This window comes from Crotalus tigris, unplaced genomic scaffold (genome assembly GCF_016545835.1).
Source record: "Crotalus tigris isolate CLP2741 ecotype Arizona unplaced genomic scaffold, ASM1654583v1 scf7180000018043.2394770, whole genome shotgun sequence".
Lineage (NCBI taxonomy): Eukaryota > Metazoa > Chordata > Lepidosauria > Squamata > Viperidae > Crotalus > Crotalus tigris.
The window spans coordinates 1,663,570-1,714,228 of record NW_024096792.1 but is presented as its reverse complement, the minus strand read 5'-3'; the positions used below and the strand labels follow the sequence as shown (position 1 = coordinate 1,714,228).

General features: G+C 39.1%; 1 protein-coding gene across 1 annotated transcript; it reads left to right on the top strand.

Moving 5' to 3' along the window:
* Window positions 1-15,746: 15,746 nt before the first annotated feature.
* Window positions 15,747-40,521, top strand: DCHS2 (dachsous cadherin-related 2; the record flags this gene model as incomplete). Its single annotated transcript, XM_039346997.1, has 4 exons — window positions 15,747-16,410; window positions 23,141-23,177; window positions 31,839-32,022; window positions 40,122-40,521. Coding segments are annotated over 4 exons (1,113 nt in total), but the record flags the coding sequence as incomplete, so codon positions are not given.
* Window positions 40,522-50,659: the final 10,138 nt, after the last annotated feature.

The window sequence follows — 50,659 nt, the reverse complement described above, 5'->3', positions numbered from 1 at the left end:
CAGCCTAATAGGCGCTTTGTGGTTCTGTTCATGAATTTTGCATGGAAACAAAAATTTTATATGGTCTTTAAATATGGAACAGCATATTTTTCTAATGTTCTTTTATAGGAAAAATACAGGCAATTATAATTCATCTGTTTAATAAGTTCAGGCATTTCAAAATAAAGATTATCAGAATACTTTTCATTTAATTATTTGCAACACAAGGGAAGATACTTCTTTCAAAATTCAGTTTTTGCTAGTTATTAGAATATATCTAGATTATGCCAAACATGACTCAATTCTCCAAGGGATTTTGTCTAATATATGAGATAATGGCTAGACATGGACTTTAGGAAAAAAAAACACAATTTTTCAAGGTCTTGTAGGAAGACTGTTGAACGGGGCTTCACTGAATCTTACATGTGGAAAAAATATACAGTCAAAACTATGACTGTATAAGACTGCATTTTTATGTTGAGAATTATGTCTTCTTGAATTAAACTGAGCTTAAATCTGAACATACACATAGAAGATAAATAGTTTATATGGTGCCATTCAGATCAGGATGAGAATTTAAATTTAGATGTGACCAACTCCAATGACTCCACATGGCACATAATTAAGAAAAAAACAAGAGAAAACCTTATGCATTTGATCAATTACATTCTATACAACTTTTAATTTTTTATCTTGGTTTTAATTGCCTCCTGCCGGAATGCAATATTTGTATAGTTTTTATGTTTTAATTTGGTCTAGTGTTTAAAGCACAGGCTAGAGAGTGGGAGATGGTGAGTTCAAGTCCCACCTTAGCTGTGAAAGTCAGCCAGGTGACTTTGGACCAGTCACTCACAGTGTTGTTGCTGTGGGGGTAAAAGGAGGAGGTATGTTGGTGGATATGTTCGCCACCTTGAATTATTTGTAAAAATAATAAAGGTAGGATGCTAACAAACAAAAAAGTATTGTACACTTAGCTCCTTAAGGTTTGGGGGGCAGACAAGTTTTTAAAAATTTCTGGAACTTCATAAGGTGAAAACTCCAAAACTCTTTATCATTCCAGAGAGCAGCAGCAAAGAAAGCATGCTTTCTGAGCCGCAAATTATGTTCAATTATGTTGTTCAATTAAAAGAACCCCAGAAGTGGCAATGTTATATTTTTGTGTAATTATATCCCTTTGGGTCCCTGTCCTAAGATGACTCTCTTTCAGTGATTGTTTTAGATTCTGACTAGCCTAAATGCGGTTAGTAGAATTTGTTTAATATTTCTGGAAGGCACCATTTCACTGCTTCATAGTGTTATATGAATTTTTTTTTACTATTACATGGATTTGAACTTGTTCTAGCAGTAGGTACTTACCGTAGTTACTTGAAATAGACTGATATTGTCTCTGGGATAAGGAAGCTAAACATAAGATGAGGTTTATAGCTTGGCATTCCCCACAAATTCCTATTTTTTATCTTATTTTAGTAGAACTATATTGTCACTGGATTAATTTCAAAAGAAAACTTATTTGCTCATCTGAGTGTAGAAAGATCTAAAATGTGAGCAGGGTATGTTTAGTGTTTAGCAAAGTTATTTTATGCTCATTTTAAAAAAAAGGAAAATCTCAAGAGTTGTCAGAACCCATTTCTATTTCATTTCTATCTATCTCCTCTGATCTAAAAACAAATCTCACCTTTCCCTGGGTTCTGCCATACTCCCAAGGGGGAGGGGGATGTGCCTGCAGAGTTATTGCTTTCGCTTCCTCTATTTGCTACAATGTAACCTTTTGCTTTATTGCCTCTCTGCTGCCCGCTACAATGTAACAATTTGCTTCCTGCACTGTATCTCTCTCTGAACTTTCTTCTCCCTAAACTGTCAGCTAGGAAAAGAAGGGGAGAAAGAAATATAACCTCCAGAGCCTGGCTTATTTCTCTGGTCTCAAAAGGAGGTGTGAAGAGCTGCTTGAACATCATGCTACGACCAGAGCCGGACCGATGTTATCTCCCCTTTCCCATGAAGAACTTAACACCTGGGGATTGGCTGGTCTGAACTGTCTGGATGAACTGTGAGGTGGGGTTTGCTTAAAGCAGTGGTTCTCAACCTTTTTAATGTCGTGACCCCCAACCGGTCGTAAGCCGAGGACTACTCAACCAGTCGTAAGTTGAGGACTACTCAACTGGTGCAGCACCGTTTGCAGAATGGGACTTTTGACGGGCTCAGCAGGGCAGAGACAGCCTGGACAATTCCTATTGGCTTTTGAAAGCCAATAGAATTAGACTCTATTCAAGAGAGTCTATTCTATTGGCTTTCAAAACCCAATAGAATAAAAGGGAGTAGCACAGCTAAGGAAAAGGGGGGAAAAATGGCAGACTGCATTGTTTGGCGAGCGCCATGAAATGGTCGTTCGACCCCAAATGGGGTCCCGACCCACAGGTTGAGAACCACTGCTTTAAAGTATCGATCTGCAAAGGAATCCCTAAGATCTTGTCTATTATGCCTGCTATCAAGTACTCTTAATAAAAGTTCCTGTTGGAAGAAATTGTTTCCAAGAGTTCTGCTTTCTTAAGATGAGGGGTTGAAGTAGGTCCTTACAGTTGTTTTTCCCCAACTTTCAACAGAAAATAGAGCTGTGTTTTTCCTATAGAAATAAATACATAACCTAGATTTGCAATTATACCGTAGAATAGCAGGGTATTCTCGCCAGGATATTCTTTTTCTTTCCTTCTGCTAACAGCAGATGGTTATTATGATGCAATTTTTCTTTAACGATGCTCCCCTCCTCAGCCCTTATGTTAGCGGATGGCTATGGAGGTAGTCATGATGGCATTTCAGCATTCTTGCCTTTGTAATACCACTGATATAAAGCAGGACTAAGTATGGATTAAGAGAACAAATACATTAACTTCTTTTCAGGAATTTGGAGCTATTTCCTTTTTTTCTAACTGATATTGCACCCAGTTAGATTTAATTTCCTATACAAAATATTGATTGTCATGCTCCAAAGAACAAAATCTCTCTCTCTGTCTCTCTCTCTCTGTATCTCTCTCTCTCTTTGTTTTATGTATCACAAACAATAAAAAAGTAGAAGTACAAAAGTAAATAATAGCTCAAGAAAGCCCCATTTGTAATTTTGAAGAATTATTTGGTCACTCATGGAAGTGTAACTCATTTTGTGTATCTGGAATAAGAATTATTTTTGCCTCCAAGCTTAATTACAGATAACCAGGAAATGCAAGTACATTTGTATACAATAACATTTTTATTTTAAACCTTATTTTGCCACTTAGCAAGCATACAAAGTTTCTTTGTGTTAGAAAAACAAATAAGTATCTTGATCCTAAACACATTTATTTGGAAGCTCATCGCTAGAATTCTTCCAAGTAAGAATGATTTAGGCAGCATTTCCAATCAAAGCAAATTACATTAGCTTCAGCTATGAAGTTTCTGCTTGCAGAATAAACCTACAATTAGAAAGGAAAGCTTTCAAAGCTCAATCAACTTCAAAATTGTCTGAAGACTTATAGTATTTTAATGCAAATGTTGATAGTAAATATTTTTTTTACTTGGACATTTGAAACTTATATGCTAAACAGGTTATCTACTGATATTTGACTCAGTATGGAATGATAATTATGTGGCATTTACCTTTCTTTTTTCAGATCAAATATATATTTGTGATAGATCGTGAACAAATGCTAAATAACCAAATGTTTGGCAAGACCACAGTTGGCTTTTATATAAACCATGAAAGAGATTGAAGCTGAGATGTATCTTAAATTGGCAACACATATTTTAAGACTAAGGGAATGAGTTAAAAGCCATTTTAAAAGCAAGTAATAGTTCAAATTTCCTGAAAATAAGTTAATGTGATAGAGTATTTGTTCTCTTAATCTAGTAAGTTTTGAAAGAAAAAGAAAAAAACTTATTTTTAATCAACTACAGATTTACAGGCACTTTTCATATTAAAAAAATCATGTGCCCTGTTATCTTAATGCTCTTTAGCCTTTTCCAAAAGCATTAGATACATATATTCATTATTTTATACTTTTTGATTTTTGTGATCCAAGAACAGGCAGCTGAGATAGCATCACAGCAAATATAGTTTTAATTGAAAACTTTGCTTCCATCTTTCTTTTGCTGGTATTTCCAAAAACTTTTTAAAAAGGCATTGAGTACTTGGAAGACCTGGGGTATGTCACAAAACACTTCCCTAAATTAATATAATACTATCCACATAGTGAAAATGTATTTTCTAACACATAAAAAAAGTCTTTACACATTTGGAGTGCAAAATTCTCTTACGTAATAAGTATGATATGACATTATTGTTGGTGACAACTACTGATCATCTAAAAGGAGTTACTTCTAAAAAGCAAATTGCATATTTTTCAAATTAGAACGAAATAGTAGTGATGGGAGCTTTTATTTCCCCAAAATCTTTGAAAGATAAACTCTTCCATATATGTTTCTTCCAGCAAATACTGGTAGTCCTTGACATATGACCATAATGTGCAGTCTCTATGAGACGGTCTTTCTTAACAACTCCCACTCCCTGGTGTCTGTGATACAGCTGTTAAATAAGATGTGGGTTGTTAAACAGAGCCCAGAGTGTCTCGGGGATGGCGGAGTCCTTTGGAGGCCTAGCGCAGGCCAGATCCACCTGACCCTGGGCCTCCCAAGGGCTTCTCAACTCCCCCCCCTTCTCAACCCCATGCTCCACTTCCTATCTCTTGGGTCCCCAGAGGCCTTATCCCTTTCCCACCAAGTCTGGCAGGCATTTCTCTCTGCCACTGGGTCCCCGCAGGCCTTTCCTTCCCACACTGAATCCTCGCGGGCCTTCCCCCCTCCCCAGGTCCCTGCAGTCCTTTCCCTTGCCCACCAAGTCCTGGCAGGCTTTTTCTCCCTCCGTCTGAGTCCCTGAAGGCTTTTCCTTGCCCCACCAGGTTCCCACAGCCCTCTAGGGCCCCAGAGCTTTCCACAGTACTGTGCAGACCACATTAGAAAAACGATCCAACAATAGAAAGAATTATGATTTAACCCAGGCGGAGAAAAACTTGCAAGAAATATTGGACATGGAAAAGATAACCTACACTGCAAGATTGCAAAATAAGTCTGAGGACAAGAAAAAAGATTTGACAACATGGATTTATAGACCTGTCAGGAGAACTACAAGAATTTGAGAGACAAAAAATGATAAGAGAAATTAAGAGAGAGAGAAAGAAAAAGATTTTCAATTAATATGAAGGGGCAAAACCCTCCCACAAAAACATTTTACTGGATTTATCTCCTGTACCTATGAGAACATCTACAAGACTATGGAAAGACTTTTTGGTCCAGTGGAGCATACTGATTAGGAAAGATGTTTGTCCAAAAAAAAAAAGAAAAAAGGCTAAAGCTAGAATTAAGAAATTGGATGATGGGACCTATCAAATGGAATATTTAAAGACTAAACATTTGTTTGAATATGGTTAAAAAAATTGAAAAATTCTGGATATAAATGTATTTTAGTTTAAGCAGGATAGGCCCCTCAAGTAACATAGTATTCTTATTTATTTATTTATTACGATATGAGAAATATAAAAATGCTGGGATGGTTTATATGAGGGAATTGTTTTAGATATTTAAGTGTAATTGATCTTGAGAAAATCTCAATTGACAAGAATTATAGGTTTGGATTTATTAGATGAAATATTTAAAGATTAAACATTTGTTTGAATATGGTTTAAAAGAATAAAAAATTTTTGGATATAAATGTATTTTAGCTTAAGAGGGATCTGTTTTTTAAGTAGTATACTATTTCCCTCCTTTCTTTCTTCTCTTTTTCTTTGTGTTTTTTTTTAAGATATGAGAAACATAAAACTGATGGGATGGCTTGTATGAGGAAAAACATTTAATACTTAAGTGTAATTAACTCTGAGAAAATCTTAACTGGTAAGAATGTTTTGAACACTGTGGGGAAAACAAATCTAAATAAGAACTTTGACAACAAGACATGATGAGGTAATTAAAATGATCACTTAGAAAAGAATCTTTATATTGATGTAGTTAAATACTAGAAAAATGTTTATATTCAATTGTTATATATCAAAATATTAAGAAATGTACTAATTTAAGGTTGGTTAAAGTGAATATTACTGGGAGAAAATCAAAGAAAGCTACTATGTGGATTATGGAATTATAGAAATTAATTGTTATGGATTGTTTTAAATGTAAACCCAGACAACATGCTGTTTACCATGTTAAAATGGTAAAATATATTAAAAAAGAAAAACAGAATTGGTTGCTTTGTCACTCAGCCATGGAAGCAGCCACCATGTCTTCAGCACCCGGAATTCAATTTTGCCATAGGCGATTCCATACATCTGGAATCGCCCAGCTGATTCTGTGATCTGTTCCAGTGATCTGTTCCAGTGCTACAGAAGGCCCCGAAGGTATGTGAGGAGGAGGGTGAGGGGTCTGATGGGGTGAGAATCAGGCCTAAGGTTGTGATGGATGCACCTTCTCCAGATGCCTCCCTGGATGTTAGTTTGGAAGAGGATGAGCCAATCCCTGGCATCTCCAGGGTAAACGTGGCAGTGAGTCCAGGGACCACTGGAGGTTCTGATCAAGAAGCAGCAGGCTTCAGCTCAATGGGAAAGTTGCAGCTGGAGCAACTGGATTAGATGCTGGCTAAGTTCAGGCAGGTAGAGACGCAGATGAAACAACACCGAGGCTTTGGATGGGGAGGAAGTGCAGCTGCCAGAGGCCAGCTTCGATGAGGAAGAGGACCTACCCACTCCTCCTGATCTGCAAGACCGCTGGGTTGAGAGGAGACAGGAGCAATGCTGATCAGCCCAACTATTTGTGAGGTGGTAGCCTTGTCCCTTGTGATGGCTGCATTGGCATTGGCTATTTAAACCGGCCCCCCAAAAAAGGGAAATGATTCTGGAACAATGTGTTTGGTTGCCTTGCTGATCACTGTAGATTCTTGCCTTGAATTTGCGATCTCAGTTCCTGGACTGTGCCTTGACTTCCTGCCCTTGTATGCTTGCTAAGTGGCAAAATAAGGTTTAAAATAAAAATGTTATTGTATGCAAATGTACTTGCATTTCATGGTTACTCTGGCCTTGTAGATTTTGTCTGATCTCATTGGGTGAGCTTCTTTTGGCTTTCCCTTGGCGTGCCTAGTGACTGGTGCTATGCTTAGACTTAGAGGGCTTGGATGAAAAGGGGACTGTTCCCTACAGTCAGGTCCCTACTGGAGCCACCCTCCGGACTCACTGTGTGGGGGATGCGCAGATTCCAGTGACTGCTGGGAAATGCAAACTTGGGCTTGTAATTCTCAATAAAGACTTCTCACTCTACTCATGGTGTATACTCATGTGAGCGAGACAGCATAAAGGCCTGCTGGGACCTGCCGGGCAAGTGAAAGGCCTGCAGGAACCTTGGGCTGTGTGGAGAATAGGCGGGAAGGGCACTGCAGCATGCCTGCATTCGGTTTTAAGGGTGAACAACTGTGATGGTGCTGCAGTGGCCATAATTCAGGACTGAATCATAAGTAGCTTTTGGGGAGGGGGAGTGAATTGAAATTTCAAACTGCCATTAAGTGATTGGTCATAAGTAGAGGTCTACCTGTACCAAAAGTAAAAATTGCAAACAATTCCTATGAGGAAAAAAATGGAAGGCAGTAGGAAAGTTGAAGTGATTGTTCACAAAGCTTAGTAAAAGTAAGACAATCCCATAGGATACATATAGGATGTGGAAGGCTACAATAGAAAGTACAGGTAGTCATCGTCAAGTTACAACGGTTCATTTAGAAATCGTTCGAAGTTACAACAGCACTGAAAAAAAGTGACTTATAACCAATTTTCTTATTTATGATTGTGGCAGCATCTCTATTGTCAGGTGATCAAAATTCAGACATTTGGCTACTGACTCATATTTATGACAGTTGAAGTGTCCCAGGGTCACGTGATCACCTTTTGCGACCTTCTGACAAGCAAGATCAATGGGGAAGTGAGATACATTTAACATCTGTGTTACTGTACTAACTTAGTTACAGTGATTCCCTTAATATCTGTGTCAAGAAAGGTCATAAATGGAACAAAACTCAATTAACAGCTGTTTTGTTTAGCAACAGACATTTGGGGCTCAACTGTGGTTGTAAATTGAGGACTACCTGTATCTATGGATACATTGCAACTGTGGAAAGGCTATAGTTCAAAATGAACAAAGGATGTCAAAAAGAAAAAAGGACTTTTCAGAAACTTTTAAAATAAAAAGAATAAAGAGCTTATCAGCTACTCAGTGTAAAAAGTAAAAGATAACAAGTAAGACAAGGTAGAACTATTACAATCATAATTTTGGTTACTAATCTCTGGAAAGGGAAAATATATTTCAAAAGCCAATTAGGAACACTTCTCTGAAAGACCAAGAATCCAACTCAAGACATGAGAAATATAAAAACGCTGGGATGGTTTATATGAGGGAATGGTTTTAGATATTTAAGTGTAATTGATCTTGAGAAAATCTCAATTGACAAGAATTATAGGCTTGGATTTATTAGATGGAATATTTAAAGATTAAACATTTGTTTGAATATGGTTTAAAAGAATAGAAAATTTTGGGATATAAAATTTATAGCTTAAGAGGGATCTGTTTTTTAAGTAGTATACTATTTCCCTCCTTTCTTTCTTCTCTTTTTCTTTGTGTTTTTTTTTTCTCTGAAAGACCAAGAATCCAACTCAAGACATGGGATACTTACTGCTCTTGAATGAATTCAAATATCAGGGTCATCACAAGATACTTAAGGAAAACTTGATATGGCTGAACTCATATCTGTTATATCTGAGATATCCTGCAAATGGATAAAGTCCCAAAAGAGTGGAACAGGTTGATCTTGCCCTTATCTGCAGAAACAGAACTATAGGCCAATCAATATAAGACTGATACCTAGAAAGTTTCTTGGACAAATCATAAATCATCTGTGAACATTTTGAAAACAGTGCAGTGAATTTTGAGGTCAGGTTGGATTTATGAATAACAAGTTTTCTCAGATCAATCTTTCTCATGTTTTAACTGAGTAACTTCATCATTTGTAGATTAAAGGAATATTGTGATAATTTCTGCCACATTAAAAATAATAGTTCAGTAGCAACATCTGCTCAGGAGACTCTACCAAAGCTTTCATCAGATCCCTGTGCCCAAGGTCTCACGGTATGCTCTCAATCATCAGTATTTGATGCCCTAGAGTAGCAGATGAAATACTGTCAAAGAGATCAGGCCATCAGTTTGAAATGGTGGATCATATGTCCAGCAAAGACATATGTACATATCCCCATTTCAAATTGTTGCTGCTGCTACTTTTGAAATTTAAGATGCATGAGGATAGAGAACCTGGTACTCTACCCCATTTATGATACATTTTTGTTTACCTGGTGGACAGCTGATGTATCGTTTAAACTGGGAGATGTGAATATTGTGACGGTCGCACTCTAGCCCTAACCCATGAAGTATTCCCTATTTATATTAGCCCTATCCAGAGAGCTGTTGCACTGGGGCAGTTACATATTACATAATAGCTTGCTGGAAAGGCTATTTAAGCAAATTCTGACATGGAAAACTGGGAGAGCTATCTCTGGAGGGTACATAATATACAAGATTCATATTTTCAGGCTTTTAATAAAAGTTTAGAACGTTTATTACAAATTTGGCAAATATCAAAGTATACAGCATGGGGTCAAAGGCCAATGTCACTCCAACAAATTTTATCTTTGAATGTGACCTGGAAAGAAATGGTTAAATATATGGTTAAATAATAAATGGTTATGGTTTAAATATATGGTTAAATAAATATATGGTTATAAATATATATATATATATATATATATATATATATATATGTATGTATGTATATATATATATATACATACATACATACATACATACATACATACAATATCATTTCAAAAGATCTTAAAATTAGTCCTGCCCTTTCTTTTCTTTTCTTTTGGACTATATTCCCTGGCAAACTATTCAAAAGTGAAATGTGACTCTCAGATTTTTTAAAAAATCTGTACATCCTCACTCTAATCCAGTGGTTCTCAAGCTTTTTAATGCCGCGACCCCCAACCGGTCGTAAGTCGAGGACTACTCAACCAGTCGTAAGTCGAGGACTACTCAACTGGTGCAGCACCGTTTGCAGAATGGGACTTTTGACGGGCTCAGCAGGGCAGAGACAGCCTGGACAATTCCTATTGGCTTTTGAAAGCCAATAGAATTAGACTCTATTCAAGTCTATTTTTATATTTCAAAAGCCAATAGAATAAAAGGGAGTAGCACAGCTAAGGAAAAGGGGGGGAAAAATGGCTGACTGCGTTGTTTGGCGACCCCCGTGAAATGGTCGTTTGACCCCAAATGGGGTCCCGACCCACAGGTTGAGAACCACTGCTCTAAACTCAGTTCTTGCACAATGTCACATCATTTGCTGTGTTCACTCTAAGATGTGATCATTTGCTGTGTTCACTTATTATTTGCAGCTGTTTTTAAGAAACATAGGCTGGCATATGACTTATCCTCAAATAATATTCATGAGATTATGATGGTATGATTTATGTGAATTGATTTTCTCTAAAAGGTCCAGATGGTTCTAATATTGCTACTAGAACACAAATTTTCCCATAGCTTTAAAAGACTGCTATTTGCACTATAAATTGCTCTGGAGCTGGACTCAAAATTCTGCATAATTCTAGTTCTAACCACAGACGATCTCCAGTGTCAGAGGAGCTATGTGTGTATGTGTGTGGACGGGGTGGTGGTGTTTTCTGTTAGAGTATCTCAACTCTAAACTCCCTTCCTCTCATCTTTCTCCAACTATCCTTACTGGTAAGACAACAGATTAAAAAAGAAAAACTTAACAAAATTACACTGTCTTTTGTTGTTCTATTGCAGCGCAGTTGCTTTTTCTTTTTACCTAACAATTATTAGCAGCATGATTTAGATTAAATTGAAAATGTCTACAATAAGAATCACCCCATCTCCAATTCTGAATTCAGGTTGCATTCCTATTTATATGATCCAAGGAGAAGGCAGAGCTAATTTAAAGTATTACAGATAAGTCTCAAGTGGTTTGAAGGTCTTTCTGGAATCAAACTGAACATTATATATGATTTAAGATTTTAGTTCTGGAACTGACATGTACCAATATCTATAATTTTTGCCTTGTGCTTTGCTTAAAACACTCAAACTAATATGCATTTAGAAAATAGAGCTTTTAAGAAAATCATTGTTCATACTAAGTGTACTTAAGGAGGAATCTTGCTAAGTAAGACACAGGCATATCCTTTGCCAGTTTCAATCCCTGATTGTTCTAGACCAGGGGTCTTCAAACTTGGCTCTTTTATGACTTGTGGACCAACTCCCAGAATTCCTCAGCCAGGCATGTTGGCTGAGGAATTCTGGGACTTGAAGTCCACAAGTCATAAAAGGGCCAAGTTTGAAGACCCCTGTTCTAAACAGGTATAGAAAAAATGTATTTACCAGCCCCCAGGAGGTATGATACCACATAATCTTTAGGTTCTGGCCTAATGTTGGAAGTAGGGAAGGATACTTAAAATACAAGTAATTTAAATATCTGCTTTTAAAAAGAGAGCACAGCAAAACAAAACTAGGAGATTTAACTTATCATACTATTATGGTTTGCAAAGATTTCCCCACAATGTTCTACTACATCCAGTAAGTTTGACAGAATATTGAACTTTGCTGTTGAAAGATGATATGAAAGAAAGATATGATCTGTTGTTTTGATCTTTTATTTAGGTATTTTCTACCTTATTATAGTAATATTTATTTATACACACACTCACACACATTAGCAGTAGGGGAAAGAGATATTTTGGAGTTAAGCGGTTTTTAAAAAAACAAAACAAAAACTTTTAGCTCAGCAGGTTATTTTACGGCTCTCCCTTTTAAAGGTGGCAGTTCTGCATTTTGTTATCAAATTTCAGTTACTCACATTAGGTCCTAGGGGTGTAAATGTAGGACTGTGGGTGCACATATTGTACATCTACTAAACTGTCATACTATATGCCATTGATACTATAATCCCAGAACTATCAAAATGTTTTGAATTTCCCACTCTGGATTCCAAGATCAAGTATAATACTTCTTAAAGCAGTGGTTCTCAACCTTTCTGATGCCGCGACCCCATAATACAGTTCCCCATGTTGTGGTGACTCCCAACCACTTATATATCACCGGGTGCCAGGGGCCTGGCCAAAGAAAAGGGGAAAAAATGGCGGTCAGCCTTGTTTGGCGACCCCTGTGAAATGGTCGTTCGACCCCAAATGGGGTCCTGACCCACAGGTTGAGAACCACTGTCTTAAAGGGTAATGTTTCCTTCAAAGTTGGGTTGTACTCCTGGTGATTTCATGGAAGTGTCCTTATAATTTTATTAGCAACAATATGGAAATAGTTTGCCATTGCTCTTGTTGAGGATTCCCCCCTCCCAATGTTCCAGGGTAGCTTACAGTCTTCGTATTTCCTGTTGACTTTTATCAAATCTGACTCTGGGACGTTGCTGCAAGATGGGCGCTTAGGAATGAATCCCCCTTCCCCAAGCCCAATTTCTACCAGCTAGGGAGTCTAATAGGACCAACTGGCCAAAGGGTGAAACTTTGCAGATAGCAGGCCAGCGGTTGTAGTAATCAGTGCTCGGTCATTGCAGGGTGCAAATATGGCTTACCGCCTTCGCAGCGTTTATTCTTTTTATACAGTTTTCCAAGCAGCAAAAGTTTAACATGGCAATAGCGTAGCAATAGCATTTCATTGGTTAAACTCCTTACCAATCCTTAAGAATATAGAAGCCAGGGGCCCAAAACAGGGAGCAGTTGGCTGTAACATCCTGTTGGTGTAAGCTAGCTGATATCAGGCACGTGAGGTCATTGTACCAGCCTGGGGTATTTTCCCACATTGCCATGGTGATGTGAAGGGATGAGATAATGTAGAGAGAAGAGGCACACAGGTGTTGGAGGGGCAGTTTGCTGCTCATGACCTCTACCTGGCCCCTATCTCTACAAGCGGTAGCTAGTCTGCTTGATCCAAAGGAGCCCTCAAGAGGAATCATAACTAGAAAGAATGACAAGCAATGGATGCATGGTATATATATGCTTTATAGAAAGCTAGGATAATCTGTACTTGTCTAATATGTATCCCATGCTTACTTGATAGATAATTTACAATAACAATAAATGTTTTTATAATGCTTTTAGGACTTCAAAGCATTTCATTTGTTTTACCTGCTTGTACTCTTATAGCAAGCATCCAAATAAAAATTATTACACATTCTATTCTAGATTGAAGTTTTACATAAGATCACTTCACAACTGGACAGTCAGCCTAGTAGACTTACAATATATAGTTCAAACTCTTAGTCCTATAAATACTATTATTATTTTGTTTTTGACTCCTGGCAATCATGCAGTTTCCTTGGCAATATTTTTACCTACTCTTATAAGACATAGGTTTCATTGATCTTAAACTTGTGATAGATGCATTTAATTTCTTAAATTCTCAAACTGCTTTTCAAAAATTATTATCAGATAAAACTATTAATGCTAAAATATTTGCAGTTTTAGAAATCTGGCGGTTAGCTTTCTCTGATAATCACTTTTATTATAATTACCCTCTTAGACAGCTATAATTTAAATATTTAAAATTACAAATTACTTTAGCAGGGATTATTGATGGTTGACTTAAAACAGTTTAAAGTGATGAAAAGAAGATGTATATAAGAGTTTAGAATCCTGACCAATAGCATTCCAATATATAATTGCAGGACCTGCAATTATATTAATTATATTAATGTTAGAGAAAGTATCCTTTAATAAGCTGCACTACATAATTTCCTTTGAAAGGTGGGAGGCCAAGTGAATTTAAAAATGAACTGAAATAAAATCTTAATCTTGTTTCAAAGTTAGCGGGATATTTAGTGCCCAGCAAGGCTGCTATAGGCTGGTTAATTGATTAAAAAGTCCCATGCTAGCCATTTATCGTCCCCCCCCCCATATTCCCCCCTCCCCGCTGTTGTCACATGGGGTAGGGGTGTGTTACCAGCTCAGATGTGCCTGGAGTAAGGCTGCTCTAACAGCATCAGAAACAAGCAGCCAAGCCGGAAGAAAGGCAGGGAGACCTCTTTTCTACCGGCACTGGTTTTTTTTCTTAGAGTTTGATGGGTGAAAGCAGTCCGACGCCAGGAATGCACTCCGTCTAGGCCAGGGGTAGGCAACCTCGGCTCTTTTATGACTCGTGGACTTCAACTCCCAGAATTCCTGAGTCAGCAAAGCTGACTCAGGAATTCTGGGAGTTGAAGTCCACGAGTCATAAAAGAGCCGAGGTTGTCTACCCCTGGTCTGGGCTACAAGGGCGGCCGACAGCGTGGAAGAGGAAAAGACTAAAGGCAGGCGCCGGTTACTCTGACTTGCAAGCGCTCCTATGGGCAGAGTGTTCAATGCAGCCGGGAAAAAGCTTCGCCTGTCCGTGGCAGAGGCAAAGAGACTGAGGCGAGCATGGAGCTCCGGCCTCTTGCCTTGAAGACGAAGAAGAGATGGAGGAAGCAATGGGGGAGACCGGCACTTAAGCCTTGGATCGCCGGGAGTTGGCCGACGCCCCTGCGGCTCTGCCTGTCCCTCGCGGGGGCGCGTCCAGCCCCGGTGTATAACCTCCGCTCGGGAGTGGACGGGGAGCTGCCGGCTGGCACTCTGGTAGGGGACATTCCCGCAGGGCTGCCTCCCGGGGGACTACACCCGGGTGGATTTTTCTTATCGGAAGGCAGCGAGCGGGAGTCCGGCCTGTTAACGGATTTCCACGTGCACACCGACGCCGGCTGCTAGGCCCCTGGACTGCGAGCGGACGGCGCGCTACAGCTTCGCGACGGTCACGCCGAGAGGGGAGATCGTGCAGGTGGAAATCGCCTTCGCCGACGTGAACGACCGCGCTCCCCGCTTCCCTCGGGAGTTCGTGCGCCTCAGCGAAGCTCAGTCCGCCCGGCAGCGCTTTCCGCTTGCCCGCCGTGCAGCATCCCGGCGAGGGAAGCTTTGGCACTTAATGCCGCGGGATCAGGACGGCTTTCCGGACGGCTCTCCGGAGGAGGAAGGTCCGTTTTTCTAGGTGCGCCACGGCGCTCCCTCTGACCCTCTGAAACTGCTGTGGCTGAGGCGGCTGGGCCGGGAGCAGGCGGCTCCCCATCGGTTGCTGGTTGAAGCTTGGGACGGCGGCAGCCCTCGCCGGAGCGGGCGCCTCGGGGTAGCGGTCCAAATGCTGGATGAGAACGACAACGCCCCCACTTTCGGGCAAAGCGACTATCGCGCCCACCTGCGGGAAGACGCGCCTTCAGGAGCTGCCGTGTGTCGGGTTTTCGCCACAGACCCGGATCTGGGTGTCAAGGGAGGGGTGAGTTACGTGCTTAGCCGCCGCCAGGGCGACTCTTCTGCGGCGACCCACTTCGAGCTGGGCGAGCGCAGCGGGTTGCTCCGTTTGCGCCGGCCGCTGGACCTCGAGCTCCGCGCTAACCATCTCCTGGCTGTGGAAGCTCGCGACGGGGATGCCCAGCCCGAAGTGGCGACCGCCCTGGTTGCCGTGGAAGGACTGGACGTGAACGACAACCCGCCAGTCATTCGGTTGCTCTACCTCAGTGTTTCCCAAACTTGACAATTTTAAGGCATGTGGACTTCAACTCCCAGAATTCCACAGCCAGCAATGCTGGCTGTGGAATTCTGGGAGTTGAAGTCCACATGCCTTAAAATTGTCAAGTTTGGGAAACACTGCTCTACCTCCCAGAGGCCGGCGCCAGCGTCTCGGAAGGGGCGAGGTCGGGGGACTACATAGCCCGCGTATCTGTCTCCGACCCCGACGAACAGCCGGGAAAGAGGACTGGCGAGGGGAGTTCGAGAGGCGGCGTGGAGCTGAGCCTGGAAGGCGGCGACGGCGCCTTTTCGCTGCCACGCTCTGGCGACGACAGCGGCGTCTATTTCCTGTGCGTGGAAGGCTCCTTAGGCCGGGAGAGCCGCCAGGCTTACGAGCTGTGTTTGACGGCCGTCGACGCTGCCCTCCCGCCGCTCTCCTCGCACCGTGCGCTGGCCCTCCGCGTGGCCGACCAGAACGAACAGGCTCCCGCCTCGCCTGGCGCGGTGCTCTTTCGCCTCAGCCGCCGACCAACAGCCAGGTGCGCTACGCCTCGCTCAGGCTCACGGCGCGCTTTTCCTCCTCGACCCGCTCAGCGACGGCGTCCTGAGGCTCCGAGCCGCCCTGGATCGCGAGCGGGAAGCGCTGGTGCAGTTGTGGGCGCTGGCCCGGGATATGGGCGAGCCGCCCCTCTCGTGGCGGATGCCAACGACCACGAACCCGTCTTCAGACGCCAAGTCTGCAACGTGAGCCTGGGTGAACACTGCGAGGTGTTGCAGGTAACTTGGCCAGGTCAGGAGGTGGAGAAAAATAGAGCACAAGGAGTGTCCTCAAAGGAGCTAGTGTTTTCTGGGTTGAAGGACCTGCAGAAATAGGTGAATTTTGCCACCTAAAGCAAAATTGATACAGGTAGTCCTCCATTTACAACAGTTCATTTAATGACCGTTCAAAGTTACAACTGCGTTCAAAAATGTGTCTTATGATCATTTTTTACATTTGCGATCTTTGCAGCATCCCCATAATCATGTGGTTCATACTTATGGCCTTTGCTGTGTCCCAAGGTCACGTGATCACCATTTGCGACCTTCTGACAAGCAAAGTCAATGGGGAAGCCAGATTCAACTTGGTAACCAAGTTATCAATTGCAGTGCTTCACTTAACAACTGTGGCAAGAATAGTCATAAAATGGGGAAAAACTTAGTTAACAAACGCCTCACTTAACAATAGAAATTTTGGGCTCAATTGTGGTTCTAAGTTGAGGACTACCCATATTTTAAAATATTTCCTTCATCATCACTATTAAAAATAGCAGGTGCTAAGCTAGCTCAGGCGTCTATCCTTGCCTAAAAGCTGAAAGAAGCAGAATGGTTCAGGGCACTTTTCCGAGGTAAAAAAAAATCCTCTAGTGGTGCAAAGAATAATAATCTCAAGGAAGCCGTCACTCTGAGAAAAAAAGAGAAATGAACCTTTAGAAGAGATCTTTCCTAGACAGCTGTACTGACATTTTGAAAAATTATGCCTCATTGACTGCTAGGTATGCGAGTATGATCTGTTTGTGATATCTGTCACTTCACTGATCACTAGATTGATTCATCTGATATGGCTGGCTACATGGTGTCCCCTCCCTCTTTCCCTGGGCATCCTTCTTTTTTTTATTAAAAGTTTTACAAATTTAATACAATATAAGCCCCTCCCACCCCCTCCCCCCTCCCCCACTTCCCAGAGCTGATTACAGGGTAACAAATAAACAAACATAATCTAACTAACATTAACCAACTATACTATCAATCAAAACCATAACACACTTTAACTCCTTTTCAAAACAAATGTTAACAAATTATAAACTCAAATAATATAATTAAAACTACTAATAATTATCTAAAATCTACTCATATGCAAGATAATACTTTTTAATTTCATATCTCTTTTGAATGTAATCAATCCATCTTCTCCAAACCATAATATATTTTTCTTGTGAATGGTCCTTTAAATAGGCGGAGATTTTTGCCATTTCTGCTAAATTAGACACCTTAAGTATCCATTCTTCCATAGTAGGCAGAGAGTTTTTCTTCCAATATTGCCCCACTAATAATCTTGCAGTTGTTATAAGATTCAACATCAAATCAATTTCTTTGACATCAAAATCTACAATAATACCCAGTAAAAATAATTGCGGAGAAAACTTTAGCTTTCTCTTTAAAATCTTTTGATTTTGATTTTGGGCATCCTTCTTGAAGTTGTAAATAGAAGAGAATGACCAGATAGGAGCATGGCAATCTTCAGTCAAGGGTCTATGACAACTCTTACATCAGAACATCAGAAATGCGGAATGATTAGCAAACAAGGAACAAGATGCCCATGCTAATGTGGAGTGTGAGGGAGACTCCATCACCATGTAGGATTTTTTTAATAGGTTGTGTGAACTACTAAGTTTGCAAACTATAGTTTATTGATTAGTGTTTTGTGTAAAAGGAGTCAATTGTCACTTTAAATAACTTCCATTAAAACCATGCTTAGTTAAATGGGTTTGGGTACAGCTGCCCAAACAAATACTTTATCTTTCTGAATGGAACAACTTTTCCTATTTTGGTACATTGCTGAGATTTTCAGCTATACTTTGCATAATTTCTCAACTAGCAAATTCAGACATATAGAGATTATATACTATATTATTATAGGTCAACATGTCTGGAAGGCAACAGGTTAGGAACAACTGACTGTATAAAGAGATGAGAGAATTAAAAGAAGGGATTTTTTAAATAATACCTATTTCTGCTAGTCTGTTAACTTATGATCATGATCTTGAATTTTATAAATTTTTCACAAGTATTACTAATGTCATGGCTTCCTCTTCAGGAGACTCTTCTGCATATTTTCTGTTTAGATGCAATTTGTATTTGTATTAGTTTACTTTACTTTAGCGTGTGCACTTTTGCTGCCTTCATTTTCCTTAAATTGTGGCTTCCAAATTCTTGTCAAGTGTTCTACATCAGGGGTGTCAAACTGCGGGCCCACGGGCCGGATGCATCATAGCAAAACTCCGCCCACCCCATTGCCGGCAATGGCAAAAAAGTCGCAATATGTCGCGACACATCACGTGACGTTGCGAGTTTGACACCCCTGTTCTACATGGTAAATAATTTTGCAGGTCACCAAATAGAAGAGTAGATTATCTCCCTCACAAGAATGCCACTGATATGTAGGTGACTGGATATGCTCCAAATTGTGTTGACATGTGAACAAAGCATTGAGAATCAGTTTGGTGCAGTGATTAAGGTGACCCTGAGTTCTTGTTTTATCTTAAGCAAAATCAGCTGCCTGACGCGGGGCCAGTTCCTCCCGCTCAGTCCTGGAAAACAGGCAATGCCAAAGCACATCTGAAACTTTGCCAAAAAACCTGCAAGGGCTTGTCCAGGCAGTCTCCAGGAGTCAGTATTTTATAAAGCAGGGGTTCTCAACCTTGGCAACTTTAAGACTTGTGGACACAAGTCTTAAAGTTGCCAAGGTTGAGAACCCCTGTAAAAGGCATGTACACATACACACAAATTATCATAGCATACAGTGGGCCCACAATTATTTTGAAAGGTTTTATCTGTGAAAAAAGCATTACAGATAGTCCTCGAGTTATGTTCACAATTGAGTCCAAAATTTCTGTTGCAAGGCAGTTATTTGGCCCCATTTTTGTGACCTTTTTGTCATAGTTAAGCAAATTACTATAGTGGTTAAGTGAACTACACAATCATTAAGTGAATCCAACTTTCCCCACTGACTTTGCTTGTTGGAAGTCGACTGGAAAGATTATAAATGGTGACCACATGAAACCCAGACAATACATGACAGTTGCCAACCACCCAAATTTTGATCATGTAAGCATGAGGATGTTGCAATGGTAGTAAGTGTGAAAAATAGTCATAAGTTTGTAATTTCAAACTGTCACTCTATGACTGGTTTGTAAATCTAGAACTACCAATAGTTATAAGAAGTGGGGGACGTCTGATAAATTTTATAAAGAATATAGATACTGTTGTTTCCTTATGGATTTTAGGAGATCCACAAATTTACTCTATTATTCTTTGATGAAAAGATGGGAAGTAAAAAAGAAGGAAGAAGAGAGAAAAAGGGAAATAAACATAAATGTTGTGTTCAGTGTCCAGTTTTCCTAATTGTTAGGCTAAGATTGCTAAAACTGGGCTTGAAGTTATTTTTTCCTCTGCAATAAATATGTATACAATTGTACATTTGTATATTAACCTTGTCCAGAGGCTGAACTCTCAAATCTTGCCTGTAAAAATAAGATAATGTGCACAATACACAAACGTCCCAAAAATGCTTTTCAAAAGGCAGCTGGATTTTTTTGTTCTTTTTCTTGAAAACATTGAAAAAAACAAAGCTAGTTGCCTTTTGAAAAGTACCTTTTCCACGAGAACCATGACCTCGATGGTGGAGAATCTCCATAGACAAAACGCACAAATCATTTTTTCTCATACATACATCTCACACATATGAAGAACTGAAATGGAAGGAAGAGGAGTGGAGATGGAATGTGGGGAGGGATAACTAAAAAGTGAGGGGAACAGAAATTAGAGAAGTGGAAAAAGTAATTGGACAGGCAAGAAAGAAAACAACAGAAACCTGTGCATAATTACTTGGTTTAATACTGTTCTTCAAGTCCATGTTAATATGCATTTATCAAGTCCCTGAGTTGACAGAAAAGTATGCCAACCATAATTTTGCTGACTTAATAACATGGTTGATACTGTCCTTTCATTTTAATTCAGGACAATTAAGACATATAATGGCTAAATGAGTTTCTCTTACATTGTTTTCCTTTTCTGATAAACATTAACCAGCTGGTGAGAAATAACCCATCAATCACTGTCCTTAATATGGGATAGGATTAGTACTGGGGAGGAAGGGAATTCTGATGAGTGGCTAGATTTATTAATTTAACTGTCTTCCAAATTGCTCTGTTTCTGTGCACGTGTTTAGTGCAAGTGTCTTAAAAAACCCACAACTATCAGCAGATAATCAGTTGCTAATTAGTCACCCCTTTTTGTAATATTTTTTATTGAAGTTGAAAAATAAAAAGTTAAAATCTAATGCAAACTAAGAAAAACTAAAAAAAAAAAGTTCAGAAAAAAAGGAAGGAAAAAATATAAAGAAAAAATTATATATCAAGTACAAATTCAGTAATGTTTCATCTTTAACATTTCAGTCAAATATCTCTTCATCCCATATCTTATGTTTTATATATAAGCAAATAATAAAACCTTGTCATTCAGTCTTAATCTGCAAAAGTCCATTAAAAGTTACCAGAAATAATATTTTATGTATATTTTAGCCTTAAACAAGTAAATGAATTTCATATTTCTTGACTTTATATAATAATTTATCATTTTTTTCTAAGAATATAACAAAAAATCTCTTCTTCCCATATTTCACCTGTAAACAAATTTTTAAAGCCTCATCATTCAAGAAAAATCCATTAAAAGCTACCAAAGGACACTTTTTCATTCAGGCACTTTATTTGAATAAGTGTCTTCACAACCTCAGCAAGTGTGTTTTGTGTATGAGAAGGGTTTCATTTTTTGCTTTCCATGCTGAAACAAGTATTGCTAAGTTAAAGCAGCTGCCTGTATGGTAAGCCTGAGGAAAGGAGCTGAGAACAAATTAAGTCCAGCTTTTTCGAAGTAAATAAATTGCAGTAAAAATAGAAATTGTGAAATAACCATGTCACTAAATAATAAACAGAATTTTTTGATTGCTTGAACAGCTAGTGCTATGTATAGAAACAATTCATACAGCTTTATAAATGTTACTAATGAAAGCAAAAGTTCAAAATCTCAAGCAAGTCAAAAGAGGTAAGAAGTTCCCTTTATCTTAAAAACTAATTGTGGAAAACCAGGACATGACACCAAAGCAAATATTTAATTGTAACCTGAGACCTTGGTTTCCTACAATGCTTGATGTAATCTCGATAGAAGCCAACCACAACTGGAAAGTATATTATGTCCTCCCCAATCTGATGCTCTATAAATATATTGGGATTGCCAGTTGTTGTTATTAGCATATTGAGTTGTCACATTAGCCAGAAGACTACAATATAATTGCAGAGTAGTAGTTTAGCTGTCTGTTTATCAGTTCAGTCAGGTACATGCTTACATGCTTCCCATGGTGCTCCACAAGAAGACAAGTTGGCTTCACACCAGAAAGGAAGACAAGGGACTCTCCCTGCAGCATCAATCAAGGCCCCATCTCCCCCCCCCACCTCAAAAACGGGCACCACAATTGGGAAGGCTCAGAAGGCAGTAATTGAGTGCCTGCACAGACAACATTCCCCCCCTCCCAAAATGGTACCTATTTAATCTACTTGCATAGAAAATGCTCTGAAACTGTTAAGTGGACAGAAGCTGAGTGATGGGAGCTCACCCTGACACACAGTGCTAGGACTCCAACCGCTGATGCAGAAACCATCTCCAGCATCATTAAATCATTGAGCCACCACGTCTCAAGATTTACTAGTAAGCATAGCCATAGGCTCATGCACTGTAAATGTAAAACACCAACCAGGTAGGTCTGTTTATTTTGCTTATATAGTTTGGCTTGGGCAAATAAAGAGTGGCATTCATATTTTGCTATGAACTGAAGCAGAAGAATCAGTAAAAGCTCTAACCAAGCTGGGCCACAAATTTGGAGAATGGTTCAGAGGCCAAAACATTGGAAGAGCTCAATTTATACCCCAAAAAGGAAACTTAGTGTGTGCAAACTATGATAAAATATCCTTAATTTTGCATGCTAGCAAAATAATGCTTAGAATCAACAAATACAATTATCAAAATATGTAAAAAGTGATGCTAGGGGTTCAGTCCAGTGTTTAAAAAGACCAAAACTGCATGTTGAATAACTGAGAAAACAAAACAAACAAACAAAAACCTTTCAAAAGTCGATATCAAATGAGCAGCTCCATACATAGGAAGTAAAAGAAAAAAATTCTGAGGCAAAGTAGGACAGCAATCAACATTAAGGATATGTTCAGCAACCATAGATTTTGTCAAAATGTTGAAATGTGCCGTATCATCACAATGAAAGGTATGCATCTTATGTTTGCATACAATGTTGCAGGTGACTACAAAAAAGGCAGAGTTTGTAACTGGCATGTATATACCCCAGCACAGGTGTCCATGATCAAAGATACAGTTTTTCTGTTAGAAGATTTTTCTGCAATATGCCTTATGCAGTAAGAATTAATACATTTAACACAGTAAGTTGGAAATAATTATAGAGTCTATATCTACCAGATGCAAGAAATCAGGAGCCAAAGAGGTTCAAATAACTACAAGTTTATTGCATGCCAATACTCTTTACAACGGATTCCCAACCGGGGGTACGAGACGATATTCCATGTAAATAGTAAGTCAATTTCGTAATTCTGTGTAAGTTCTATGAGCACTGCTATTCTGCCATTTCTAATATTCTAATTCTTAAACCGGGCAAATGAAGTTATATTATCTTTTCTCCACAGATTTCAAAATCCATGTAGTGTTTATGGACTTCGACAGGTAAACACTGTGGATTTTAAAACCCTTTTTTTTCTTCCTAACTATGGCATTTTTTAAAACTCTTTCCCATTAAGAATTGTGTTTGTTTAGAACAGGGGTTTTGGAGACCCCTGAGATCCCCAAGATCCTTTCAGGAGGATCCACAAAATCAAATAAATAAATATTTTAAAATTTCTCAGATTTAATTTCTAATACAGCAAATATTGATACATAACATACCTAAACCCCAAGCATTTTGAGATTCTCAAATCGTTTTTATGAATGTAAATGTGTCCTGAGGCCAATATGCTTGAGAACTACTGATTTAGAAGAATGCTTTCTTATCAGACTTTCTTCTTTTAAAATGACTTTGTCTGTTCTGCTTTGATATATTTCCTCCTTTTTGGAACAAACAAAGCAGTTTTTAAAGTAAACCATACTTTTCCTATACTTAAATTCTATTTTATGTAATTCTAGACACTTTACCTAAATGTCTACATATTTCGAATTGTCTCTTTAGAGCGTCGATTGTTGTAAGCAGGAATCCATTAATACTGCTTTAGCAATGTTTTATTAACAGAATAAGCAAATGCACATTTTTTTCATTTCTGATTGATGTGTCTGTGTCCCGCATTGACTCTCAGGCAGTGGTTTCTTTCTAGTTTATGCAAAGTATTGGGCCGTCACGCTTAAGTCCGCTCCATTTCCACTTCTGGCATTACATCTAGTACTTGGAAAAAGGTGAAACAAAGGGCAGTCATTTAAACCTCCTAGACGTGCTTGAGACAGACAACTTTTGCATGCTTTATTGTTCTTACAACTCCCATCCCTATAATGCATATGGTTTAATGTAATTTTCAAAGTGCTGGATATATATTTCCACACAGAGAAAATATTTAAAGCTGTTATACATTGAATTGTTTTTCATTTTGGGTTCCATGTTTCTGTTGTTTTGAAAGCGCAGAAGTATCATTTTGTATCTTGTGGCAAATGTTTCTAAATAGCTTTGTTCAAAGCATTCACTATGGATTTCTATGGAAATCTAAATTAAAAATTGTAGAGGTTTTTGATAGCGAAAACATAGATGAAAACATTGTGTGTGTCGGTATATAGTTTAAATCTAAAGGCTCCTCCCTTTTTTGAATTGGAAAGTTTAGAAGGAATTACAAATACCTCTGGCTGTTGCCTAGCAACAACCCCTTGTGCCCTTTCCACTTTGCAGAATTTGTGTAATCACTATGAACTTGTGCATAGCCTATTGTTAGGCATTGTTCTTAAATGCTAGGAACAAGGTATGTACAGGAAAATTAAAGAAGGGGATAATTTTTCTATAATTTTCATTTTCAGATTGCAAGATTTTATTTATTTATATTTATTTATTCCCCACTATTATTTTTACAAATATCTCAAGGCAGAAAACACACCTAATACTCCTTCCAGGGTGAATTTCCACATGATGTCAGGCACACTCCACTGATGTATTTCCATTATTTTTATTGTTTCAACAATCCTCATGACTTCTAAAAGTATCATAATAGATATTACAGTGGAACTGATGTGTCCGATGGGTCTGATGAATTATCTGCTCACAGCAAAGAATATCTTCTACATAAAGGATAATTTCCTATACTAAATGATGTCAGTGAAGAAGTGTTATTTAAATGGCGTGATTCATAATGATACAAGACTTTAAAAAGGAAGATCAGTAATTTGAATTGTGCCCCAAAACAGCCTAACAAGATTTGTAGGAAAGAAAAGTCATATGCTTGGGAAACCTGGTGCCAATCAATATTTGGATCATTTGCTACTGAACAGAATATCTTTATTGTCATTATGTAACTCACAACGAAATTAAGTGCTGTCCACCGTGCACAATACACACAAGTAAAAACCACAAATAAGAACATACATTATATACACACATCTTTCACATTCTATTCACCATTGTGTTGCCCCTAATGTTGCACCTCAATGTTGCACTATACAGTAGTATTTAATATGGTTACAGACCTGGGATAAAAACTGTTTTTCAGCTTATTTGTCTTTGTTTTTATTATCCTGCACCATCTGCCAGATGGTAATTGTTCAAAAAAAAAGATATTCCTGGCTAGTGATTTGCCTGCTTCGTCATATCCTAAAGGAAGGAGACCATCTTGTGAAAAGCCATCAAAGTGCAATTAATCAAGGAGATTACCTCTTGTACTTACCACTAAAATTGTTTGCTAATGACAGGATCAATCCTATGGGAAAAAAGTTAACTTCAGCCAACATGCAAAGAAGATAAACCAGATTTTTACTCAATCTTAATTGATTCGCATTTCACAGCAGAGAATAACATTAGTGGTATTTGTAAGCTATTTCCTAAGAATATTATAATGGCTGAAAGGTGTAGTATAAAAGCTGAGGACATACTTTGGCTGTAAATAGCTTAGGGCAAATGGAATAAAGAAAGCACCCCGTTCTGTAAAAAGTTTCAGGTGCTGAAGCTGATTTTTGGGCATTGTGAATTACACAATCCAGATGTGCATTTCTCCCACCTGAAGCTGGGAGACAATTTAATTTGTTAGATTTTGTGTTCATTTAATTGCCATTTGTGGATTTTGGAACACTAAGCAAATACCAATGGTTTTGTCTTTTCACAATTTTTTTTTAACCTGTGCAATAAGTGGCAAATGATCTTAGTGCATGTTTTAAGCCAATTGGACTTTGGGACAAAAGGATTGAATCATCCACATAAAGTAGCATTGGAATATGTCCATGTACTAGCTTTGGGGGGTGGGGGAAATCAAGAGTGTTTGACAGTCCCTTTAATTTAGTCATTTTGCCCATATACTGTAGTACTGGTATTAACCAGGATAAAATAATTAATAGGATATAACAGGAACTTAAAAACATAATGACAGAAAGGGACTTTGATAGTCTTCTAATTCAACCCCTTGCTCAAGCAGGAAACCCCATAGTATTCTGGACAAATGGCTATCCAACTCTTCTTAAATACCTCCAGTGATGGAGCACCCATAACTTCTGGAGGCAAGTAGTTCCACTGGTTAATTGTTCTCACTATCAGAAAGTTTCTCCTTAGTTCCTAGGTTGGATCTCTCCTTGATAAGTTTCCATCTGTTACCTCTTGTCCTGCCCTCAGGTGCTTTGGAGAATAGGTTGATCCCCTCTTCATTATGATAGTACTTCAAATATTGGAAGACTGCTATCATTTCACCCCAATTCTTTACTTCATTAGACTAGACATACCCAGTTCCTGCAATTCTTTATGGTATGTTTTAGCTTCCAACCCCCCTGATCATATTTGTTGTTCTTCTCTGTGCTCTTTCTAGAGTCTCAATAGCATTCTTTCTAGAGCACTCCAGATATTAACAGGAGTAAGAATCAGAAGGAGTTCTGGTGATTGAATTTTTCTGACACTTAAACTGTCTCCCGCTTATGTAGGTGTTATTGACTGCCACAGAAATATCGTGGTACAAATGATCACCCTGTGATGCAGCAGCAGAATGCAACATTGTTAAAACATACTGTATATCAAAAACACCAGAGAATTAATCATTTCATTAAGAGTGTATGATTTCATATGCTGTTTCTTATAACTAACAGTCGTAGTCTACACTTTAATATGGTGACTTCTATGTAAGCTTTAGCTTCAAACAGACCAAGACAAGTAATTTTAATGTAAAGTGATTTACATTAGTATATAACTAGTAGGCAGGCTTTAAAGCATGAAAACAAATCTATTTGTAGACTGGAACAAGAATATCAGACATTCTGTATTGCTTCGTTGACACCGACCACATTGGTGACCACTGAAGTTTAATATCTTAAGAAATAAGAACTAATGGAAAATGGGTATAAACCAGTCAAATGTAAATATATCTGTTGGAAGTTCTGATTACAACATAAAGTAATCTATTTTTAATGGTATGGCAGCAAGTAACATAGAAAAGTAGATGTGGAAAATTGACTTTTTTTCAACACAAAGAAGTATAACATACACATCGAAAAAAGAGGGTGGATAAAATTATACCACTAAAAACTCCATAGAAGAATTAATTTGTCCTATAATGAATTCTTTATTCATATTGTTTGATTTTACACAAGTAATTCCTTTCAAAGCGTTGTTTGAAGATTTTTTTTCCTAATGGCTCAAAACCAAAAATTGTTTCTGCAAAACAGTATATGTTTGGCCAATATTTTTTATTGTTTCATCTGATTATTTTTGAGTTAAGATTCATAGATCTGGGGATAACATTTTTCATTTGTTTTTTCATAAATATGCCTTTGAAGTTCCAGACCTTTGTACAGTTTTTGTATCATTACAGCTTCATAATGGGTTTATGTTGCTTCTAGACTGCTGAAGCATTCTGTTTTCATTTAAAAAGTCAAAAATGAAAGAACGGCATACATTTCCCAAGTTAAATCTGTACTGTAAATCTGTATGCAATTAATTTGGTGTTGCAAACAATTTTCATTTTACAGTGCAAGAAAAAATAAATAAAGCCTTAACAGTAAGCCATGATGACACAAAAATGACAGCAAGCATGTGGTGATGGCCTGATGCAAATCCTTCCAATATCTGATGTAAATACATGAATTGTTGTATTTGGTTCATGATGCGTGTTTTTCGCTTTCCCTCTTTCCCTTGTTGGTATCCATGTATCTTATTAATATTTCTAGAGTCTTCATCTGTTAATTTCAGCAATAATTTATTTTGAAATGTTGTTGTTAGAGTGATGCATATAAACATAGCCCAGCCTATGCAAGCCCAGGGGTGGCAAATGTCTAAATGTCTCAAGTGGCAGACTTGAATATGTAATGATAACCTTGATTCATATGCAGCATGCTGTATACAGTGGGGCAAAAAAGTATTTAGTCAGCCACCAATTGTGCAAGTTCTCCCACTTAAAAAGATGAGAGAGGCCTGTAATTGTCATCATAGGTAGACCTCAACTATGAGAGACAAAATGAGAAAACAAATCCAGACAATCACATCATTATTTGCAAATTATAGTGGAAAATAAGTATTTGGTCACCTACAAACAAGCAAGATTTCTGGCTCTCACAGACCTGTAACTTCTTCTTTAAGAGGCTCCTCATTACCTGTATTAATGGCACCTGTTTGAACTTGTTATCAGTATAAAAGACACTTGTCCACAACCTCAAACAGTCACACTCCAAACTCCACTATGGTGAAGACCAAAAAGCTGTCGAAGGACACCAGAAACAAAATTGTAGACCTGCACCAGGCTGGGAAGACTGAATCTGCAATAGGCAAGCATCTTGGTGTAAAGAAATCAACTGTGGGAGCAATAATTAGAAAATGGAAGACATACAAGACCACTGATAATCTCCCTCAATCTGTGGGTCCACGCAAGATCTCACCCCGTGGGGTGAACATGATCACAAGAACTGTGAGCAAAAATCCCAGAACCACACGGGGGGACCTAGTGAATGACCTGCAGAGAGCTGGGACTAACGTAACAAAGGCAACCATCAGTAACACACTACGCCACCAGGGACTCAGATCCTGCAGTGTCAGACGTGTCCCCCTGCTTAAGCCAGTACATGTCCGGGCCCGTCTGAAGTTTGCTAGAAAGCATTTGGATGATCCAGAAGAGGATTGGGAAAATGTCCTATGGTCAGATGAAACCAAAGAAAAACTGTTTGGTAGAAACACAACTTGTTGTGTTTGGAGGAGAGAGAATGCTGAGTTGTATCCAAAGAAGCATGGGGGTGGCAACATCATGTTTTGGGACTGTTTCTCTGCAAAGGGACCAGGACGACTGATCCGTGTACAGGAAAGAATGAATGGGGCCATGTATCGTGAGATTTTGAGTGCAAATCTCCTTCCATCAGCAAGGGCATTGAAGATGAAACATGGCTGGGTCTTTCAGTATGACAATGATCCAAACACACTGCCCGGGCAACAAAGGAGTGGCTTCGTAAGAAGCATTTCAAGGTCCTGGAGTGGCCTAGTCAGTCTCCAGATCTCAACCCCATAGAAAACCTTTGGAGGGAGTTGAAAGTCCATGTTGCCCAGCGACAGCCCCAAAACATCACTGCTCTAGAGGAGATCTGCATGGAGGAATGGGCCAACATACCAGCAACAGTGTGTGCCAACCTTATGAAGACTTACAGAAAACGTTTGACCTCTGTCATTGCCAACAAAGGATATATAACAAAGTATTGAGATGAACTTCTGATATTGACCAAATACTTATTTTCCACCATAATTTGCAAATAAATTCTTTCCAAATCAGACAATGTTATTGTCTGGATTTGTTTTCTCATTTTGTCACTCATAGTTGAGGTCTACCTATGGTGACAATTACAGGCTCCTCTCATCTTTTTAACTGGGAGAACTTGCACAATTGGTGGCTGACTAAATACTTTTTTTGCCCCACTGTATTTGCAAATTCAGCATTCAGTCTAACAATTTAATATGGAATATGATGAGCGGTAGTGTTAAAGTAAGCTGGATTTACTTCCCAGTTATCTCATGAAATATTGTTGAATTGGCACATTCAAGGAATTTACCAGGGAATGTATTTCTCCTATAGCAAAAATAATAGAATGGAAATTTATATTATCATAATCTTTTGATACACTATTTTAATTTAATTTAATTTTATTTACTTAATTTATTTAATTTATTGAAATGGTCCCAATTCAAGCTCTGGGCATGTGATCTAAAAATACTAAAGTACAAAAAAAAAGTAACTAATTTCAACTACAATCACGATTAACTATAAGATAATCACAAGTTAGCAATTCAGCAACAAAATAAATATAAAACATCATGTTGCCGGTTAGTATATAATTTGCAGGTTGGATAGCAAGAAAGCTGAACACAAGGAAAGACACCCAGCGTAATTACAAATAATAGGAGTTTATTAATGAACACTCAGGACTGACAGTGTAAGAGAGATTTCTCCTCACAATAAGCCAAAATGGTACAGAGTAAATGCTGTAGCATCTGCTCACAAAGGGATCGATTCTTGGGAGCAGAACTTACAGCTCCCCATTCCTTCCTCCATCCTTTAGAAGGCACACCAAACACCAGAAAAGATTAGCCAGAATAAAATTAGATGCTTAGATTTACTTTAGATAACTTCATTTACTTCAAGCCTATCATTAAAGGATATTCTATCATTAAGGGTGGAAAAAAAGGACAGGTGGGCATACAATAAAGAATACACATAGAAAAGTATACAATATGCAAGCTCTTTGCTTCATAAAGTATGAACCACAGGGAAACAAAATCAGGTTTCTGAATTTTGATTGCATCTATTAAAATCAGAAGGGAAGCTTGTTGGTTCATGTTCGTTATAAGCAAATGATGTACTACTCAGGAAAATTGGAAAACCTAGCTTGTTAAGCAATTTCTCTTCCTGTGTTGACTTAAAAGTGGGTCAACCAGACAGTAGATCACAAACAGAGATCTCACCTACTCTATCATTAAAACAGAGTGAAAAACAGTAAAAATATCTTAATTTGCACATCTTAACATACTTTACTCAAAGTCCATTACAGTCTTTACAATTAAAATTTATTATAAGTACTACCATTCTCAGTATTCTAACTTGTAGCCTACTTTTGGTTGGTATACTCCATGTAAAGCTGTTGAATAAAACTATCATTTTTTCAAGCAGCTCAGCATATTTATGACACAGCTCAGATCCAAATACAAAATCATTATGTTTTGAATGGACCACAAAAACTATTACGGAGTTGATATTACAACACTAGATTCCAAAATTATTTCAACTTCAGTTTAGTTCAGGCTCAGCTTTAAAAGTAATTGCATCTTATGAATTGTGACAGATTTATGGTAACAAAAATTCCTTAATCCATATTCCACACCAAAGAGACTAAAAAACAAAAAATCTAAGCAATCTGGCACCCTGCAGGCAGCTTATCTGCTGCAGAAAGCAGAAACTGGTATATTTTTGTCAATTTTACTACGTGCTGGTATTCTTCACCTGGTCTACTATTTTCCAAAGCGCCTGAAGGCAGAACAAGAAGCAACGAGTGGAAACTAATCAAGGAGAGAAGCAAACTAGAACTAAGGAGAAACTTCCTGACAATGAGAACAATTAATCAGTGGAACAACCTGCCTCCAGAAGCAGTAAAAGCTCCAACACTGGAAGTTTTTAAGAAGAGACTGGACAGCCATTTGTCCGAAATGGTGGTAGGGTTTCCTGCCTGAGCAGGGGGTTGGACTAGACAACCTCCAAGGTCCCTTCCAACTTTGCTATTACTATTATTATTATTATTATTATTATTATTATTATTATTATTATTATTACTAAGGTAATAATAATTATTACTAATGTGAAGCTTTCCTGCCAGCATTCTTAAAAGATCTGTTAGGGGACTAAACTTGAGATACTACGTGGAAGGATTAACTAAGTGTTCCTTACATGAATAAACTACCCTAATTTAAATTGTGCAGCTTTCCAGTATTTCCAGATGAAACACTAGCTTTGGATTAATTACTTTATTTTCATGAACAGAAAATAAAGGCTCCATTGTCAAAGAAATAAGGTAAAATGGGGCCAAAGAGATATGGACTAATCTTGGAGAAATACAGACATCACCTGCTTAAGTAATGTTTTGGATATGTTAATATGTATGTAAGAATTAATGAGATTTTTTTGCTTTATGCCATTGCAGGACAAAGCAACAGACCAAGATTTTGGACATATTAAATATTTTTTTTTATAATGGATTCCACAGCAATGAAAAATCAGAAGTGTTTCAGATTGACATAAGCCGTGGCTGCATATATGTGTGTCAGGATCTTGACAGGGAAGAAGATCCATCTGCATATGATTTCTTAGTAAAAGTCATTGATGAGGTAAGCTTCACTCTTTAAAAATGTCATCCTTACAGCTACAGAATGACAATTTAGATGATGCACTCATACTGTAGGAACCAATGAAGGAAAAAGATTGAAGGATAGTGCAAATTTAGCTGCTTAGCTTCCCATCTATTTATTGAATATGTATTTCAAATACACTGATATTCTGCATCTCACATTCTTATGAATATAAGGACCAGGGGGCCATAGGTGGAGAAGGCATTTGCTCTGTGTTCCTTATGTTCTTCCTGCTCTTTGTTTATGCATTTATTAATCTCAAGTACTTTTTATTCCTGCCTTTCTTCTCTAGGAGAACATGAGCTTCACTAATCCTTGCTCAGATTAGATTCTGTCTTTTCAGTAATATAGTACATAGTAAAACCACTTCAATACTTTCCCTACTCAGAATGTAAAAGCAATGAATGTAAACTAGATAATTTTCTGGATAATGTTATTTTATACAGCAGATTTTTCCTTTCGTAATGGTGTTTGCTTCTTGCCTCATTAACTCTATAAAGCAAAATCAATACATGAAGAAAAACTGAAAACATAAATCCGTCACAAATACAATAGCAGCATTTCCTTGAGGAAAATCTTATTTCAAAAAGACATATTATTTAATGTTTGTTTTTAAATATCGTGGCAACTATGTTTTCCTTTAGCAAGCATACTGTTTGCAACTGTACACAAAAACCAATTTTGCATTTATTAATTAGCAACATTGGATAACACATTATTAAGTGCTTTCTATTCATTTTACATGCTCAACAGAGAAGATGATAATTTGAGTTTAGATATAATCAGAGTAGTCACTGAAACTATTACAGTTTAAAATTAGTCATAACGAACTTTTCACTGATTTCAATGGATCTGCTTTATATTTGATTGACTCTGGATTCAGTATTTTTTTATTGACTATTTTATTCTGAATGAAATAGCATTCATGTATTCAATGAAGTTAACTCATCCTTAAAAACTTATATCTATTATAACTGTTACAGCATAATCTAAAATATGATATCTCAGAAATTCTATACTCAGTGAAGTATGTTCTATTCTATATAATAGAATTAAAATAGAATAGAATTATATAGTACAAAATACTTGCAAAAAGAAACAAGGAAAAAACTGTCTAACTTTATCCCTCCAAATTATAACTGTTGAGTAAAGTTATTTTCTTGATTGGAAAAAATTAGTTTCTGCATCTGCTTTTCCTTTTGTGAAACATGTAAATTTAGTCTAGTTGTTACATTTTGGGAACAGATAAATAATTATATAATAAAAACAAAAACCTGATAAATATTAAGAATGTTATTTTAAAAAAACCCAACCCTAATCTTAACCTAACCCTACAAAAATTAATAAAATATATACCAAAAAAATAAAAATAAAAACCTGTAAAAGCACACAAAGAATATGAAAACACAAGCAGAATATATTTACTGAGAAGTAACCGTGACTGAGTTCAGTGTGGTTAGCTTTCAGGTCAATAAATATTGGATTGCTGATTTTTTTTCATTGTATATTTCATTGACTGAATTTATTTATTTGGTCAATTAACAAACTACATTTCAACATTCAGTAAAACTGGGCATTTAGGTGCAAAGAACAAAACAATAACACACTAAGAAATAGAATAACATGCAATTTTCTTTACTTGCAGCAATAAAAAAGAAAGTTTTTGATACTCCCAAGTATTATAATATTGATACTGGTTCACAACTCATGCAGCTGAAAATATAAAGCATCAGCACAAATGCATACTTAAATGACGAGTAGTTGGTGCTTATTATACATATTCTACTGGTTTGAGGAATGAACTTCTAGGATTAAAGTAAGTTAGATTCTCTCAATGTACACCCTCAGTTGTTACTTTTTTTTATTGAAAATTTTTTAAATTTCACAAAACAAATCCCCACCCCAACCCCCCCCCACCCTCCCATACCCTCCCCCACCTTCCCAAACCCTCCCCCAACCTTCCCAGAGTTGAGTACAGGCTTAATTAAAATTTTTCAAAAAAGAAAAAAAAAACTTAAAACACATATAAATCCTAAAAAAATCTAAATACATTAAATTCTAATATCATACTTATATTATTATCCATCATTCTATATATACTCCCTCCAAAACACAAATTTAAACATTACTTTCTTTGAACATCTGTACCTACAATATAAAATCCAATCTCTCCCTCTTTCTTTGTCCTAAAACAGAAAAATAAACACATAAACCTTCATTGTAGCATTAAAACTAAATACTCTTTGAATACTTAAACTAAATACTTAAACTTGAACTTCTTATCTAAGATTTCCATTCAGTCTCCATAATCTTCTCTCCTATCGAAAAAAAAACTTGAAAGACATATAAATCCAAAACAAATCTAAATACATTTAATTAAACAAGTTATCTTCTCTTAAAAATAATAATAACAATAATAATTAAAAAAACCCAATCATTAAACACATTATAATATACTCTGAACCTTTTCATATCATACTTATGTTATTATGCATCATTCTTTATAAACTTTATAAACTCCGTCCAAAACACAAATACTCTAAACCTTTTCATATCATACTTTTATAAACTCCCTCCAAAACACAAATTTGAACATACACATTTAAATCTTTACCAATAACAAATACCGTCCACAAGAAACACAATCCTTATCAGTCTCTATTGTCCATGTAGAATTTTCATTCTGTCTCCATCCTTATCAGTCTCTCTTATCCCTATATCTCGAAAGAAGTGCTTTAAAATCTTCCCTTAAAGGTGGCTCCAAAAAGTTTATAAATCCTGCTTCTCCCGCCGACTCAGAAGCCAATAGTTGTGAGGGTTCCTTAAACTCCTTCTTCTGTTGGTCTTTTTTTTTACGATTATATGTTGCACGAGTTGTCCTCTGCTCCTTCCTCTCGACTTGTTGAAGCCCCTCAAACTGAGATTTCCCATTTTTAATTAATATAGGCTCTTCAGACAACAATTCTCCCACAGATTCAGAAACCAATAGTTGTGAGGCCTCCTTAACCTTCTTCTGTTGCTGCTTTTCTTTACAGTTATATGTTACACAGGTTATCTTTTGCTCCTCCATCTCAATTTCTTGAGGCCTCTTTTCTTCCAAAGCTTTAAACTTAATAAATGGCGATGAGGATACTCCCAAGACCAAAGTATAAAAGTCTTTTGCTTGAGAAACAGTGTTAAGTCTATAACATATCCCCAAGTAATTCACCACCATTCCAATCGGAACATCCCATCTGAACAGAATTCGTCTCTTTTTAAGTTCATCTGCTAAAAAAGCAAACTCCTTTCTTCTTCTTAAAATTTTTGATGGGATCTCCTTTAGAATTATAACATCTTGTGAAGCAATTTGAAATCTCTTCTTATAAAAAGCTTGTACAATTTCATTGCGCAGGGATTTTTTCCCCAAAGTAAATTACCATATCTCTTGGCAAATTCTTTTGCACTGCCACCACAGAGTTAACTCTAAATAATTTTTCAATTTCACTAAGTATTTCCTCTTTTTCTTTATTCAAAATCACAGCAAAGTCCTTTGCAACCATCTCTCTCAAATCTCCTTGCACAGACTCTCCCAAACCTCTGATTCTCAAGGCATATTCCATTTGACTATATTGAAGCATAAGAGTCTCATTTTCCATTTCTTTTTCCATACTTTCAAATTTTCCTTCCATCAATTCCACTTTTTCTTGTACCTCTTCTACACGAGAGTTCAGCTTTTCAAGAACAGAAGCAACTCCTTTTAAAGCCAAAACTATCTCTTGCCTCAAAATCTTATTATTTTCCTCTAAGATCTCTTTCATTTCTGCCCTAATTTGAGATATGACATTTCCCATCATATCTTGCAAATCCTTCACAATTATTGGCTGTACCAAGGAAGAAGGTGAAGCTATTGATTTAGATTGTTGCACTGATGATAACACCGAAGAAGAAGCCACCTTAGGAACTGTGGGAATTACTGGACGCCTTGGACCCATCTTAAAAAAAAATCTTTACTCCTTCTCAAAAATTAAAAAAATTAAGCAAAAGAAAAAGAGAAATTAAGTCCCTAAAAATTCAAGAAAAATCCTTCAATAGGAGATCATTATAACGAAAAAATACTGAACACTTTGGGGCCATCTTAAAAAAATCTTTACTCCTTCTTAAAAGTTACAAAAATTAAACAAAAGAAAAAAAGAGATTAACTCCAAAGAAATCAAAAAATCCTTCAAAAGGAGATCATTATAATAAAAGATTATAACAAAAAGATACTGAAGACTTTGGAGCCATCTTAGAAAAATCTTTACTCCTTCTTAAAAATTACAAAAAATTAAACAGAAGAAAAAGAGAAATTAACTCCAAAAAAATCAAAAAATCCTTCAAAGGGAGATCATTATAATAAAAAAGGGAATTAAAAAAAAGAAAAGGAAAGAAGAAGAAAGGAATTAAATAAAAAAAATCCATTCCATTTTTTTAAAAGTACAAAAAACAAAACAAAAAAATTAAACAAAAATAATAATGCTTCTAAAATCCAAAAAAGCCGATCGCCATTTTATTTTCCCCTTCAAGAAAAGAAAAGAGAAAGGGGAAAAAAAACACCAGAAAGCCTGCCTTTTAAAAGTACAAAAGACAAAACAGAAAAGTTAAACAAAAATAGTAATGCTTCTAGAATCCGAAAAAAACGATCGCCATTTTATTTTCCCTTTCAACAAAAAAAATAAAAAGTAAAACCTCCATTCCAATCATTAAAAAGGAAAGAAAAGAGAAAGGGAAGGAAAAACACCAGAAAGCCTGCCTTTTAAAAGTACAAAAGACAAAACAGAAAAGTTAAACAAAAATAATAATGCTTCTAAAATCCAAAAAAGCCGATCGCCATTTTATTTTCCCTTTCAACAAAAAAAGAAAAATAAAACATCATTCCAATCATTAAAAAGATAAGAAAAGAGAAAGGGAAGAAAAAACACCAGAAAGCCTGCCGATTGCTATTTTAGCTTCCCAAAGGGAAAAAAGAAAAAGTAAAAAAAACGCCGGAAAGCCTGCCGATCGCCATTTTACTTTCCCTTTCAGCAAAAAGTAAAAAATAAAAAGAGGGAATATAAACGTAAAAATAAGTCTTTAAACTTAAAATCCAAATAAAGTCAAAGAAAGCAAAAGCTAAATCCTCTAGTCAACTCTGTCCGCTTCTAAAAAGAAACTCACCAGATCCCTTTAATCGCGGAGGTGGTTGCAACGGCTTGTTTTGTCCCTAGGGACAAAAGCAGCTGGGAAGCGGAGACAGTCTGAACTCCGTGGGAGCACTCTTTTCAGCCCCCAAAAAATATTGGGGGTGCATAAGAGGCTCTACCACTATTCAGACAACCCTCTTCCCCCCCCTTTGCCCGGGAGGGGGATTTTGAACCGCTGATGTCCGCTGTTCATAGCGATTCAGACACTTACCCAGGAGGACGGCTACAAAGTAGCCGCCATCGCCCGCGCAGATCCACCGGAAGTCCCCCTCAGTTGTTACTTTTTACAAACCCACCACTTGATCTCTGTACTCTGCTGCTCCAATTTCTCAATGTCGTCCTACTGCCAGTCTCTTTAAAAATAGTTTTTAAACTGTTTCCACGTACAATATTTGTCCTTTTCTTCTTTTGACAGCTGACTTTTTCTTCCATTTGGAGAATTTAGGTTAATTCAAACTTTGTTGCTAATGCTAGGGTTGGCGTTAGGAAATTGACTATCATGGCTTTACCATGATTTTGAGATATTTGTATGAAATGTTTAATAATAGCATGTCACAAATGTAAATAATTTATATTTTTAGAGAGAATGAGAGAGCTGAGACAGAATAAAATTCAAGAGAAGGTATGATGATAAACAGATTTTATCAGGAAGGAATGTGGAATGGAAATTACACATAACCTGCCAGCTTAATTGACAAAACAGTTGTTTTCTAAGATTCATCTACATGTAAATATTACATTCCACAAAACCTGTCCTTTTATCAACTGAAAAAATGAATAAAGCAGCATGGCTGGTAGAGATATATAGAGATATTATTGGGAAATCACATATAAACACTGCTATATCATTATATTATGATGCAATTCATTTTTAAAAGTTCCCAGATACTCGTATTAAGTTATTGCAAAGTGAATATATCCAGCTCTGCACAAAATAAAGGAAGGCTTATTAGTCTCTTAAAAGCATTTGTACTGAGAATCCCCAATATAAAAAGATTTTATTTAATAACTAAAATATCTTCGTCCCTTTTCTTTTGCTGGTCTGCAATCAAAATATTATCTGATTGCTTTAGAATAGCATCTGACTTTGACATTCGCCTTTGTGTGAAGTCCAAGTCTTTTATTGCACAATGATAGTAGATGCACAAGTAATGCTGAATGACAGTTCTTGCTAGCCTCTGCATAATGGATCAAGTGACAGAAGCAGCAAATGGTAACTTATGCTATTTAGTAAGACTTTCAAAAATGCATCCCACAATTTTCTTTCTTTTCGTGGTTCCTTTTCACCAGGGGAAATTATAAACTGGGTGGCCTTAGACTATGAGCAGCAAGTTCAGCACCATTTGATTGCTCTGGTAACACCATGGAGTCCCTCAACATAATGCTACCATATCTGTCTATATCTCAGTTATTGACCTCAATGACAACCATTCAAGCTTCTCCAAAGATCTGCTACATTTCAAGATTTGCAAAATATGCGAAGTTTGTTACTGTGCAGGTTTGAGAAAGGACTTTGGAGACATTTTATTACAGTGGGTCAGAATATGGAGGATATTAATTTTAAATTTGAATGTGAATTCTACCCAGTGTATGTTCAATTTGCATTACAGGAAAGTTAAAAAAAAAGTAAAAGAAAAATTGGTTTTGGTCACCATCTTGTGGTCAAATGTTTGAATTAGAACTTGGACACTGTTACAAAATGTGAAAGAATTTGACCTGAGATGCCGATGATTAACATGAACTTCTTGTGGCAACAACACGGAACTGGTTTGTCATTACCGTTGTCAGATACTGTTCCCAATTTCAAATAGTAATAAAATCTTTTGGGGATCATAATTGGCCAAATACTACTATGGTGCATATTTTTTTAATTGAAACCGTGTACGAGTATTACAGAAAAATCAACGAAGTAGATGCTATGACATGTCTTCTAAATGTATAAATATGGTATGTATTTATACCTATATGCTCAGCTAGTCAGTGACATGAAGTACATTTAATACATGCTGTAACTGGAAAACAGAGCCCCAACCAACCTCAACAAATTACAATGCCTGACTTATGGCCAGAGCTAGAAGTAAGCATCCTGCAATCAGTCAATATATTTGACTATTAATAATATTTTAATAAGTAGGATGAAAATCACGTTGAGCCAGCCACTCAGAAAATGGGCAGCGGGGGGGGGGAGGGTTGAGGGTGGGTGAGTGGGTGGGTAATGATAATATAGTCATGGTAAATGCTTGGGCATTTCCCCTATGCTGCGTTCATGTGTGTGAGAGGGATGAGAGGGGAGGAAGGAGTAGGGAGGAAGTAGGATGGTTAGAGGAGAAGGGGAGGGGAAGAGAGTAGGAGGGGAGGAGAGAAAGAGGAGGGAAGTAGGGAAGGATTAGAGAGGGTGGACGCAGCCTGGGGGGAATGGGCAGGCGGTACCAATGGTTAGGAATTTATTTTAATTGTATTTTGTATGAATAAATGGAAAATAAAAACTTTTTAATAAAAAAAAAGAAAGAAAATGGGCAGAGCCCCAACAGAAAAATATTTGCCACTATGTGGCATGAACTCGCCCATTTGTGAATATATTTGTGAAAATTGTCTATTCACCAAATTATAAGTCATGATTTTGTATTGGGACTCAACTTATCTGAATTTCTTGTACTTCGAAACATTTAACTTTAACTGAATTGTTTGATTTTAGCTTTTAGAAAGGCAACCAGCAGGGACACTAGTTGCCAGTATATTTGCCAAAGATCTTGATTCTGGAAACAGTGAAATTAATGTTATCAGTCAGTTCTAAATTTACATTTAGAAAATGTAGAATATGTTACAAAATGCCATTAATAAGCAAGAATTTTTAAATAATAAATTCTTTTTTTTCTCTAGGTAATACCTCTTCCCAAAGGATTTTTTTCTTCTTCTCAATACATCAGACATTTTGCCATACCAGAAAATTTTAGACTTGCTCAGATCATGGGCTCTTTAAAACGCCTTCATCAGCATTTATATCCCAACAGAAAACAGCATTTTATTATCCCTGAAGAAGATTCTGATATTCCATTTGAAATTGATAATACTATAGGGGATCTCTTTCTTTCTAAAGCACTTGATTAGGAAGCAATATCTCACTACTTCTTCAGAGTTATTGTAAATGACTATCTAAAAAATTCTCCACAGAATGAGACTGGTTTTTTTTATCAGTATTGATGTTGAAGATCAAAATAACCTCCCACCTTCTTTCCAAAATAACTTCATTGTAATTGGGATAAAGGAAAATGTACCCATTCGTACTTTGGTTTATACATTTAGTGCAAGAGATGGAGATAGTAGTTTTTAAAAACAGAAATCTTCAGTATTCATGTATCGTAATTACTTGACAGAAAATCCATTTTTCATCCATCCTATTTATGATACCTTAATTACAGCAGTATCCCTTGATTGAGAAATGACTCAATTTTTTGTCCTGTCAGTATTGGCTTCAAACCAGGCTGTAAGCCTGGCTGAGCAAAACCAATGTTCACTGACAGCAAAAATTGTCATTTTAGATGTCAATGATACGAGCCCTAGATTTGTTTCATCTCCTCTTTCCTATATTAGAGAACATACAGAGGTAGGCTCAATAGCACATAACATAATAGCACAGGATCTGGACCAAGGAATGAATGGACAATCTCTGCACCTCTGCGACCCCTGCCAAATTCCCCTGACTTCATCCGATGAATGTCCACCAGTTTCCTTTCATTCCATCTCATAAGGATGCTGAGTTCATTCGCGGCACCACAAGACCCAACAATCTTGGGCCCAGGCCTTATTCATCCACGCTGCCGTCGCATCGGACTAAGCCGACACCAGGTCCTCTCTTGCACCACGTACACATTTGACAACTCACACATACACACACAAGCACACTGCAAGCTCCATCCACTCTTGGATGTTCCACACCGCCCATCCGCACTCTGTCACACTCCATCCATTCACAATTATGCCCCGGCTTCCATTCATGGATTTCCACATGGCCTTCATTGGCCAGCTTTAGCTAATTCTTTCGGACATCAGCCTGCTTCAGTCCATGGGGATCAGAGGGCTACATGCTGCAAAAGGGCCATCCCACTCAGCAAGTCCTCCAGAGAACTTGCCTTTTTAGCCCGTCTCCTCTTCTCCAGCTTTGGGCTCCTCTGGATTCATTTTAGTTGGAGAGATGGTTCCCTTCTGAAGAAACTGGCAGTATCCGAACGTAGTCTCTGCAAAGAAAGGACATTAATGATGGAAATGGTACCAAGACTTGTTTGGCTAGCACTGCATGTAAAGTCGGCCTTTAATTCTGTGAGCTGTCAGTGGCCCTGACTGTGGCCCGAAGAAAAACAATCATGCCACGAAGGGGAACAGATACGGGTCTGTCCAGGGAGTTTGGCTTCATTAGCACATAAGTCTAAGCACCAGGCTCTGTTTCTCTTTTCCAAAGATGTTCCGTGTTCGGCCTCGGGTGGTACCGGAAAAGGTACCGATTGGGGATGGTACCGGAAAAGGATTCCAGGGGCCTTCTGGATAGGTTTTACTCTGCAGGCCTGGGCTTTAGGTGGCGGATTACCCTTAGAGTGAAAGATGGAGGACAAAATAGTAGCAAGAAGCAAAGGAAAAGGCATGCACTCCCCTCCCCCACCGACCCACAGACTGTGCCATTGAATTCAAGCCTGGGGCAAAACTCCCGAAGCCCAGATTATTCTCCATGAGACCAAAGGAGAAGTGCATGCCTTTTCCAAGGCTTTTTTTTTAATTTCAGAGAGAAAACTCGATCGAAGGGTTAAGCATCTACGCCACCTTCCCAACACATCATCAATCAATCAATGAAAGGGCTGTACGCAGGGTACCATCCCAGGGACTGTGGAAGGCCATTGTCCATCCATCCAACCGTGTTCCTTCTTGCCTCTGCAAAGGGCTGCCTGATTTCTTCCTGGACACAACGGTGTTTTCTCTAACTCAGTGGCAGAATGATTCCATACACTTCTTTGCAAACTTTCAAGCCAATTGAGGGAACAGCTTGGGGGGTGGGTGCGCGAACGTAGTGGAAGGAAGCCACGTGATGACAGCCTAGTAGCTACAATCTTGACATCCTACTCTTAAACTTTCCACTGAAGTTGCCTTTCTACTAGCCATCACCTGCTTGTCCATTGGCCTCTAGTCATCGATGGTCCATTGCTCTGAGCTCCCCGCCTGGAATAGCCTGAAGTGCCAAGATGCATGCTGCAAAGAAAACAAAGGACCCTGAGTGGGCTAGCTCATCTGCAACACGCATTTGCCAAAGACTCAAGGAGTAGTCCTTAATTGTACTACGTCTACATGGACGGAAGTAAGCAGTGGGGTACCACAAGTTTCTGTCTTAGGCCCAGTACTTTTCACTATCATAAAGGACTTAGATGAGGGAATAGAAGGGGAACTTATCAGATTTGCAGATAATACTAAGATGGCAGGAACAGCCAACACCCTAGATGAGAGGCTGAAGATCCAGAGGGATCTTGACAGACTTGAATACTGGGCCCTATCTAACAAAATGAAATTCAATGTAGAGAAAAGTAAAGTCGTATGCTTGGGAGAGAAAAACCAAAAGTACACATAGAGATTGGGTGAAACCAGGCTTAATAGCAGTAACTGTGAGAGGGATCTTGGAGTCTTAGTGGATAATCAGTTAAATGTGAGCCAACTGTGTGCGGCAGCGGCCAAAAAATCCAGTGCAATCCTAAATTGCATTAAACGAGGGATTCAATCAAGATCGCGTGAAGTACTAATACTAGTCTATAAAGCCTTAGTAAGACCACATCTAGAATACCGCAACCAGTTTTGGTCACCACAGTATAAAAAAAGGGTTGAGACTCTAGAAAGAGTGCAGAGAAGAGCAATGAAGATGATTAGGGGACTGGAGATTGAAAGATATGAAAAACGGTTAAAGGAACTGGGCATGGCAAGTCTAATGAAAAGAAGGACCCGGGGGGACGTCATAGCAGTGTTCCAACATTTGAGGGGCTGTCACAGATAGGAGGGGATCAACCTATTTTCCAAAGCACCTGAAGGCCAGATAAGGAATAATTGATGGAAACTGATCAAGGAGAGATTTACCCTAGAAATAAGGAGAAATGTTCTGATAGTGAGAACAATCAACCAATGGAACAGGTTGCCTTCAGAGGTTGTGTGAGCTTCATCAGTGGAAGCTTTCAAGAAGAGACTGGACTGCCATCTGTCAGAAATGGTGTAGGGTCTCATGCTTGGGCAGGGGTTAGACTAGATGAATTACAATTATAAAAAACCCCATTTCTGCCTTCTATGGATTCTGCCATACGATGAAGGGAAGGGGTGAACAAAGGGACTTTATGGCCCTCACTTCCTTTGAAACACTTCAAAGCAGCTGATTATGTGTATTGCCAAAAGAGCTAACCATAAGAATGGAGCTGTTGCCTTTCATGTAGTTTTCTTTGAAGTCTCCATCCAACCGGCAGAAAGGAAAAGGGGGTGGGATTGTGATACCTGAAACTGTCGCTGGAAGAGGGGGGTGATTGGGTGGGACTACTGGGGAACCCCTTAAAACCTTGAATGGGAGAGCTTGGACCCCAAGTCCTGTCTAGAACGCCTGCAACCATTTTCTCTTAATAAAGTATGCCTGTTGGAAGAATTATGCCAAGAGTTCTGTCTTCTTAAGATGCAAAGTGGAGTGGGTCCTTACATTAGACAGGACTTGGAAAATGAATCCACCTGGAAGGGAGACCCTTTCCAGAGGATTTTGCAAAAAATTACCATGTCAGACAATGGAGCAAGAAAGGGGAAAAACTCCCCAGAAAGAGAGCTGCTGCCCTAACTGGAACCTTGCCAGATGTTGGGATCCAAAAGGTCAGATTCCTCAGGAGAAGAAGTGGTGGAGACATGGGACCACAAGCCTCACTGGTCAATGGGCGTTGGAAAGAAAAGTGAATGGGGAAAGGAATCAAGAAAGGTGACCCTGAGACGGGGGGCCAAGCAACCAGAATGGAAGCAGGAGATGGAGAAATCCCTGCATGCAAGTGAAGAGGGGGAAAGCTGGGCACCGTACTCAGCCTGGATCCTAGAGAAAGCTATTGTCCTGATGAAGAGAACTCTCAGCTCCCTAGGAGAGGAGAATCCTGAGCCCTATGGCCACCTCAGCTCCTGGAGCCGCAAAGGGAGAAACACAGAGGGGGAAGTGGAACCTGCAACCCCGGGGACATCTACTGATCCAGTAGTCCGCACACCCTACCGAACCACAGATGGCGATCTAGACGGAAGACACTAACACCAATAACGGAGGCACCGATCGATTCCAAGACGTCCGCCGTTGGAGATGAAATTCAAAGGGGAGCCAACACGCTTGGGGTTTTTCCTAACCCAAGTCCTCAGCTACATGGAGGAATACGGGCGGGACATCCCCAGCGACAAAGCCCGCATCTGGATCGTGCAATCCGCCCTGGACGGACCGGCGGCAGACTGGGTGGTGAACTTGCATGATTCCAATACCCCAGAAATCAGCGACTTCAACCGTTTCATGTCCTCTCTGAGAAGACGATTTGAAGATCCCCTGGCTGATCGCAAAGCCCGCAAAAGGATAAAAACGATGAGGCAAGGCAAATGCCCGATGGCTGAATATACACAAGAATTATGGGCCATTGCCAGCAAACTGAACTGACCAGAAGACATCATCCTTAGCCATTTCAAAGATGGACTAAATTATGACCTATATGACGCTTGCCTGCCCCAAGGGGACCCACACCAACTTGAGGAATGGTACATCTTGGCAGAGGAAGCAGAGATCGACACATTGAAGAGACACCGCTGAGGAAAACAATGGAGCCACTCCCCGCCTGAGTTGACACATGAACCGGTGAAATCATCAGCTACAGCCAAGAAGCAAATGGGGTATTTCAAGTGCGGAAGAGAAGGGCATCGAGCTGTAGAATGCCACTCCAAAGCCCCCCAGCACAACCCAGACAGATCCCCAATCAGCAAATCCGGAAAGTCTTCAGGTAAGCCAAAAGAAACTGCCATGGGAAATTGCGGAAACCCCCACTTCTGCTCATCAGGGGGAAAGAACTCCAGCTTACACCGCAGGGCCCGCAGACGCCTCAGATGACAGCTCGGAGGGCGAACCCCTGGTAAGTGGACACATCGCACCGATCCTCAAGACAGTGACTATATTAATTTCTCCCATGCCCAAAGCCGTGAAGGTAAAAGCCTTAATAGACTCTGGCTGCACCCGCTGCCTCATTAGCCCGACACTAGTGGGGAATCTGGGCATTCCATCGAGGAGACTGGAACAACCAATCTCATTTGGCCAGTTAGATGGATCCATAGCAGGGGGGTGCCAACTACCCTAGCCACTCTACCAATACACCTCTCCCTGGGCAAACATGAGGAGGACATAACATTTATGGTGACCCCAGGCATTGAATGCCCAATGATTCTAGGGATGGAATGGTTGAAAAAATGGAACCCCTGGGTAAATTGGAGGATGACAGAAATCAAATTCCTGAAGGGGGGCCCTATGGACTTAAAACCCCAAGGGGGGCTACCAGAATAAAGAATAGAAAAAGCATCCATGGGAGAGGAAAAGGGACTAGCAGAAATACCAGAGGAATACAGAGACCTTGCTGAAGTTTTCAGTGAGGAGAGGGCGAATGAGCTTCCCCCCCACCGACCCACACACTGTGCCATTGAATTCAAGCCTGGGGCAAAACTCCCGAAGCCCAGATTATTCTCCATGAGCCCAAAGGAGAAGGAGAAAATGGAAAGATTCATTAAAAAAAACCTAGAGAGGGGTTTCATTGAACCAGCCAAGCCTAAAGTGGCAGCCCCAGTCCTTTTTAGATAGATGAAGGATGGCTCTTTACACTTATGGTGGATGATAGGGCCCTGAATACAATCAGTGAAAGCAACCTATACCCTCTGCCCCTCATGAAAGACATGCTGTCACACCTCTCGAAAGGGAAAAAAATTTCTAAACTAGACCTAAGGGAAGCGTACTATCGCGTGAGAATTAAGGAAGGGGATGAATGGAAGACTGCATTTAACTGTCCCATGGGGTGCTATCAATTCAAAGTCTTGCCATTTGGATTACAAGGGGGCCTTGCAGTCTTTATGCAATTAATCAATGACGTTCTAAGGGAGCACCTGTTTAAGGGGGTCCTTGTTTACTTCGACGACATTCTTATCTTCACCGAAACAAAAGAGGATCATGTCAACCTTGTCAGAGTGGTTTTAAAGAAGCTGCGAGCTGCCCACCTATATGCCAAACTCTCAAAATGTGAATTCCACCAGGAAAGGATAGACTACCTAGGTTATCGCATATCCCCCAGGGCATTGAAATGGACCCAGAGAAGGTCAGAGCAGTATTAGATTGGGCACCACCCCGCACAAGAAAGCAACTACAAAATTTCCTGGGCTTTGCAAACTTTTACCGCCAGTTCATCCCCTCATTTGCCCAGATAGCCTTGCCCCTCACTAACTTACTAAAAATGAAGGGAGCATCCTCAGTAAAACCTAGCCAGCCACTAACATGGACAATGGAGTGCCAAGCAGCGTTTGAGAGACTAAAGAGACTTTTTTCTGCCGAACCAGTACTAAGACACCCAGACATGGACAAGCCCTTCGTAATACAGGCAGATGCAAGTGATGTGGCAGTGGGGGCTGTTCTATTACAAGAAAATGATGATGCAGTATTGCAACCGTGTGCATATACATCCAAGAAACTCACGGAAACAACAGCGCTGACCCGTATGGGAAAAGGAGGCATATGGGATACATTGGGCATTACTCATGTGGCAACAGTTCCTGGAAGGCAACAAAATCCCCTTCCAGGTGTGGACTGATCACAAAAATTTGGAAGCCCTGAAAACGCCCAGGAAACTCAATCCCAAACAAGCCCGCTGGTCCCAGCATTTTCACCAGTTCCAATTTAAGCTCAAACTTTTACCAGGGAGAAAGAACTTCCTGGCAGATGCACTATCTCGCATGCCCCAATATAACAGCGTACGAACCACAGACTCTAAACCAATAATGGCAGAGTCACAACTGGCAGCACCAGTAACCAGCAATTTTGGGGGCCATCCATGAAAAAGGACATAGAAAGTTATGTAGCCAGTTGTCCAAAATGTGCGACTGCAAAGAGGTTGCAAGGGAAATCGCCAGGACTATTACAAACAGTGGCAAGTCCCTCAGCCCCCTGGAGAGAAATAGCCATGGATTTTATAGTGGAATTGCCAGAAAGAAATGGGAATACTGTTGTCTGGACAGTCACGGACTTGTTTTCCAAACAGGTGCACTTTATCCCTTGCCAAAAGATTCCCACTGCAAAAGCCTTAGCAAAACTTTTCATCCAGCACATTTACAGATTGCATGGGGCACCCCAACGCATCATCTCTGACAGGGGTGTGCAATTTACGTCTGCATTTTGGAAGGAATTTTTATCCCTCTTAGGAACCACTCAGGGACTGACATCTAGCCAGCACCTACAAGGAAATGGGGGGGGCTGAAAAAATGAACTCAGTACTTAAGCAATATTTAAGATGTTTTCTTAGTTTCCAGCAGACCGAGTGGGCGGACTTACTCCCCTTTTGCAGAAGTTGCCTACAATAATGCAGTCCACTCCAGCACAGGTTACACTCCTTTTCAAATAGCCACTGGTCAAAGTTTCAACCCCATGCCAGAATTAACCCCAAACAAACCAACGATCCCATCACTGAAAGAATGGATGGAAAAACTACAAAACACCTGGCCAATAGTTAGAAAAGCACTAGATGAAGCTAGGCAGGCATACAAAGCACAAGCCGATAAAAAAAGGATTGAGCCTACACCATTCATTATAGGTGAAATGGTGTACCTATCTACAAAATACCTAAAGTCCCTACAACCCTGTAAAAAACTTGGACCAAAATATATAGGGCCTTTTCCAATTAAAAGGATCATAAACCCAGTAACAGTAGAATTAGAATTACCCAAAAATCTCAGGCAAATACACCCAATTTTTCATTGCAGCTTGCTGAAAAGAGAGCATCAGTCAGCTTTACGACCAAAAATCCCCCCACCACCACCTCCAATCATGGTAGAGGGCGAACAACACTTCGAAATAAAGGAAATGCTAGACTCTAGGAGATATCATGGAGCGACTCAGTACCTAGTTGCCTGGAAACACCTCCCTGCGTCACAAAACGAGTGGGTCCATAAACGTCATGTCAGAGCCCTGAAGCTATTAAAGAAGTTTCACACAGAGTATCCTAACAAGCCTGACTAACTTTTACACCTGTTTTGTATTCTTTCAGGTGGATCTCTCTTATTTTTGAGGGGGCTGGATGTCAGAATCCAATTATATTTCATCTCTAGTTATCAATTATAGAAAACCCCATTTCTGCTTTCTCTGGATTCTGTCATACAAGAAAGGGAAGGGAGTGAACAAAGGGGCTTTATGGCCCTCACTTCCTTCGGTACAACTTCAAAGGGATTGAATGTGGATAGCACCAAAAAGGCCTAATCATAACAAAGGGGGCTATTACCTTTCATGTAGTTTTCTCTGAAGTCTCCATCCAGCAGGCAGTAAGGAAAAGGGGTGGGAAATGTAATGCCTGAGACTGTTGCTGAAAGTAGGGGGGATTGGGTGGGGCTACTGGGAAACCCCTTAAAACCTGGAATGGGAGAGCTTGGACCACAAGCCTGCAACCATTTTCTCTTAATAAAGGATTCCTGTTGGAAGAATTATTCCAAGAGTTCTGTCTTCTTAAGATGCAAAGTGGGATGGGTCCTTACAGTGAGCCTTGCAGAAATGTCCTCATGAGCCTATGGAGCAGATTCGGAGTAGGGTCCGCTTCCTCTGGGAGATTGGCCAAATATCCCCATCTTAGAAGGAATAGTCCCTTTCCCTTCCCCTTCCCAGGAAGCCCTCTTACAAAGGTCCACTTTCCTTTGTCCTAATTCTGTCCCCAGGAACAAACTTCAAGCTTGTCCTAATCCTGTCCCCAAGAGCAAACCGCAACTTTATGAGATCGCCGCAGGCCCCAGACTTTCTAAGGGGGTAAGAATGGGCTAGGGAACATCGCTCAGATGTCACTAAATGGAGGCTAACATCTGAAAATTGCAAGGCTGATCCATTGTGGTGCTTTCAGGCTTCCCAGAAATCAGAAATCAGCTAAGCAAACGGAATCAGCGGGGAAGGAAACCTGCGCAATTGAAGAGGAAAAGGGTTTTCCAAGGCTTTTTGTTTAATTTCAGAGAGAAAAGTCGATCAAGGGGTGAAGCGTCTACGCCACCTTCCTGACACATCATCAATCAATCAATGAAAGGGCTGTACACAAGGTACTATCCCAGGGACTTTATTTGGCCATTGTCCATCCATCCAACTGTGTTCCTTCTTGCCTCTGAAAGGGCTGTCTGATTTCTTCCTGGACACAATGGTGTTTTCTCTCACTCAGTGGCACAATGATTCCATACACTTCTTTGCAAACTTTCAAGCCAATTGAGGGAACAGCTTGGGGGGTGGGTGGGTGAACATAGTGGAAGGAAGCCACGTGATGACAGCCTAGTAGCTACAATCTTGACATCCCACTCTTAAACTTTCCACTGAACTTGCCTTTCTACTAGCCATCGCCTGCTTGTCCATTGGCCTCTAGTCATCGATGGTCCATTGCTCTGAGCTCCCTGCCTGGAATAGCCTGAAGTGCCAAGAGGCATGCTGCAAAGAAAACAAAGGACCCTGAGCGGGCTAGCTCATCCGCAACACGCATTTGCCAAAGACATCAAGGAGTAGTCCTTAATGGTACTACGTCTACATGGAGGGAAGTAAGCAGTGGGGTACCACAAGTTTCCGTCTTAGGCCCAGTACTCTTCACTATCCTCATAAACGACTTAGACGAGAGAATAGAAGGGGAACTTATCAGATTTGCAGATGATACTAAGATGGCAGGAACAGCCAAAACCCTAGATGAGAGGCTGAAAATCCAGAGGGATCTCGACAGACTTGAATACTGGGCCCTATCTAACAAAATGAAATTCAATGTAGAGAAAAGTAAAGTCGTATACTTGGGAGAGAAAAACCAAAAGTACACATATAGATTGGGTGAAACCAGCCTTAATAGCAGTAACTGTGAGAGGGAACTTGGAGTCGTAGTGGATAACCAGTTAAATATGAGCCAACTGTGTGCAGCAGCGGCCCAAAAATCCAGAGCAATCCTAAATTGCATTAAAGGAGGGATTCAATCAAGATCGCGTGAAGTACTAATACTAGTCTATAAAGCCTTAGTAAGACCACATCTAGAAAACCGCAACCAGTTTTGGTCACCACAGTATAAAAAAAGGGTTGAGATTCTAGAAAGAGTGCAGAGAAGAGCAATGAAGATGATTTGGGGACTGGAGGTTGAAATATATGAACAACCGTTAAAGGA